General features: G+C 46.6%; 2 protein-coding genes across 2 annotated transcripts; both read left to right on the top strand.

Annotated features, from left to right (window-relative positions):
- The first annotated feature begins 21,528 nt into the window (after positions 1 to 21,528).
- On the top strand, positions 21,529 to 63,490 carry MMP17 (matrix metallopeptidase 17). Its single transcript, XM_015644426.3, has 10 exons — positions 21,529 to 22,098; positions 42,774 to 42,906; positions 44,569 to 44,695; positions 50,676 to 50,959; positions 53,885 to 54,061; positions 54,194 to 54,293; positions 55,896 to 55,978; positions 59,469 to 59,621; positions 61,019 to 61,276; positions 62,502 to 63,490. The coding sequence occupies exons 1-10, from the start codon at positions 21,970 to 21,972 to the stop codon at positions 62,825 to 62,827; spliced, it is 1,770 nt and encodes a 589-aa protein (XP_015499912.1). The 5' UTR covers positions 21,529 to 21,969; the 3' UTR covers positions 62,828 to 63,490.
- Positions 63,491 to 63,584: 94 nt separating this feature from the next.
- Positions 63,585 to 67,413, top strand: LOC107211866 (nucleolar pre-ribosomal-associated protein 1-like). The gene is made up of 2 exons (XM_015644427.2): positions 63,585 to 65,736; positions 66,768 to 67,413. Exons 1-2 carry the CDS (start codon positions 65,463 to 65,465, stop codon positions 67,190 to 67,192), a joined length of 699 nt encoding a protein of 232 aa, XP_015499913.1. The 5' UTR covers positions 63,585 to 65,462; the 3' UTR covers positions 67,193 to 67,413.
- Positions 67,414 to 70,614: the final 3,201 nt, after the last annotated feature.

The raw sequence follows: 70,614 nt of genomic DNA, 5'->3' as shown, positions 1-70,614 counted from the left end.
CTAAGTTAAATTACTGCTTTGGCTTGTTATAACAGCTTTAGTCCTACAAAAAGGCTAAAGCTTGAAAAAAACCTACCCATAACTGATCAAGAAATAGAGGGTTTGCTATAACAAGAAAGGGAGCAAAATGTGTAACATTAGCTCCTCCTTTCTGAAACTAATTCATTTTCTAAGATAAAATGAAAAGTCAAAATTCATATTGTAAGGACTGATGAAAAGATGAGCATTTTTCTACCTTCAGTCAAATAAGTGAGAGGTGATATTTCAGCCTTAAGCTGTTGAGACACTCAAAAGTACACTGTCTGCAGGTCTTTGAGTTTTTTAGCTTATGCAAAGTGAAGATGCATCACCAAGTGCAGCGATTAAAAGTTTATCAGAATCATAAGGTGTTGCTTTAAAAAAATGGTGGGCTGGGTGAAGCCTGCGTTATAATGGTATCATTGCAGTTCTTTTTTGGTAAGATGTCTGTGCTTCAAGAGAAATTAGAGAGCTTTATTACCTTAACCTCAGCTGGAAACCTTCTCCCAGTGGATACTCAACACAGAGTGAAAAGACATCTACTCCAGAGATACAGTCCTATCTGTAAACCTCTTACTCCCTTGGATTCTTACGGTAAAATGTGTGGGAATTAAGTGTAATGGTGTAATAATGACAGAAAGAGGAATGAAGGTTCTTTAGGTGCCCCAGTGTATTGTTTTATATTCCCAGAACAAAACACTTAATGTATTTGCATAGTAAGAAGCCGGCAGTTTACTCATTTTAATCATGAGTTGTGAAAGCCTGTGAATTTGTAAGTTAATAGTTTTCTTGGAATTGTCATTGCAAGCAATAGATGATCTTGTGTGGCTTCCTTCTTCGTTTGGATTCACACTGGCCCTGAGAGTTGTGCTGCTGTTTATCAGTGGGGAGATATTTCCAGCTCATCTGTGTTCCCTCACAGGGCTCTGGATGTGGGAATAGACCTTAATAGTCCTGACCAGACTCTGTGAGACCTTTACCCACTGATCCCAGGTGCCCTTCCCAGGTTCACAGGGCTGTGCTCAGGCTGGAGAGGTCTCTGCCTTGCCACCTGCATTGCTGTGCTGAGCTCCCAGCTCCCTCCTCCAGGGTCCTCATGCTCTGTGACCCTTGTTGCTCGAGTCTAATTCACTGGCTGCTGTCATTGTCCACAGAGGGTCTGTTTGCTCCCATATGCATATCCTCAATGAAGCTGTCACCTTGTCTTTGGACAAGCTTAGCAGCGGTATGTTAAGTCCCAAGCTGAATGCCCTGTATCTTACTACAACAGGCAATAGAAATTGTCTAGACAAAACCAGTAAATTTATGTAGCTTTTATTGAACTCATTCCCCTTCATAAAAGTTATATTTAGAAATAATATCCAGTGTAATCTGGGAAATCTCTTAGCTGAACACTGTCAACTTTGTGATCCAATTAAAACACTCCCTGAGTCCACACACCCCATTGCCAAAAATTTCTTATGCTTTAAACCTTTGTACATCACATAACAATTTGTCTTCAGTTGCATCTTCTATTTGTACTTCTGAAATTGGTGTAAGCTTGCCTGACATTTTTTAATCAGGAAATGGTATAAATTGACAGCCTCAAGCTGTCACTGCACACAAAAACACTTGAGACGTGTATCTCTTAATTCTGCAGAAGGAGCACGTTAAATTCCCACTGTTCATAATCTCCTGTTGGAACCAATACTGGCTAGTGGCTTTAATGGTATCACAGTTGGCAAAAATTAAACACATCTTTCATCCTTTCCTAAACCTATTTCTGTTTTAAGGCAATGTAGATAAGGAGACAAAGTTGACAAAGAGTGATATTATGTGTTGAACTTCCGAGAATACGTAAAAATGAGTGAGCTACGCTGGCAAATCTGATGGAGGTTGTCCAATGTTTCTTCACTGGTAAAAAGTCATTCACTCAAGTCTGACAACCAAATGGTTTTGATGACATTGTGATAGTTTTTTGAGCTTGGGCACAATAAGGGGTGCTGAAAAGCTGTTGTTCTCATACTGTGACAGCGAAAGTTTACTGGATTTTAAGGCCAGTGCAACTTTGCCAACAAATGAAGTCTTGTATCTTCAGAGGCAGAAGCAATTCTGTGTTTTCTTCCCAGGATAATGACTACGTGGAGCTGTGGATAACATGCAATCAGACTTTCTTTGCAGAGATGATGGAACTACTGGCATTCAGAATCATTGCACTTTTCTTTCTAACAATGCTTCCAGCCTAAGGCAGAGGTTCTGATTTAGGAAAGCTAGGAATATGCTTTCTGTAACATCTGAGTTAGGTAGGTTCTTTTTTGGCAAGGGCAAATAATTTGGATGCCATTTAGTAGGCAGGGGGTTGGTTTAATTTTCTGTGTCTCTATTTGAAGCAAGAAGCAGTTTAGTCTTGATATGGGTAAGTGGTGACATCTCACAGAGAGACAGAAATAGAAGCAGATATTGAGGATGCAAGAGTGGATATGTATGAACAGGAAAATAAAGGCAGTTATGACTATCCCCATAGCAATTTATACCATTGTTACAACCTTCAAAAACTTGCTGCCTGCTTCTTCTTACTCTTCTGAAAGTTAATTGTTTTCTGACAAAGCTCTTTATATGCATCATTCATGTAAGTCCAGCAGTCTGTGCTTATTTTACTCTTGCAGATCTTACTGGAACACTCCAGGGACATCCATTTATCAGGTCCAAAGCAAAGCTTTGTTTTTTCCTCTCTTCCCTGAGTAAAAGCCATCAGTAGGTGCCAGTGTTCAGAATCTGATATTCTCAGGACCCTGTTGTTCTGTCACATTCCTGAAAGCTTTCAGTGAGTGACAAACGGCTGCCACCTTCATCTTCACATGTGTGTGATATTAACAGCAGATCTGGTGGCCCTCACGTCTTTCAATGTGTCTCTCTAGAATTGAAGCAAAAGACACAGTTTTTCCGGGAGAGAGACCAGATGAGCGACTCAGTGGAAAAGTCCACCCACTCCTCTGTACAAATACTTCTGTAGCTGCTGGTAAATTTACACAGGCTGATGAACTGAGAGCAGTGTGCCAGGACTGGAGCCTGATTCAGTGTTTTAAGCATTCTCCAAATGCTTCTGTCTGAGCAAAGCCAAAGACAAGACCTGGAACACCTAGCACATTCCTGGCCACTGGAGGCAACCTGAGCCGTTCAAGTGCCTTTTTATGACGCTTCCTTTTCTTGTAAAATAGATATCTGACTCTTTCTCAGTAACAAAATCCCCTCCAGAACTCCAGGGATTCACTGAAATTGCTGGCAGGTTTTCATGTGGCCAAAATTCTTGGGGAGTGGAAGCTGGTTGTGGTATTGCTGCAGTCCCTGCTGGGCTCCCCAGTAACATCCATCACATTGGTATTGAGACCCAGAGTGAGCCACTGATGGAGGGCTGGGAGGGAGCTAAGTTCCCAGATCTTTTTCTGCATGTATTTTGCAGCAGCAACAGTTGGGTTTCTTTCTGTATTATGAGATTTTGGGTGTGTAGGAGGGACATCAAGGCATGGTGATGCTCATAGGTGACTCTGCTGCTCATGCCAGCAGTCAGAACTGAGCTAAGGGGCTTGGTGTGGCAAGGGGGCAAGGACTCTGAGTGGATGTGCAGTCTAGCCCAGTGTGTGAAGGCAGGGAGGGGAACTGTGGTGGTGCCTAATGGATTGTCCTTCAGAAATGCAGCATTTGCCTCTGGGAATTACAGTTGCACAGCTGAGCCAGGAGTACTTCAAGTGAATTAGGCTGTATAATTTCAGGTTGCCTGTGAGTCAAAGAAAGTTTTTGGAAATTCATTCTTTATTGATGTGTTTTCTTTTGATTCAGAGAAAGAAAAGGAAAGTTCCGGCAAGATGGAAAAAAACCCAGTTTCCATCCTGCTTGTAAAAAGTGCCTCAAGGTTTTTACAAATTCTTCTTTACAGATTGCCAACAAAGTTAATTGAAGGACCAGACAAAAACCGAGATTTTTTTTTTTTTAATTTTTTTTTTTAATCTGAATTCTTGCCTGTGCTTTGCCTAAGAGCACTCAGTGCCTGCGCTATTGAATGTGTCCGTGTGCAAAATGAAAATGGCTTGCTGTTGGAAAGTTAAAGAAAAAAGCAACAAAAAGTAACCTTGAATTGCTCAAAATAATTTTTGCATTATATCTTGTTGGCTTAAGGCTGACAGTACCTCAGATGAGCAAAACCAACAATGCAGCCCTTCTTTCTCTGATAAACTGGAGAAGTAAGTGAAGAGAAGCTTTTGTTATGCCTTCGGCCCTGGCTGGCAGTGAACATGCCCATGTTTTGTGCTTCCCTATTGCTAATTGGGGTGGCCTCTTCCCACTGGGGATCTGTTCCACACCAGCAGCAGGAAGTCCTGGAGCCTTTGAGAACCTTCCATGCCAGTTTGTGCCTGCATCTTCTCACAGCAGAGTGGCAAATTTATAGAGCACCTCTGCTGGGAAACCACTGGCCTTTCTTTTGGTCTGTCTCTCACAGTGCTGGAAGGAACAATGATCCGTGTTGAGAACAAACAGGAGGGAACAGCTTCCAATGTGCTTTACTGCATGAGAATGTCAATGGCACGGCAGCTGTTATCATTCACTGAGGGCTCAGAGGCTGGCTCCATGGAGGGACACCGCTGAGGTGAAATCTGCTCCATTATTTTCAATAAGAGGTGTGCAGAGCATAAACAGGTCAGTATCTTTGACATGATCAGCAAAACAGTGCTGGATTAACTCCTGTGTAATGCCCTGCTTTATTGACAGCAGCTCTGGATGTGTGTTCATGTAACAAATGTCCCCACATTTAAAAAGTGTTCCCACCTGCAGTGTGGCCAGTGGCCCTGACCTGCTCACACTGTGGCTGGGGAATCACAGGTACAGCAGTAAATTGGCATCATTCCTCAGGCTCCTCTCTTGGTTCATCCCAAGGTCTGTGCAATTGATGTCATCCTTTGTCAAACAGCTTCCACACCAATAAACCAGCAAAAATAACTCCTGTCTCCTGCCTGCTGCCTGATTAAGGTTTTTAGGGTCAGGATTCTCTCTCAGTAGCTGTCCTGTAATTGCTACAATACAGTCTGGTCTTAATCAAGCCCTTTCAAGGCTGTTCCTGTACCAATGAGTACAATCCAGGGTGGTTTGGGACTGGATGTTACCGTTATATCCCAGTCACATTCCTGAATGGCAGACAAGGTTCCCTGCCTGGTCAAGAAAATATATAGCAGTAAGTTTAATGACTTACTGAGGCTACAGATAGAATGCAAGGTGGCAAGTTTTTCATAAGTGTGCACTGCATTTTAAAGTAGAAAGATCATCAAATTTCCTTATGTGCTGGAAAGCACAGAGAATCAGAGAATATCTGAGTTGGAAAGGACCCATCAGAATCATTGAGTCCTACTCCTGGGAGGACTCCTACTCCTTACACAGGACACCCCAAAAATACCACCATGTGCCTGAGAGCATTGTCCAAATGCTTCTTGAACTCAGGCCTGGTGCTTTTCATGGGGACCCTGTTCCAGAGGCTTCACCTCCCAGAAAGGGGTGAATTTTGTAGTGTGAGGCGACTCTCATCTTCTGCTGTGAGTGTCACTGCCAGGGCTAACAGCTCACTGACTCAGACCTGCAGTTCAGCAGCCAGACCCTGTTAATGTGCCCAGCACACCCCGAGCTGCTCCTTCTCCCCCCAGGCAGCAAGGCTGCTGGCAGGGCCTGGATGGAAGCCTGGGACCCCCATGGGAGAGCACATTTGGAGGGAGGGGGAGAAGGAGGACACATGAAAGGTGGAGGGCTCAGTATCACAGTCCAGCAAACACAGGATTAATGCTCAGTTGCTTTTTGTCTTGCATGAAATACCCAAGAGAGGGGGACTTAAGGGAACCGAGTGGTGACTGTGAGTGAGTGGTACTGACACGGTGAAATCAGTTGTGTCAGTGGTTTTTGAGCACGATTGGAGCCATCAGCTGGGTGCTGGGAAAAGGGCAGGGGAAGAAACATGGGTCTGATCATGCCCCTGGGGCCACTGCCCTGAGCCCTGTGCTGATGTGCACAGGCTGTGATATGCAGGAGGCAGTTGGACAGGCACAGCCTGCCAGCACAGTGGCTTCAGAACATAGAGGCACCAGTGCCCAAGGACTAAAATCCTCATGGTGGAACAAGATCCAGCCTGGACCCTACAGATACCACTGTCCTCTGTAATGGATCTGCTCCTTTACCTCTGGGCTCGTGGTTTTGAGACAGCTTGGCCTGGACTGGACACACCAGATGAGCTGAAGTGCCTTGTTTGATATTAACATAGTTGGGTCTTGGAATAACTTCTGCCACACGTTTATCATCTGTGTGCTGATTGCTGATATTCGCTTTCCTTAGGCCCAAGCGAGTTGCAAGAAGCCTGTAATCCTTTTCTCTCAGCACGTTAGTGTAAAGCCTCATGAATCTCTATTAAATTTGAGAGAGAACATAAAGCTAGTTTGCAGATGCCTTGTTGATTTTGTATTTCCTCTCATTTCAGTGCCTTGCCATGAAGCTGAGAATTAAATGGCTAATAAGGCATCTGCTCCAAGCAGGAGTCTCAAGATTGTGACAAAAACAGCTTACATCAGGGTTTGGGTTATTGATTTTTCTTGCCATCATATAATCATGTTATTAAAATCATTAGGGATCCCTGATTAGGGGTAGTGACTGTCAAAGGCAGCTTAGCTGGCAGAGCAGGTAAGTAGGTGTCCTCCAGACTTAGCTGTGTGCTGGAGCTATGTCTGAGAGGTGGCTGGAGCTCTGGGGCTGGGCAGCATCCACAGGCAGAGGACTGGAGGCACAGAGGCCCAGCTGGCTGCTGCTCTCTGCATAATCTTTGATGGATAAGCTGAAATCGTTGGAGAAATGGACTCTGAAAGAAACACGAGTGTGCTCTGTTTTTGGGTGGCAGATAGAAAATGCACTAAAACACTAAACACCCCCCAGTCTTCATGTGGAATAGTTATGCCCAAAGGGAAAGGAACCCATTCTGGGAGCAGAAGGCAGTATCAGGGTCAGATTTACTGTCAGACAGGGAGTTGGCTGTGGGCCTGGGAAGTGGCAGCAGTCCTGTGGCATTCTGCACTCATCCCATAAGGACCCCCATGCTCTGCACAGACCTGAGTATGCCTGCTCATGGGCAGGGGATAAGGCTGAGCCACCTGAACTGGGGACAGAGAGACTTGTTAGCAAACCAGAGCTGATGGGGCAGGAATCACAAAGCCACTGCACCAGTGATGGGCCTAGGAACGATAAAACTTTTTTTCTTGCTAAAGAAATACAGAATATTTTCATTAGAATGTTTATTTTCTTTTTTTTTTTTTTTTTTTCTTTATGGAAATTTGTTGTAGACCAATAACATTGGCCTACATTTTTAAAGACGAGGTGCAGGCACTGATGCACCCAACTGCCATTACAGGCCAAATGGACATTGGCTCATGGCTGTCAGAAATAGGGATGCTTTGGCTTTCTGTGTTAAAAAAAAACACATTAGCAACAGAGCAACGATCATCCCATGTGTGAAACACAGCTGGTTCCATTCTGCATTGTGGGTGGTTTTGTACAAAGACCTGTCTGCTGGGGACTTCCAAACTTGGATGTTCCTTGTCATGTTTAACTCTCTTCCCAGTGTCTTGGCTGTGGTACCCAGAGATGCCAAGATGTCCCTGCTGCTACAGGGGCCGTGCAGACAAACTTCACAGTCATTCTAGTGATTAAGTCTTCATGGAAGTTCACCTTTACCATCTTCAGCCCCTACTTTTTTTAGTACTGTACTATAATTAACTCTTAAATGAAGACTTATCTCTAATAGACAACTCTGTTTGCAGGGTCTTTGGCTAAATTGGAATCAAACTGAAGCATATGGATATTTTTATTCTTTGCTTTCCCACCTCCTCAGGCTTAGCAGGCAGGCTCATCTCAAGTGTAATGTCACCAGTTTCAGGGATTAATTAAACTCACATTTTGTGGTATAGTTAAAATACTATTTTAAAAAGCAAACAAAAAAACCACAAATAAACAACAACAATAACAAAAATAAAACAACTCTGCAAGACATTTTCTGCTCTGCTCTAAACCTCTAGTGTTGTGTGAATGATAGAGACACATTTGTACCAGCGAAGACAATTTGACAGTTGACTGATGGATTGGTGTGATTTGGCACTTACTTGTTTTTTTTTATTTCTCCCCTGTAGATGAAGTTCACTCTTAAAATTAGGATTTGCTATGTTAGAAATCATTCCAAGGCAGAACCTTAGCCCCTGCTTTTGAATTTTTCCACATAAACACCAAGAGACTAGTGGTGACTGATTTTGGGGAGGACTTGCCTGCCTTCTGGATCCTGCAGAAGGTTTCAATCCCTTCTGCTCTGTAGGTTCCTACTCCTCTTTCTCCCCTCTAGTAGTTACCACAGAATGATTAAGTGCTGTACATTTCACGTCTATAAAATGCTCAGGATGGAAAGAACAGCGTGCTTGTCCTCTCCCAGCTACTCAAACACTATTGCCTCTGTTTGTGGCATGTTCCAACTCTTCCTCTGGGCTTTTCTTCCCCCTCTCCTTGGAAAGGGAGAGCTACTAAAATTTATAGAATTGTTTCCAGGATGTAGGAGATTGTCGGATCATTTCCAGAACACTTCAGAACAGGGGCTTCAGGTGAATTTTTTTGTCTCAATCACCTTGGTATCAGCACCAAGCTGAGAACTTGTGCATGCTGGGCTGGTCCTCCCTTCATCTTCACTTGAGATAGTCCTGCCATAACCTGACCCTCAAATGCTACTTAGGCAAATCCTCCTTTGCATCGCTAATGGCTGCTTATTGATGCTAAACTGACCAAAATAAGTCATTGCTTATTAAAACTGCATTGCCTTCCCCTGGCCTTGAATTTATCCTTGAAGGCTAATTAAAAAAGATACTAAGAGTCCCTGAGTGACTGTTGTCTTGGCTCATGGTTTTCAAAGTGGCTACAAAGTTTTCCCAGTGACCTGACCATACTGTGCAAGCTGCTTTTGCTGGTTTTTTACTCTGAGTCTTCCATGAACATATTGCCACGTTTCTCATGCTACTGTTAACTCCACCAGACCACTGGCTGTCCGTGTGTTCTCAGCCAGGAGTCTTCGTGCCGCAGTTGTGTTCTGGGAGATGGAGGCACATGTCTAAGACGTCCACACCCGCATGTCTGAAACAGGTACTCACTTCACTTCCATTTTAAACATCTAATTCTACCTCCAGCAAGGTTGGTCTTCACCCTTTCCCCTTTTCTCCCATCAAGTTAGTGTTAAACACCTTCCATGTCTTGTCCCTTTTGGTTTTAACATGCTCAGATTAACAATGACCATGTTCAGTGGGTAGGAAAGAATCTATCTATTCCACTTGACTTTGCTAGTGCTGTTGAGGTCAATAGGAAGAAATTTTTCTGGTGACAAAGGGAAAGGCCATTTAAAAATAAAGCTGTGACAGCCAGTGCTGCTAGCACATGAACTGAAAGGATGAGTTCATTTTGGGAATGTTACTTTCCCTCCTAAAATACTTCACTACCTGCTTCTAGTCACAGCAGGTACATTTGGCCCCAGCCAGCCTCAGACAGCTGGGTGATGTTGATGCCCCACACAAAGAGCAATGGAGAGTCTCAAAAGATCAGGAGAACTCATTTTCCAGCTCTGCCACAAAACCCTGGGTTGATACCTCAGTTTGGAGGAGTCTTGTGTTCTGCAGGCAATGGCCCCAGGCAGGGAACATCTGTTTCAGGGGAACAGAGACTCCCAGAGCTGACCCTGATGTGTGGGCAGCCAAGACAAGACTGGGGCTGCAAAGGCTACTGGACACCTGTGCTGGGGCAAGAGTTGAGCTGCTTTACCCTGGTAAAGATGTAGCTTGTTCTTCTACTGCCATAAAGACAGATGATCTCCTCAGAGTTTGAGATCACTTCCTTGTTGCTTCTTGCAGACATTTTTCTTTTCTCTTCCCCTCCCAACACTTACATTTTTGTGGGGTAGGATGTTAACGGAAAAGAAAATCATGACATGGCTGGACCAGAGGCAGCGACATCGGGACAAAACTCCCACAAAGGGCTGAAACCAGTGAAATTCTGCCTTGCTGGTCTTATGAGAACATCCTGACAGCATCAGGTGAGGGAAGAGAATCAAGGGAAGGATGAGTCATGTCAGGCATGACCAAGAGCCAGATATGGGGCTGACTTGAACTGGGACAAAATGCTCTGTGATCCTGGGGGGCAGTAGAATCAGGAGTCCTCTGCTCCACTGCATTGCTGTGATCTGCCCTCAGGTGTACTGGAGAAGACAGGAGAAAAGGCACAATTCAACCCTGCTCCATATCACTGGAACACTGTGGAAACAGCTGGAACAATGATAAAATGTCTGTCAGGAACACTTCTCGAACAGTGTCGGGCACAGGAGAGCTGCTGGATGCTGCAGTCTGCTGTCATGCTGGGATAGGGACCCATTCCACTCCCTGCTGCACTGGAGAGGAGTTTGCTCAGGCTCTGCAAGGTGGCAATTGCCGGAGCTCTGCAATGTTGCAGCGGCTTGTAAAGGTCAAGACAAAATCTCTCAGCCCTGCGTTTGGTTTGCTTGTCATTGCCTGGGCTGCCAGGGCTGCCCTGCAACATGGGGATCTCTGTGTAACCCCCAGGGTGGTGTCCTGGCTGTGCGTGAGAGCTGCACTGCTGTTTGACAGGGCAGAAGCTGAGACCCTTTTTTCAGAGGTACAAAACCTAGTTCTTAAAAACCCACACAGTCACACCAAATCCCTACTAAGACCATAAAGCAAGACTAGAAGAACCTCCAACACAACTGACCTATACAGTTAAGCTTCATTTCTGCCTCACTGCCAGTGTTCAAGTTCAGCACAGTCGTTTCCTACAGCTCCACACTCATTGTTCACATTGGGAGCAGAGATGTTGCAGGACCTGGAAGATGCCCAGGATAACAAGATAGAAGAAAGTACCTCAGTATGAGGCCAGCTAAGAGTCCTGGGGGTCATCATACAATTAAATGAGACTTGTACCTTAAGCACCTGAAAGTCTCATCAAACAGAACCGGCTCATGAAGGATTTTCAATTTATGTTGAAGTCTCTGAATGTAGCTCTTAAACTTTTGGGGATCAGCCTGATGTTCCCTCTAAGGATATCTCAACCACATGTCACATACTGCATTACAATAGGATTCAACAGGATTTAAATTAGCTTCAGCACTATAATCATGTTGTTTCTATAACAGCAGCAAGATAACTCCCAGGCATTGGTTATGTAGCCTCTGAGGGAAAGAGATTTCAGATGTGTTCAGCAGAAATGCACCGTGTGAGCCACGGTTATAATTTCATTAACAGGATGCTACTCAGCTCCTCCTGGGACTTGGAGGAGATTAGCATTATAATGGGGATCAGGCGCCCTTCCTTGTGTTCACACCGATCTCCAGCCTGCAGGAGGATGAGCTGTTGTGATCCTCAGACCTCTAGCCCTGTATTTGACACAAACTTGAGGCTTCTCAGAAGATGCTGAGCTCTGCACAGCCCCTGCCTGGGGAGGCAGTCCTGCTGCCGACTGGGGGTTGGGACATTTCCTGTGCTAGCATCCCATGCTCCATGAGGGGTTGTTCCCATCCTCATGAGCTGGCAGTGAGGCCAGACTTACAGTAATGGTCAGGGCAGCTGGGGACTGGTTTCAGTGGGACATAGTGGGATGTCGTGTGGGAGGTGAGGAGCCAAGTACCAGCATGATGTGCCTGCCATCCCTCACTTCCTTGGAACTGCCTGTCCCATGGCAGAGGTTTGCTCCTCAAAGCCCAAGGCACATCCCTTGCAGGACAAGGGATTTAGTAAAGCTTTAGTAAACACTCAGGCACATCCAGCTAGATTTGAGCTGCTTACAGAGTCAAGAAGCCTAGGGTGACTGTCCAGGTACCTCCAGCGTCCTGGAAACCTTCAGGTTGCCTCCTCCTTCCTAAGCTTGGGGACTGCAGTGCCCAGCTTTGGGGTTGAACAGGTGGTATCCATGCGCTGAAAGGTCTGGAAGCTTGCCAAGGGAGACTTACAAGCACTGACATTTAACTCCCTGCCTGCTCTCTAGACAGGAAAATGTAGCCCCAGCATACCTGAGCTGTACAAGGCTGACATTTCCAAAAGCCCTGAACACCTCTTGCTCAGATTATTGTGTTATCCCTGGCTGTGAACACTGTGCCTCACACTCAGCGTGCATCCTGTGGGAAACCCAAAGAGCAGCTGGATTCATTAGCATCACTGCACAGCACAGCCCACGCTCAGCAGGCAGGAGAACTGGGACAGCTTAGCCGGGGTGGCCCCTTCCCAGAATCACCAGACTGGCAGCTTCCCACAGCCCAGGTCCCAGCCTTGCCACCAGCCTGGGCATACTGCAGACAGCAGTGGGAAGAAAAGGCCTATAGATGTCTCCTCTAACAGATCTGCACCAAAACTGGCACACAGCTGGCATGGGTTTCCACTGCTGCATTTAACCTTTGTAACACAGCAGTGACTGGCATCCACCACACACTTGCAGTCAGAATGGAGGCAGGAGTTTTCCAGGAGCTTTCAAGCAGTTCCTGAGCTTTTTCAAAGATCACAGCAGCCCAGTCCCAACACAGGCTGTGCACATGTTTACACACAACCTCCACAGGAGCAGGGGGACTATGGGAGGGGACAGGGACATACAAGAATGGCAGCAGGCCCAGGGCACAAAGCTCTCTGTACCCCTATTCCTATTGCTTTTTTAAGTGGTCCAAGTTTAAACAAGGTTTCTGTGGGATTTCTCCTGGAACTCCACTGTTTCTCCATCTCTATGGCACCATCTCAAATCCTTTCATGTACAGGAGGCCCTGAGGCAGTTGGTTTTGCTGAGCAGATTTCTCACCTTATCACTTACTCCCATTTCCTCAGCTCCTTTTATGCATTACAGCTCAAAACACAAGATTTAATTCAACCTGTCAGTGTCAGGATCAGACCCAGCAGGTTCACCCCAGCTTGGGACTCTCTCTGGGAGCCATTATCCCAGGAAAGAGCTGGCACAGCTCCACACCAACTGGAACACCAGGGCTGAGATGTCCTTGGAGGCATTTCCTATCTTTCAGCAGTGCTGGGCACAATGTGCTTCTTGACTTGGTCTTTGCATCTGAGATATTTAACTTTCTTCCCAGTCGCCTCTGCCACTGGCTGCTCTGCACCTGATGGATGGGATCCCATCACAGCTGATGCCCCAGGTGCTGACCTCTTCAGCAATCCCCTGCCTGGGAGGTGCTTCTTTCCTCTCCCAGATGAAATCATTTAGAAAGCCAAACTTAGAAAAGAAAGTGATAAAGCTTGATTCAACTCTCTCATTTCATTTTGGGAAAAAAAAAATAAAAATTGAAATATAAATGTGCTCAGCATCTCAAACTTTGTGTGCTCTCGCCCTACCTGTACAGCTAGAGATGGAAGTTCAGAGATCATGATGGAGCCCAGCTGCTCTGGGGCAGAGGGAAAACACCCTGAGAATTCCCAGTAAACTGCTGAGAGCACATTATGTGCCTGGTGCTCTCTTCATTCTCTACCTTGACTGGTTAGACCCTGCACAACAGGAGAGGGGAGGCATGAAGCAGGTGTGGAAATGTGGGAGAACTTGTCTCAGGGAAATGGTAGAGGTGAAACTGAATATGTGTGTTGTTTAATTTTTACAGGTGTGTGAAGTGTGAGAGTAAGTGTGAAAGCAAGATGGGAAAGGGGAAAAGTGATCTGGAAGTGCAGTTATTAAGGGACCAGAAAATGAAGGAGCTCTAAGTAACTCTGTTTTTCAGGATGGACTATTTTTTTTCTAGATGTATGGGGTTGTCCTTTAAAGAAAACTTTTAAGAAAATTACTAAAGCTTTAAAAAGTTTTTTGTTTGTTTGTTTGTTTGTTTTTTCCCAAAGGGGGTTTTTCTCAAGCATCTAACATTCTCAGATAAAAAATCCCCAAAACTTTAAACTAGGTTCTTAGCATGTCAGGTACTTTTTTTCTGCAAACTCTGCACATGGTTTCACGGTTGTGTTTCCTGTTGTTTTGTCATCTGGTTCTTTCTGGGGCTGGTCACTGGCTGTTACGGTGGTAACACACCTGACAGCTCCTTCCCTGGAGCACTCCAGATCAGTGGAGCCTCTTCCCTCTCCGGGGATTAGGGTGCTTGAAGCAAGATGTATCTTGTTTGGGAACCAGGCAGAACTGTGCCTGGACTGGAGTGACAGGACCACAGCTCTGCCCAAGCAAAAGGACACCTGGGTGCTGAGAAGTTGCAGGAACCTCATTATTTCACCACTGCCTCCTCATTCAGTTCTGGTAAACTAGAAAAATCCTACAAGGGCAGCTTTTCTCATGCCATCAGGTGGTCTGGGGTGTTCCTAGGTATGTGACACAGGGTGTCCCTGAGTGTGTAACATGCTGCCTCCCTGACACCACTCTGGAGCAGCCAGTGCTGTGTCCCATTACTGGTCTGGGTAATTGCCATTTCTTTGGCTTCCTTAGGATGTCAGATCCCTTGCAGGCAGCTGGGAGGGAATGCCTGGTGCTGGCCGCATGGTGAGTCAGTCAACTGAGTTTGGGGCTTCTAAAGCCTCAGTGCTGAGTGATCCAGACCTGAATTCATCACACCTGAACAGCCAGAAGAGAGCTGCCAGTGGGCAGGAGGCTCAAAACTGCTCTGCTCATTACTGTCCCTATTTTGTCCTGGCAATGGTCAGCTACATGGTGTGGGAGCAGGGTGGAGAAGGTGGCTGAGCAGGTTGCACTTTGGCTCAGAGATGTCATGTGAGATTGGGCACAACCAGCAGTGCCCAGTCACCTGAGTCTGACAGCAGCATCGTGTCTCCAAGTGGCTCCCTGAGGAAGATACAGGACAGAGGTCGAGATGTTTGGTTAACATGGTCTATGGGGAGGAAGAAGGCTGCTGCAGCAAAGGTCTGGGGTCTCACATCCACTGGCTTTCAGGAAACACCCTGGAACTAAACACCCCAGTGGATGATCGTGCTCTGCTCAGCTGGCCTGGGTGCGAGAGAAGCCAGAGTGTGCATGGACAGGGGTGTGGGGGCTCAGTGAGGGGTGTGCTGCTTCCCAGCACCTCAACACACACCTTCTGCCCCACAGCATGCGCATTGTCCCCAGTTCCGACTCCTGCCATAGCCATCCCTCAGGAGCTCTCGGTGAACACAAGTCCTCACCCGGGGGACAGGAGCAACTTTCCCTGCCCAGGACAAGTGGACAGTTTCCTGATAGTAAACCATACTACTTGCTGTCTGGTACAATTCAGCTTATTCTTACTTGTAATGCAATTTATGTGGGAATGCTGGCTCAGCACAGGAATTCACCTGCATTTGCGGCTCCTTCCACGAGTGGCACTTTATAGTCACTCAGACTGGCAGTGACACGGCTCTGTCTCATCTCTCCTGGAACAATGCTCCAAGGGCACAAGGAACCGGGACATGCCCAGCCCTGCCCTGGGGGGATCTGCTCATGGTATTGGGGCAAGGCAGGACATTTGGGATAAGCCAGCTCTGCTATGGCCCTGCATGAAAATCTTTGAAATAAAGAGAAGCAGTTTATTTTATCTGATATAGAGAATTCCACAGAGAGCTGCTTGAGAGTAGTGTTGACAGATCAGAGAGTTAGACTTGGAAAAAGACCCCTGAAACAGGATTTGTTATGGGTACCTGCAGGAATGTGGCTGGCAGTGGGATAAAAGGGTTTTCCAGCAGAGGAGGAGCAGGCTGGCAAGAACTGCATTTTTCAGGTGTTACATGAGAGAAATCTGCACGATTTAGACATTAGGCTGAGTTAGAGAAGACTAAGCTGTGCTGATAGCGGGTTCTGGTGGAATAATGGTTAGTGCTGTCTCAGCCGGTAAGGCTGGAGCTGGCAGGTGGATATCCATGAGATCATGGAGGTTCTTTGTGCCAGTGTGTGATTACAGAGAGAACAAAAGTCCTGTGGCCAAGACCACTCACTGTGAGCATCTCTTTAGTATCTCTACTCCAGGGCCCTGGCCTGCAGGAAAATACTGGTTTCCATCCCCTTTCCAACTTTGGTTCCCCTCCTTTAGTATGAGCTATGAAAAAACATCACGTTGATTTTTCAATCAAAGGACAAGGAAGCAAAAATGGTGTATACTCCTAAGCCATCTGTAAACACTCTCATCCACTTTGGCTTTACTCAGGGAGAAGAAAAATTTCTAAACTTCCCATGACTAGTCTTAACATATGTGCAACTAGGTGTCTACAATTGGTCTTGGGAAAATAATTGCTTGCTTTTCCAATTTTATTAGTCACCCATCAGTCTTAAAAGTAGGAACGCAAATAAATAGTTTCTGGATGATATTAATTACAAGCAAGCAAATTATACTCCAGCAACTGTTTTATCCCACGGCTACCAAAACTTCTAGAGAACAGCAGGATAATATCACAAATGTCCCCATTCTCAGACTTTGCAGGGACTGAGATTCACCACTTGGACTCGGGAGGAAGTCCTTGCTGCCCCTTGGGAATTCCATGTTTGCTGTTGGAGCAGCTGCTCACAGAGAGGGACAGTGGCAGCAGTCTGGCCCCCAGTCTGCACAGCAGTTTCTGTCTCCCTGGTCGATAGGGCAGAAAATTCTCATTTCTTAACCTGCCAAAATACGAGCATCTGCAGTGATGCAACAGGGCAGGAAAAGTTGTATGGTATCTACTGATAAGAACTTCTGCATGTTTAATGCAAAGGATATTTTCCATATGCTTGTGTAATTGGGAAATTAAATCATCTGGATGTTGTTATACATGCTAATTATGCTAAAGACACTGAGGAAAAATCTTCATCTTCCACACGTCATGTATAGCTAGAAGATAATGACATTTTAGATTCATACTTGTCATCTTGGTACATAAAAGTGAAAATATTTTAAGTATGTGCATTTGGCTGGAATGTATGTGGAAGGAAAATAAATTGTGTACTTGTTTACAGATTTTTCCAAACACTGACAATAATGGGCAGATCAGGGAAATGTGAATTTGTGAATCAGCTTTACTAGCATTTCTTGTTTAGCATGAAAGTTTTGTGCTAAAACAGACCTTAGGCATCACCACAAATAGCTCTCTATTTGCTTGCTCTTATGTGGGAAATAGGAAAAATAAAAAACTCTCAGAAACTGCATGAAAGCAGATCTCAGATTAGAAGAATGCAAGAATATAGACATGCAAGGACAAGAAACAATAAGGCTGTGTTTTTGAGCCGTGTAGAGATAGGTCTTAGAAAATATGGTGAGCAAGATAATAGAAAAATGTAAGTTTAATAATAAGGCTTTATCCATTGTGGTTAAGCTATGACAAGCAGGCGTTGTTAGAGGCAAAATGTACATGTAATTTTAATAATTGGCTTAAGCAAACACTTGTAAGCTTTTAACATTATGCTATTGTCTAGAAAGGTTTTAAAAAGGCATTGTAACCAAGAAAGTTTGACTGCTGATGTAATGGCATGAGCTTTCAGTGTCTTCTGTGTCTTACCTTGTACTGATGAGGCTGATGCTGAATAAAAAGCTCAAGGAGTGCCTACCTGCAGCCCCATCCCGTTATTGATAAAACAAAGATCCAACACTCTTACTTACAGCTGCTTGCAGTTATCTCTATGTTGTTGTTATGTGAAGCAAATATTTAAATATTTTGGCTAAGACATGTTGAAATATTGTTTTAACCGAATCATTTATTTGCAATAAATGAAGTATAAAGAATGCATTTTGGAAACTACACTTAACAGAATTAAAAACATCCTGGTGTTCCTTCCTTAAATAAATTCTATTCAGCGACTCACCCAGGGTAATAAATGGCATGAAAACTCCATCTACTGTCATACAGTTCTTATGACACAAGCACAGAGTTAAACCTGTGCCATTGAAGTGGGGTTTTTTGTTTACTGAAAAGGAGAGAAAAAATATTCACAGTTCAGTTTGTTATAACCATGTCCTTTTTATTGCCCAGCTCTGCACTCTGTAGCTCTAAGGAGCTGATGGCATTCACACAATCTGCCTCACTATTTTGGGCACAGCTTCCACTTTCCCAGGGAGAGCTGCTCTTCTATTACATTCATTATGGTAAAGTGAAGTTACCCATATTCTTGAGTATACATACTATATATATTCAAATACAGGGTTTAGAGCATCTCTGATATTTCTTTGGACCTTGATGGTCAAGTATCTTATTAAAGGAGAGGACTCATGCAATAAAATTAAACTATTAAAGATTCTCTCCCAGCTCTTTGCACCTGGCATGGCTGTGGACTCTTTTGGCTTTGTAATTTATGGCAGAACTCTGCCATCTTGTCTCTTGTAAGTGCTTGCTACAAATGTTTATAAATATGTTTGGAATTACTTTCAACAGAGTATGGACAAATCAACTACTCATCCAATGTAAGTAATCATTCACATTGCAGATTCTCGTGGTGCAAGACAGATTGAGGTGCTGACACTGCACAGGTGCTAATAACAAATACCTGAGCAGATAGGGAAAGAGGGCATTGAGATCTGCAGGGGTTAGAGGTTGGGAAATTCAGTGATATTTGGCCCCCTATAAACTCTGAGGCTTTTATGAGGTGAGAAACAACTGTGGAAATAATATTCTCTTGCAATATGCAAGTTTAGCACATTCTATGTTTGGTGAAAATGGGTGTGCTCTTGCATTTAATGCCACAGGAAAGAATCTAAGAAGATCAAAGAAAGATGAATCTAAAGAATAAAAGAAGAAATAAAGAAGAAATCATCTAAAAGGATTAAAGCACATTTGACATGAACCAGCATCTTCCATTTGGCCTGCTGTCAATCCACTTAAAACACTGCTCTGATAGAAACAGTGAAAATTTTTGTCCCTGATGTGCTGCTGGGAGAGTATGACCTAGGAGGGGAATATAAAATGGTAGCATGTGCCCTAAAATCTTGACCTCTTGAAGTTAAGAGCAAACTCTTCCAGCTGAAGTGGGCTCAAGCCTTTATCTTTGGTCCATCAGCTCCCTATGATGAACATTTATTCTTCATTGCCCACTTTTGAAAAATGGGATGAAAGGTCAGTGTGGATCGTGCAGCATCTTTCAGAACTACAAGGGAGGCAGCTGAGGTAACCTTGCTGCTACAGCCTGATGTGAGAGGGGGCACTGTGGATGTGGGATAGAGCCAAGCCCTGGAGCTCCAGGCTGCCCCAGCACAGGGCCCAGCACAGACAAACTGTGCCCTGAAGAGGGGCAGAGCATGCTGAGTTTGTGCTGAGCAGCTCTCAGAGCACCCAAAATCCCTGGAAAGCATTTTAAGGTGCTGCTGAAGCCTTTGTCAGTGATAACCTCGAGCCCATGACATGTCAGCGAACTTGTGCTGTCAGTTTGCACCTTGTCAAGTCTGCCAGCACAGAAGCTGCTCATCCCAAGTTGAGGGCTGCAGGTTTGCCTGAAACTCGGGGATTCTGACACTGATACGGTGCACTCCTCTCAGCCCTGCCCAGCTATGCTCCCTTCTGCCTTCCTTCCGAGGATGGCTCTGATCTGCCCACAGTCCTGTCAACTGTCGAAAGAAATGATTCCTAATAAGAAGATATTCCAGAGCTGATTAGCAGGAAATTACTATGTGTGATGTTGCTAAGCAATCTCAGACTGGCTTGACTGCCTGGAAAAACGCTTCTCTGTTGGAAAACCCCAGAAAAGTTGAGGGGTGGTCGGTGGCTGCTGCTGTCTGCTCAGAGCAGAGGAGTCGGGAATAGGCCAAATAAAGGTCCTTGTCCTGTCGAGGCTAGTGTGACGGCTATTGGAAGTGAGAAGGAGCTCTCCCCCGAGAGCAGCAGCAGCTGCGGGATGGAGTGGAGGAGGCAGCAGGCGATGCACAGGGTGGAGCGAGTCCTGCAGACTGGAGGCGGGTGTAGAGCGACGGAGAGCCACTCCCTAGAGACAGGGCTTTGTGGCAAAGTGGCCACGAACATCCTTCCACGGTGAATTTAAATAGTTGTTGGAAATGATAACAAGTTTATCATTTTTTATATAACTTTAGCCGGGTTTTGTTTGCCTTTGCCTGGGGGAAAGGAATTGAAGTTTCTTTTCAAAGGATGGTTTCACTAGTGAGGCCTGATGACCTTAACATCTCAACAGGACTGGGAATAGCACAGAAGATGCACAAAAGATAACGACCATTAATGAACAATAACTCCAAACATCACCCCCGGCATGGTCGGAGACACCTGCTCTGGGAAAAGAGAGTTAAGAGAACTAAGAAGAACCTAATTACCATCGAAGGCAAAGGGATCAATAACCAGTAGGAAACAAAATACTAAGAACTGTGTAAACTGGGACCAATGAACATTGAACCGATTCATTTATCTGGGTTTTGACTATATATGTGAAAAATCTAGTAAAGATCATGTGTGATGGAATGATTTTCTCTTCACAACATGGGCAATGTATGGATGAAATTATTTCTGTTGCACGTCCTAGCCAGACTAAAGTAATGTCTTAATTCTCTAACATCAAAATGTTGTTGGAGAGTTTTTGCTTTCCCCGCAGTTTTGGTGACATGGTGAGTGGGAGCTGTTAACCCTGGAGTTCAGAAATCTCTCTGTGCATGTGGAACCAGAGGGTGGGCTTTGTTGGTCTGTTTAAGGAGCTGAACTTTGTTTCAGTATGGGGCAAAGCTCTCGAGATTAACAGCTCCTGAGCTACAGCAGGCAGGTGTTGGTGAGGATCTGAGCCCTGTAGTTCAGTTGTTTTCCCTCCCTTTTGATTTCTCTGGTGCTGGAGCAGTAACTTCAGTTCAGCTCACCCACAAGAAGCAAGGTTTCCCTGCCGATTCTCTTTAACCAATTTCTGTCAGAAAAAGCAGCACCTAGAAGCAATTTTTCATCTCTGTCCATTCTTCGTTATCTCCACTTATTATTTATCTTAAAACAGAAACTTCAATTTTATTTGTACAAACCTCAAATTTAAAAATCATTTGCAAAGCTGTTGAGTGTATTAACATGCCAGTAGGAACTGGGGAAGGCAGATGCTGAGTAGGAAGTACATGTTCATCCTGAACTAGCAGGAGCTGGAGTTGTCAGGATGTCCCCTGCCATCTGGCCTGTTGGAGCCTGTGGCAGATTCACAGCTCTCGAGGGAGGACACGCTGTAGACGCCATAGGATATCATTATGCTGTTTATGGGGACAAGACAGACATTTGTCTCGATGAGACGGGATGTCAGTCGGGGATGCTACAACCACGCGGTCTTTTTCATAGCCCCTTAAAAAACTCGGAGATGAAGCTGGTACTTACAGAAATGTTGATGTTTAGAAAAAAAAAGCCGTGTCGGAACCCTGAAGGTTTTCAGCCAGATACCAAAACGCGAGGGAACTGAACCCGTTGCTGCCCGCGCGGCGCAGGGCGAGCGGGCCAGGATTGCCATCGGCGCTCGGCGCTGCGCCGCGACCAGACCGCGCTTGCGAGCCCCCCGACGTCGGCGGAGCCCTGACACCGCCTCCCTCATTAGCATCCCTTCCTCCTCCGCCTCCGCCGGCCGGCCGCAGAGGGGTGCGTGGCAGCGGCGCCGGAGCCGCGGCGGCTCTCGGCAGCAGCAGCAGCTGCCACTGCCGAGCCGCGCTCTGCTCCGTGCCAGCGCCAGCAGCAACTTTGCCGCTCCGCAGGCTGCAGAAGCAGGGCGGTGTGACAGCGCACCCGGCAGCGGAGCCTCCCCGACAGCGCGAAGCAGTGCGGAGCGGAGTCTCTCCAGCCTCCCTCCCCGGTGGGGCGGAGCGGATCCCCCCCTCCTCCATCCTCGGCGGAGCAGCGCGGAACGGAGTGGAGCCCCCCCCCCACTCCGCCTCGCTTCCTCCTTCCCTGCCTTCTTTCCTCTTCAGCGGCGGCCGCAGCCCGGGGCGGAAGCGCGAATGCGGCGCGGAGTCCGGCGGAGCCCATCGAGGGGCCGGGGCCGGGGCCGGACGCCGCGAAGAGCGGGGGGATGCTGAGCCCCGCCGCCCGGCACCGCGCCCGCCGCCGGGAGATGCTCCTCATGTTCGCGCTGTGGCTGGCGTGGCAAGAAGCGCCCGCGGCGCCGACCCCCGCGGAGGAGGACATCACACGGGGAGTTGTGAGTTACCGGCGGCCCCCGTTCCTCTCCGCTCCCCCCTGCTCCCCCCTCCCCCGCCACCCGTCTCGCCGTGTTCTCCCCCACCTTCGGGCATCGCCGGCCCACGCGGCGCTGGGCAAGCTTCGGCTGCTGAATACATTCCCTGGTGCGCCCCGCTGCCCGGTACTCCCTTTGCCGCCAGTGCCTTCCATCCTGCTCCGGCTGATCGGGCCCTTTTACACCTAGTGCCCCCTCCAGCATTATCTACGTGGTGCCGCTCATTGCAGCTGGTGCCCCCCCGCGCAGACGGAAGGGTCTATTTATCCCCCCTGCACCCAGTGCTCCCCACCCCATACCCTCTGTACCGAGCCCTTTGGAAGTCAGAGTCCCCCTCCCTAGCACCCAGTGAATCCCACTGCACACAGTGCATGGTGCATGTCCTGCACCCCAGCCTGGTGCCCCAACTTTCTCCCAGCCCAGCATCTTACGGCCATGGCCTCACCAGCTTTCATACATGGATGGTGATTTCTCAAGCGTTGAGAAAGGGCTGGCCTGTGTCGAGGGCTCCCTGCCTGCCGTGGAGCCACACAAACTCCAGCAGCAAGCAGGGTAAAACGGCACGTTTGGAGTCAGAGCGATCCTCTAGGACTGAGACATGCCTTGTGGATGTGTTAAGGGCTGCTCTGTGCCGGCAGTAGCTGGAGGGTTGCCTTCGTTGCGGGAGTCTGCATCGGAGCGCGGATGCAAGGAGCGCGGGCATCCTTGTGGTCCTGCTTCTTCCCTCATAGGTGCCTGCTTAGTCCGCAGGTATATAACAGGTTTTAGCGGTCATGGAGAGCTTAGGTCATGTCTCTGCCAAGTCGCGGTGCCAGCAGGTCTATAGAGCTTCACTCCCCTGAGAAGAAATTAAGGTTTTCCTCTTGGAGGGGTAAAAGTTTATTGTAGTTTATACCAGTTGTAGCTCAGAGACACCCCACCACTACCTCAAACCTGCGTCTCAGAAAGCTAGCTGTGGCTGGGTGTGGGTGTAGGGTCCTGCGACTGGACCTGCCAGTTCATAGAAATTCCCTGAAATTCAGTGAATTTCAAATGCTGCCATTGCACTGCTGTGAAGGTGGGAGGGAGGAAGGGTTTGCAGCAGGGCAGGGTTATCTAATGAGCAGGGCTCACTCAGAGCAGTGCACCAGGACATTGCCTCCACCACCGAGGCTCTAGCTCCGAGCGTGTGCTTCGGCTCAGACACCTGGCAGGGAGGACTAAGCCTATCGTTTCCCATCTGTTCCTAGGAGAATAGAAAACGTAGTGAATATAAAGTATACCCACATCATTATGATGCATTCACTTTCCTCTGTAACCAGATGTTAGAGCTGGAATTAATATTTCATGCAAACAGCACACAAATTGATGTTTTCTGCCCCAATCAATTTAACTCAAACTTTGTCTTTGACCTGCTTTTACCCTCGCTAGCAAATATGCTGCACTCAGCTTTTACAGGGTAAATGTTAATACTCAAGAGGCTTATTAGTTACTGATGACAACTTTCAGGCATTAAGGTTCCTTTTTAGTCCTGGAGTAGATTTGAGCACTCTTTCTAAACCCTGCTATAGAGCTGGGACTGTTGGGCAAAGCAGAAGATGCTGGGGATGATGGTGATAGAGCAGAAGTGAATTGCAGAAGAAGGGCATTACATTAAACCAAGACTTATTTAGGCTAAGAATCCAATGTTTAGGGTGTGTGATTGGTGTCAGGGTTCTGTCTCCTTCCTGTGGATGTGATTGCTGGGGCAAAGAATCTCTCCAGCTTGAGACAGCATTGGTAGGTTTCTAAAGGGATTGAATGTAAATCAGGTTTATGATTATGCACTCTACTAAGCAGCAGGGAGCATAGAAGCCAGATATTTTCAGAGGTTTTGTTAGAAAAACTATCCACTTTACAAAGCAACAATGAAATTAAAGGTCTGCGAGGCATTTCAATCAAATATTTGAAATCTAAGTAGCATGACACTGTGGCAAATAGAAAGGTCTGCTAACCTTGGAAAATTGTATCCAGCAATTCTCTGCAGTAAGCAGAGCACAATGTCAACAGAGCTTTTATATCCCAAATGCTTGCCCCTTGCAACCTAGAGGTTTTCAGTGCTGAGCTGGACTGTGTCTCTGAGCTCTGTCCTCTGCTCCGCTCCTGCTTGAAGTTTATTCTAAATGAAACAGTGGTGCTGAGCCAAATTAAAGTTCAGCACAATGAAAGAGGGCTATAATTCAAAGGCAGTTCTTGTTAGCAGTTCTTGTTAGCTGCCTGGAGTAATATAACATGGAATGCTTCTCCAGTTTTCATTACTAGTGGAATATCCTGCCCAGTGTATAAATCTAACTTGAATATTAATGTCTTTATTGTTCTCCATTAGCTGCCCTGTCAAAGAGAACGTAAAATAGCAGATGGAACAGAGCTTGAGTGATTCCTTTGAATTTTAGTACGCCACTTTTGAGATTTATGACTTTGCATTTTGCACTGCTGCCTTTACAGTAAACCCCCAACCCCTCCTCACCACAGCATTCACAAATTGCATCTTTTTATGGCTGTTGAGCTCGGACATCTCAGGGGTGCAGGCAGCAAAAACTTCCTATACGCTAGTAGTAACTTGGTAACGAGAGCTCTCACTTCACTGGGCTTTGTACCCAGTCTGGGAGAAGGTCTGCCTTCAAGCTGTGCTTTTCAGAATAGCTGGCGTGTGTAGTCTGAGCACCAAAGGTGTTGACCTGGAGACTGTTTTGGCTGCTTTGTAAGGGAGCCTGCTGTTCCTGCAGACAGCTCCTGCCCACTGGGCTGCGTTGCTCTTGTGGGGACATGGCTATGCAGGGCAAAAGCTGTGGCTTGGGGATAGACTGATGCCTGAGGCTGGGCAAGCTTGGCCCCGAGGGAGATGCTTTGCCTTAGGGAGTTGCTTTGCCTGGCACAGAGGTTGCCAGACAGGAGTTGTCAGTGGGGTGGTGGTGACGGCTTCAGTGAAATCATCCTGTGTGGACATGGGCTCTGGCATCAGCAGCTGAAGGATGCAGGAGTGCCAGGAAAGTTTTAGTTTGGTGACAAGAGCATGGGTGAAACAAAGAAGAAGGCTTCTTCTTGACTTTGTGGCCAGGGGTGAGAGGGAAAGTCTGTGTATGCCCTCAAGGCATTTATCCAGCTGGGGATTCCTGGGGGCTTGCGTATGCACAGCCTCCTGCTCACAAAGCCCTGTCTGTGTTGTTCCCAGAGAAGTTGCTCCTAAGGGTTGGAGGCATTTGCATTCATCGATGGAGACCGGGGACCTGCATCCCTCTCTGCCGTTTTCCCAAGTGGCTCTTTGTTTAGGGCAGGGCCCTCGCCTTTGTGGCCGCTTCTCATTTGAATGACAAGGATGCATTTGTGAGCAGAGAGAACCCTTCGAGGCTGTGCCCCACCCCTCACTCCCCCTTCCTCCTGGCTGGCTGTGGTGGGCTAGGGAAGAGACAGAGGTTCCTCTGTGTCCCCACATTAGGGAGCAGAGAGCAGAGGGACAGGAGGAACAGCAGTTTCCTATTAGTGTGTGCCCTACATCTCCCAAGTGCCAAATTTCAGAGTAGAAGCCAGCCCAAGACTCATCCTTGGTGTTTCTGGAGTGCTTTCCCAGCCCTGACCAGGGTATGACCATCCTGGTGCTGTCACCGACAGCTGCCCATGTGCCACATTCTGGTCCAGCTGCCCTCCTGCTCCACCCTGCCCAGAGTCAGCCAAGAACTCCCCGAAACTTCTGCATTTAAGTACCCAGTGGGGCATGTCCCTGAGTGATGGCTTAGCTCCTGGTGCAACGCTTGGGGTTATCAGCCTCTTAAAATAAAATCGTTGTACAAATGTAGGTTGTTCCATGTATCAGGACAAAGTACCATACTTCTTCTGTTTCTGCTAATGGGGAAATTAAAAATTGATAATCCCAGTTGGAGCTTCATTCAGCCTTCTAAAATTGCAAGTCTTTAAGGACAGAATGCTTAACAGGTTCCCTAAGCTGCCTTGGAGAGAGGAGCTTTGCTTGGCCCCTCTGCCATTAAAGCACTTCATGCCTTCCCATATGGAGTAGTGCCCATCCCAGATCCACAAATTACCTTCAAGAAAGCTAAGCAACCATATTAAAAAAATAATAAAATAAAGTTGGTTACATTTTAAAATACCTCTTGAAGCCAAAGTACAATGCAAACTAAATTGACAAAAGGCTGTCTGGAAGCTTTCAAACAGCCAGGCTGCTGTGAAAGCATTTAATCTGGTATTAAAGCCCTGGTTGGTGTGAACCACTCTTTCCCTTTCAGATTTGAGACCTCCATGTACAGTAATGCAATTTCCTCCTGGGCTTGGTTGCTATTGTGGTGCCAGCCGTGGGAACTAGTCAGGGTAGTCAGGCGAAATTACCCGCTTTAATGAAATTCTGTCCTCGGGAAGTGTTCAGAGCCAATGGGTGAAACCCTGCTGTCACCAGGGACTTCCCCACAGTTGGTGCTGGGATGGAGCAGTGAGTTCTTGCTCTGGCCTCACTCTTCATCCTTGGTGCTGTGTTGGGGGTAGTAGTTCCTGGCTAGCAATTTCCCCCGCTCCCTTCCCTGGGGGCAGCATGTAGTGAGGCTGTACCTCCATCCTCTCCTTTTGCCCCTAAAGTCTCCTGAGGCAAAGGGAGATTGCCACCTGTGTGATTCAGCCTGGATATTTTGTTATTCTTCCTCATTAAATTATACCTGCAAAAGAGGCAACACTAAATGCAATGCGTTCCCATCCCTGCCTGGCATCTGCCAGGGCTCTCCTAGTTTGGTGTTGGGTGTGACTCACCAGTGGGACTGTGTGTGTTGGCTCTGCAGAGGATAAGGGGTGACATGGGCGTGACATGGATGGTGTAGTCATGAGACTGGAGGACTTGGCTGTCCATGACAGCCCTGTTTGTCCTAGCAGGTTCATAACTGGCAGCGGCCACTCACTGTGACTCATCATCAGCGCCATGCACCAATTTCTCATTATTCACTCCTTGGCAAAAGTGCTGCAGGAATTGGGCTCTGTGGCTCCAGGAAAGGTCATGCTGTGGTTGAGGGAACCTTTATTTCTGGTGTGGGAGTAGCTGTGTATCCTGTGTGGGTCTTGTGTCCTGGCTGGCTCTGTGGAGGTGACAAATGAAAGGGAAAAACCATCACATCTCAGCTGATTATGAGAACACGGGCCACCACATCGTCACTTTTTAAAGTGTCTTGCTCAGACTAGAGCACCACTTGAAAGCTTAGGATTTGCTTTCAAAATAACCTGAAATCTGACAGCAACAGTTCTCAGATTTTTTTTTCTTTAATCAAAATCACTTTAAATGGGTAGATTTGGGAGTTTCAGAATCTCTTGCTGCTGCACACGTGCCAGCTGCATCTTCTTTGTCCCAGATTTTTATGAGGATTGTCTCTGTTTTCTGGGTCAGAGAATTAAGAGATTTGATGTTATCACATATGCAAAGTTAAATCCAGTGCAAAACAAAGCAGACATGCAGGAGTAAGGGGAAGGAGCTGCTGGAGGACCAGAGAGTTTTAGATCAGAATGAGAAACTGCCTTTGGCAACGAGTTTGTTCCAGGAGAAGACCTGACATGGAATAAATGCTGACATTCACCGAGGAGGGTGGTCTTCAGATGGGATTCTGGCTTTTTAATTAGCCATGGTGATTTAATAAAAACAAAAACGGATTAAATCTGAGGAACTTCGCACATTGGAATACGCACAGAAAATTGTTCTTCCAAGAAATCAAGAAAAAACCTACAGTTCCAGGTGACAACAGTCCAAATACAGTGACTTGGGAAGTGGCAGTATATTCAGGATTTTCTTCATATTGTTTTTTTGAAATGGAGTTTCTGCCTGTTTCTGATGGTCAGTGGTCAGGCAGAGTTCTTCACACCAGCTCACATACTATTTAATCCTGACAATATTGATCTGTGGAGTGAACGAAAGCAATATTACCTGTGTCACAGGGCTCTTGCTCGAAGGTGATGTACGTGTTTAGATTATATTGTCTTGTGGTTTAACTAACCCCAACTGGCATCTCTGTGGTTCAGCTCCCAGCTGCTGAAGATCATCCAATAGTGCCAGTGCTGCTGCTACAGCCTGGGTATGCTCTGAAAGCCAAGTGTGTTCTACACAGCCTGCTACACACATTCTTCTTTAAGGATACAGGACAAAAGTCTTCCTCATCCAAAACAGAAGTGGGAGATAAGTGGACTGCTTTATCCACAGGTCTGTCTTTGTTTGTGGAGGTTGCCTGTCATGCACCATGGTGGTGGCATTTAACCCCCATGCAGCTTCCCCACGGCTCACACCAAAACCACCTGGCTCTGGATTTTTTCACTTTCCACCAGATGCCTCTGGCTGGAGATGGCAGACTACCAAGAGGTCCAAAGAAAACTTCAGGGGCTATTTGCAGATTTGGAGGATTTCACTGTCCAAGGGCTGAAGATCTGAGGATGGTGTTGGGACCAAGGGAGCAGCTGAACCCTGGAGGGGACCCAAATGGGATAAAAAGACTGGTGTGTGAAGAAGGGGTTCACACAGGATCTCTTTTAAGAGGAAAACCTGAAAACACTTCTGAGAAAGCATCCACTTGATTGGCAGCTGTAGACTTTCCGAAATACTGCAGTTTCTAGGCTGTAGTGCTTGTTCTTGACTGTCTACGTATCAGTCAACCCTTCACGAAGAGTTGCTTTTCTCAGTGAGCTGCTGTCACGCAGAAGTGCTACTGCTGATAGTATGGTTGAAGTACATCTCAGGAGACAGATTCCCCTGTTTTCTTCAAAATGGAAGCTGTGACTTTGCTGAGCTGCTGGGTGATTCTGCTGGGCTCCTCCACAGCTATAGTTACCGAAAATTTGGATGACTGCTGGGATTAAAAATGTAACACAAAAAAATGCTCCTTTCGTCTTTATGTAGCTGCTGCAAAATTTAGTTACAGGATCCCAACAAAAGCACAAGGAGCAAAATGATAACCATGCCTGCTGGAGACAATTCCACCATGACTCCAGATCTAATTACCTGCAGCACTGGAGTTGATGTATTTGGTCTTTGGGAACGGGTGTCAGGTCTCATTTATCACCAAGCAAGAAAAAAACAACAGTTTTTCATGCTTTTTCTGAGTCCATCGCATGCTGTCTCCTCTGGAGATACTACAGTCGTGTCCTGGCTGGTGATTGGTCAAAGCTGTGTCTTTGACAAGGTTTGTGGTGGGGAGCATGGGAGGTCCCACCAGCCCTTACGCTTGTTCCCACCTTGTTATTTGTGCTTACTTTGTCATTTCTGTCCCTCTGTCATGCTCACAGTGTCCCTCTGTCATATCTGCCACAGCAGGACAATCAGCGATGATGCTCAAGAAGCATTTTTCTTCTTTGATAAACCCCCTGCATTAAGCTGGCTTTTATTTTTCTTTTATTTATTTTATATTACTTTTCTTTTTATTTTGTTTGTTCTCCACTTGGCTGTTGTTTGGCAAATTCCCCATTGCTCCGTACTGAGCCATGATGTCTCTGCCTTTGCATCTTTCACATCAGAGATGCATTTTTGGTCAAAAGTGAGAGGAGGTTGGATTCACAAAAGGAAAATTCCTCACAGATACGCCTATGAAATGGCAACATGTTTTATATGAAGGCAGAGCTAAAGGGAGGTAGGTAGGTGGTTTGGGACTTTTGCCACTTTTTTTTTTTTATGCTGCTGCTCCACGTCTGATCAATGAGACTCCAAAATGAGGAATCTTGCCCTGCCTCAGCCGGCACTGAAGCGTACAGCAATCCAGTCCTTCCTCCCAGGTGGGCTGCACGTCACATTTCATGACAGAATGACAGGCCTGTCAGACAATCTGTTGCTGTTTTGGCATTTCTGATACACCTTGTGCTTTGGTACACACTCAGCATCCAGAAAGATCAAGATAATCTAGGGGAAATCAACTGTCATGCACCAGGTCCTGTATGGGCAATGAAGAGGTCAACACTGATTTGTGCAGTCCTACATGCTCAGTGGAGTTAAAAACTTACCCAAGAAGGTACCAGAATTTTCTCTGCCTAAAGTCCACAGCATCAAGTGCCTGGTCTGCCAGGTTCTGTGGCATGAGGTGTAGTTCCTGACCAAGCAGCTTCATTACTCCCTGAATGGTGACTTGAGCTCTGAGCTCCGGGTCTCAGAGTCAAAAGCTTCTTTTGTGAAGAAGCGTATCCAGTGCAGACTGGAGTTGGGTGGCTTTTGTGTGCTCCTCATTCACATTTTTATTACTGGGGGAGGGAACAGGGAGTTACTTTCAATGGTCTATCTCTTCCCAGTAAAGTCTTTCCATGCATCAGGGTTTGCCTGGAGCCCAAGCACACCTTTCAGCCTCTTTCCCCAGAGGAGCAGCTTCAGAAGGTTCATACTCCCTGCCTGCTCTGTGCACGGGGTTGTGGAGGCTGGATAAAACAGGTGCCAGTGGGAGCCCCTCTGCAACCCCCGGGGAACGCCTGTTCCCCTCCCTGCAGCCCCTTGGTAGTCGCAGAGCTATTCCAGAAAATCGCTTTTTTGAGAGAAAGGAGTTTATTTCTGCAATAGCAAACGTCGTGGTGAGTCACGGCTCCAGAGTCGAGATCTCCTGGGAGCTGTGCGTCAGCCGCTTTCCTACTGCAGACTAAACCCTGGGCGAGACCCCGGCCCCGGCTCCGGCTCCGGCTCCCGCCGCTCCGGGAACAGAGGAGCGTCTCGTCGGTGTCGTGCCGATGCCCTCTTGTGGAAATTGGGAAAATAGCCGAGAAAATATGCTGGTGCTGGGCTGGGAGCAGTAGCCCGCCCGTGGGAGTAGAGAGAAGTTCTGGGTGCTCCCGTGGGGCTGCACCGTGCCCCCTCCCGCTGCAGCCCGAGAGCTTTTGTCGCTGCTGTCAATGGTATTTTATACTGTGGGAGATGCTATTAACTGAGCCTGGGGGGAGGAGCTCCCAGGTCTCAAATCCTGCACCTTGTGCACACCTTTGGTGCCTGGATCCCTGTACGGTGACAGTTGTCTGTGCTTTAAATGGGTAAAGTTCCGCAAGTGCCTCTGCACCTCCTTGCTGCTGTTCTCCAGTAATTCCTATTTCCCACATAGCAAACACCTTTGTCAACTGCAGTACAAACTTGCTTCCTGAGCAAGCACTGAGCCTGCCAGGTGTCCCCTGTAGCCGCAGCACAGGCACAGACCCACTGCGAGCCAGCTGCAGCAGCTCTGCTGCTTTTCCTGAGAAGACTGCTTTGGTCATCTTCCCAAAACGCCAGTGGGTGAACGTGCCCAGGGGACCACAGGGCCATTGTGCTGGCTCTTGCCTTCAGATCCCAGCCCTGAGTCATATGCAGCACCTCTGGCTGCAAAGGGTGGTGATGAATAGCAGCTCCGGACCAAACCTGCAGGTGCCAAGTGGCTTCTGACTCTGCCGCCCACCTCGCTCCCAAACCTCTTTGTAAGAGCTGGCAGAAATGGTGCCGTGCTGGGTAGAACATGCCAACCCAGCACCATCAGTCTGTTTTCCATCCTCTGTTCTGGTTTCCCAGCCCTACGGGGCACTGGTGAGCCACATGCCCATCTCCCATCACAGCTGCAGAAAAGCCCTGTGACTAGATCTGGCTCTGCTGCCCAGGACCCCCATTCCCACAGCTCCCCTGAGTTCAAGTTCTTCTTATCTTCTCCATGTTTCTCTTCTATTTAATTTATTAGTATCCTTAGAAAGTTGCCTCTTTTAAATGTCTAAATAATTATAACTGTTAAAACCAACTTGTCTCTTGCATTTTCCAGACTTGGCAGCTCCTCTGCCTTCCATGCTTTCCTGGAAAGCAGTGTCTGTAAAAGCCCATCTGTGTTGGGTAGGTCACCAGTGCCAGCCCAAGACAGGGCTGTGCATCATCAGAGGTGAAAGGGAGCCAGAGGTCTGGGAATTTTGTGTGGAATTCATTCAGAGTCCTTGCGGTGACTCTCTGTCTGTCCTGCATCATGCCTGTCTGTGTGATCACAGATACTCATTTTTGCTTGTGTGTTTAGAGAAATCAGTTCTTTGGGCAAGGACATCTGCTTTTTTTTTTGTAGCTCTGTGATCATCTCTCAACCTGTAGGTTATCTAGGCCAATACTGTGCCTGAACCCTGACAGTCCTTTTAATTAATTTCCTTTTGTGGAGGAGCAATAATGTACTTCTGATGTGTTGAGGGAATTCAGTGTTAGGAGCCTGACTTGTTCAAAGCCAGGCTTGAACAGGGACAAGGAGCTGAGTTCACATGCTCAGAGAGGCTCGGATCTTGTTCAGAGCCAAGATATACAACTGCAGTAGTTGATTAATATTGCAAACTCTTTCAAAGCAGAGTTTCTGGCAAAATTGTCAGCTCTGCTGCGTAGCAGGTAGGATGCCTGAATGGCCTCCAAAGGGATCCATTACAGAATAACAAATGTTTCTTTACCAGGATGGTTGCAAGAACAGCAATCAGAGAAAATCAATATGGCATGCTCCTCATCCCCAGTGTAGCCTTGAACCCTAAAGAGCAAACTAACTGGCAGCCAGGTCCCCAGCACATCACCTTGGGATGCTCTAAAGGACTGGAAGTTGCTGGGTAGCAGCTGGGAGTGGGGTGATGTGTTGGCTTGGACAGCCTGGGGAAGGGTGCAGGGTCTCACTGCAACTGTGGGTGATGAAGCTGGGCTGGTGCAGAGGAGGAGATCTCAGTTTGCAAATAGGGAACAGATTGTTTATAGCAAAAAAAATAATAATAAAAAAAATAAAAATGTGACCACTGAAGCCATGACTGAGCCTGGAGAAACCGCAGTAATAAAGGCAGTAGCAGCTGGAGTAAAATATGACCCAGTGGGTTCCCCTATGAGGATGAGGGCAGGGGGAATTGCTCTGTTGAGAAAATCAAAATACCTCCATTTTTCAAGGGCTTCAGGTGCCCATCCACATTGTTCTGGAGAAGGAACTCATTCCTGGGGCACTCAGTTGTGGGAGCAACAGCACTTTCTGCTCTTATGGTATTATCACAGTCCAGACAGGACATGCTCAAGCCATCCCAGAAGGAGCTGACCAGAACTGGCCCATCTTTGGTGACTGTGCAGAAACAGAGCTGCTCAGAGAGAAAAAAAAGAAAAAAAGGAAAAATGAGGCAATAAACAGTCTCCAAATGACTGAATAGCAAGACCTCACAAACAAGATAGAGTAAGTCAGAGGAATCCATAATTTTGGTGTTGAAGGAAATGCCTTTTCCTGGATTTATTTCTCCTATAAGGGGTGCAGCTGTTCCCAAACAGGGTCTGCTTTCCTGGATTGTGGAACATGTGCTGTCAGTACCTGTGTAAAGGCAGCAGGGAAAGACAGAAGGTAGCCAAAGCATCTGGGAAGAAAGGGTTGGATCCAGCTCCACTGAAAAAGAGGCAGAAGTGAGTGGGTCCAGAGCCCAAAAACATCCCTCCCAATTTTCCTTGCGCTTCATTACTGGAAGAGCAGAGTGGCAATGACAGAAAGCCAAGTCGAGGTGGAACTCATGAGACACAGAAGCTCTGATAGGGAGAGCATCACTGCTTGGGAAACCATTGTGTGTTGGAAAGTATTTGCTTTATTATTATTTTTTTTTTCTCTCCTCGCTGCTCCTTGATATGGTTGGGCATTTTCTAAATCATTCCCATGTGAGTGGAGAGCTTGGGGGGCAGTATTTCACATTTCATAATCTGTATGACTTGATTAATTTGGCTGTATGTTCAAACCTCATGAAATTGGCCAGTTTTGCTGAGGTTTAAAATAGATCATATCCCTCTCCTACCATCAGTTTTGCAAATAACCACTTGTTGGCTTCTTAAAGTGTTACAGATAGAGGACAGGCTGTGCGCTGCCAAGGACAAGTCATATTTAAAAGAGATAGTATGTCTTCTGTGAGAGCTCAAATGAGGGAATGGATGTTTGTGAAACTCTTTAAAACATGGTTATGTCAAGAGCAAGAAGTTCGCCTTTGGTTTTCATTTGTATGCAAGGTGAAGAAAGGACAAGACTTCTTTTTCTCTTCCTCTGAACTCTTGCAATCTTCCACCATAGAAATTGGTGATAATTGACCCAGCTGGGTCAAGGTGTAATTTTGAACCTTGAGTATTTTTCACTCTGCAAGCAATTTGAATGATTCGACTTTAACACCTTGGCAACCTATCATTGGAACAAACAAAAATCTGGTGAGGAGATGCCAGCAGAGAGCAGCATCGATCCAGGCTGTGGGAAAGGCCAGCAGCTGCCTTCCCCCATACGCAAGGGCCTTTTCCACAGATTCACATCTGTTTTGGTAATTGGCTTTTGTACATCAGACTGAGAAGTGCTCTACAATCCGCTTCTTTTCTTCCCCCACTTCTTCTTTCAGGGAGATTTTCTTAGGTTTGAAGAAAGAAAGGGTGAGTTTTGAGTTGCAGGGTGAAGATGAACTTTGAACAGCAGGGTGAGGGTCCTCAGAGTGCGCTGGTACATAGGAGTGGGACAGGGCTCAGCAGCCTGGTGACCCTGCTCCTGGCACCAGCCATAGCCCTGGGGCTGGGACGGTGTGCTGTGGAGTGGGATGAGATTTCCTGTTGTATGTGTGCAGTCCCTAGTGTCACTGCTCACTACTGCTCTGCCATCCACCTCCCAGAAATGCCTGCTTAATTACTGCGGCTTTGATTTTGACAGCAGAAATTTCCCTCCCTGCCTTCCAACCTTCACAGCTTTCTGCCAACAAAGATAAAGCCCCTTTGCAGAGGCTGTTTGCTCCTGTTTGCTCCCACACGAGGTAAAAGCAGGGAGAGGACCAGAGGGTGATGCCCGCCACAGCCACAGGACTTTTGCCTGAATGTCCCAAGGATGCCCAAACCAGGAGTTAACCCAGCCTGCAGCAACACCTCCTAGTTGTGTATAAAGGGGGCTGGAAAGACAGGGGCAGTGATTTGGGATATCCTTGGCAAAACTAGCCAGCCCTTTGTGTTTTGGGGCCGAGAAGTTTTTAGCAGGTAGGGGTGGAGCCTGCCCACAGCACCTAGAGCAGGACCCTGCCTGCAGGATGCAGAATTGGGCCATTCTGGAGCAGGCTGGCAGAGGCAGTGCGAGGGTGATCCAGAGCATTTCCCCTTACTGACATTAGCAAATGCTCTGCATTTATCTGTGGGAGGGAATTGGAGGAAACTCATCATCCAGGTGGTCTTTCAGATGAAGTTTTGCCTGCAGTTCATTTGACGCCACTAGCTGCAAATGTTTTGTCACTGTGTTGCAGTACCAGTTTAGACTTTTTTTCTGCACTCTGTTTAATGCCAGCTGTGGTTTATTAGTATTACTGGCAAAACCCAATGGTACTTGGGAATGTGTCCTAGTTTCCCGTCTTACTGTAGAGCAGAAGGCTTGCCCATGCTCCCTGCACCACACACATGGAAAAGCAGCAAATCCAGAGTGATCCCACAGCAGGTGGATGCACTCACCTCCCCTTTGCAGTGCCACAGAGCTGTCTCAGCAGCTCCTTTTACATTGCCCCTTACCTGAGCCCAAGACAGAGCACAAGGGCCATGGGGAGGGGTTGATGGAAGCAAGGGCTCAGAGAAGCTCTCCACATCTCTCCCCTTCCACTGAGTAATGCAAAAATTATCAGTTTAAGGAGGTGTTGCCTCAGTGATGGAGAAGCAAAAAGGGTTTCTGTGGTGGCAATTGGGCTGATCCAGTGCCTTGCAAGCACTGATTCAGCAATCAGTAAAATATGCACTTGTCTTTGATAACAGCTAATTTCCAGCTCCAGGTATCTGTTGTTTTAACCAATACCTTTTAAATACAGCTTTGCTGGGGGCAATAAATGCAATGAAAAAGTAAAATGTAAAAATTAGCAAAGCTGGTAAATATAATTAGAAAAATTTGTCTGTTAAACAAACATCGATTGTGGGTGAGGTTAACTAGTGGTGTTTCCTCCAGGATGAGCTGGGAGGTGAGGGTCTCGCTTCGGCTCTCCCGGGCTTATTTTGCAGGGATGCTGGTACTCAGCAGCTGCTCTCAGTGCTCGAGAACTTCTTCGGTTGGTGCCATTTGATGTGCTGTAACAAGTTCTCCATCCTAAATACAATGTTGCAGTGCCAAAGGGCTTTGATAGGGAAATGTTCCCACCCAGCCCAATCTTTGTAGCTGGTTATGGGTCTCCAGGGCAGAGAGGACTCTGAAGTCCTCTGAGGAGAAAGGTTTCTTTCCTTTCACTCCGCAGCTCACAAGCTGGTGTTACAAACTCAGTGGCAGGCTCTCCTTGCATTGGTGCATGCCAAAGATTTCTCTTGTATTTTGATGATCACCAAGAGATGTTTTTCTTGCAGAAGCTCCTCAGCTGCAGCTTCTAAATGAGCCTGTGTAGCTTGGAGGAGCTGTATATTGTTACCCTCTGGGTGCAATACTGCTGGTATGACATTAAAGTATCAGATGCTGAGAGAGTTTTCAGTGGCCTCATTCCAGGACTGCTGCTTTGAAGAGAATTGGTGCCTTGTTGTGCATTAAATTATTTATAAATTTTTCTGTTAGTGACTGGATTTGAGAATTAAAATGCGTATGTGAGAAAAGGTTGTCAATAATGAAATAAGGTAATACAAAGATATAGCCATTATATGCATAATTAAAATTATATATAACTGCATCTTCTTTATGTAGCTGCTTTAGCATCTCACCTAATCAGCCCCTGAATCCTCCCCCTGTCTGAGTTTGGCTCCTGCTGCTGCTAAAGATGCTGCAGAGCTGCCCTGAGTAGGGCCCTGGCTGGTTCCTTGGGGACAGTGGTCCTGTCTTCCCACTTTTCCCCAGTTTCTGGGCTTGAAGAGTGGGACATTATATGACAAAGCAGAAAGACAAAAGTCTTTAATTTGCACAATAAGCTGTTTTTATCATATCCCTTCATTAGTGTGTTCCGCTTTCAGGTGTCAAGATGCTCAGAGCCTTCTGAGGGTGCACTAAGTGGTTCAGACACCCCCTTATGAGAAGCAGTAAATCTTTTCTCCTTGTCTATTTCTTGGCATGATGTAGAGCTCAGACACTGAATCTGCAGGAGGCTAGATTTGGATTAATTTCCTTAAGATAGGGAGCTCTCCCTGCAGGCATGTAGTTGATGGGCAGTGGCTGTTGAGAGAACCTGGACCACAAACCTCCTTAAACACTATTCTGAAGCATCCTGTACCTGTAATGGAAAAATGCAGTGTCCTGCTCCTGTGGGGCAGGTTTTCTGCAAGTGGTGAGGGAGGGAGGGATCATGGCCCTACAGGTGCCTTCCTTTGGTACAGAGCCCCAGGGAGTGTCTGGCCACACTGTACATGCTCAGCCCCTCTTAACAAACCAAGGGGATAGTGAAGGGCAGTGCATGAGAATGTTGCTTTGATTTTCCCTGGGGTGCCTTGGAGACTCATGGCCAGAAAAGCCACAAAATGAGCTTGAATAACAGTGTAGTCAGACAGCTCTTTAATTAAAAAGCTATGGTTTCACCACTTCTTTAGCTGGTCCCAGCTGGGGCCAGCACTGTGGTAAGTGTGCAAATATAAAGAAATATAATTTCCTGCAACCTTTCTATTTTCCCTTGAAGCTCAAAGTCCTGCCAGTGCCAGACCCCATGTGGGCCTGTACTTCTGGCTTCCAGTACTTCAGGCTTTCACAAAGACTTGTGAAACTATGTGTTCACAGAGAATAATTTAAGCGTTAACCTTTCATTACAAGATGTGTGTCCAAGAGGGCCTTCCTGTAAAGTCCACCCTTATGTAAAATTAACATGCACTTACTCACTGGGGCTCTGGGGAGTGTTCTTATTCCTGGATGTTCCCCATTTACCCACTGCCTCCTTCCCCGCAGCTTCACATGCCCAAGTAGTGAGGAATTTTTGCTTTACCTCTGCTGTCCTCAGGTCCCTGGTGTTGTGATGGCTGATGCGTGCTCAGATCCTGCCTTCATTGGCCAGGAGGGTGCTCAGTCCTGTTCACTGGGGCTGTGTGCGGGGAGCAAGTGGAGCTTCCAGCAGCAGAAGGAGGCTGAAGCCACACACTTAAATTATTTTTCTTGCTGTTCAGATCAAATACGTCTTGAATTTACTCTGCCTAAAGTTGTTTGAACTTTTCTTGTCCAAAGACCTTGTTTGCTTTCCCCTAGTAGTTTTACTTTGCCATAGTGGAGGATTTATTGTTGGAAATGCTTTGCTCGGGCTGCTCGAGTTGGCAGGGATCATCTCTAATGTTCTGGGCACAGGTGAGAGGATGGGTGTGGTGGGTGCAAAGAGCCACATGCCTGTGTGACAGTATCTGATCCCCGAGGGGAATCGTTTTAGGCTTGTGGGGAGGGTCGCCTTGGAGCGCTTGGCAAGCCAAGTGGGATGTGGATGCTGCACATGGGCTGTTGCTGGTGGGGGAATAACTGCACCAGTGATGATCCTGGCTGGCACAGAACACCATGGGAAGACCCCAGGCTCTCACAATGTGCCTGCCCCCGCGTGCTGAAGGCTCGGGGTTTTGGAGGACAGCAAGAGGTAGTGGGTTTACACAGCCTTGGCAGCATCCATGGGGATGAGGCTTATCCCAGCACCAGTTCCTCTCCTCTCAGCTTGGTAAAAGGCTGGGTACATTGAGGATAACAATATCCATCCCTGAGCAAAAGGAATGTTTTGACCTCTGCGGGATTAGGGCTGTTTTCCTCAGAGAGAAAAAAACCATCCTGATTGTTTGGGCCTAAGCTTTAGCTAGATAGTCATTTTAGTACTACAATAGCAGGCAGAATTGTGGAGCTGGCTTGCTTATCCTGATTTCTGTTTTGCTGTTTATCCTGTTTATCTTCTCCTTGTCACCCTGAACTAGTTTGCCTTGTAAGGAACCAACCTACCACACTTAAAAAGAAATCATCAGGAAGAAAACTTGCTGACTGAGTCTTTCCTTTGCCTGTGGCAGTTGAATAAGCTCATCATCTTATATAATATTAATATTTGTAAAAGCAGACCTACAGAGCTCATAAATCTTCCATAAAAGAGGGGCAATATCTATGTCTATTTTAAAATGAAGCAGGTAAGTAGGTTCCAGAACAAAAGAATATTGATACAAAGGAGGTGGAGAGATGAAATAAATGAAATTGCCATTTTAGTCAGAATATTCTCTCTACATATGTAATACCAGAAGCCTCACTACTGTGGCAGCCAACACTTCACTCTGGGTGATCGCTTGATCCTGGAAAGATCCAGTGCCTGGCTGCTCCCTGGTATTCCATTCAAGTGGCTTTAGGAGCAAAAAAAAACCTCCAAAATTGAAGCAGAGCTTATTTGCAGATGGGAGGACTGCATTACCATTTTTCTGAACTTTGTCCTTCTCCAAATGGGAAAAATAAAAGTGAAAAAATCTGTAGTTTTGGGTTCTGTTAAACATCTTTTTAAGGCAAGAAGCAGGCTTTTCCCCGTTACAGACGGGAACCCAGATGAGAAAAAAAAAAGTACAGTTTATTTTCAGCCAGTTAAGTGAGTAATCTGTCTCCAAACACACATGTGGAAGCTGCTCTGTGAAAGAACAACACCGTGGTGTTGCTAACAAGGTCCCTTTGCAAAGGCAAAATCTGCTTTGGAGCAGTTGGTTTAAGACTGTAAATCTTCTGTTGGGAATCACCCATGGTAGAGGATGGTAAAATGAAAGGGTGAAGAGGCAGGGGAACATGGAAAAATTTCATTTTTTTCATTTTTTTTCACTTTTCTTAGTACTACTGCTGTGAGACAGTTGCAATGGCTTTTTTCCTCTGCTGCGATCATCGTGCAAGTCCCACCATCTGGAATAGAGCAAGGGCCCCAGAAGGGCCTCCAACCCCCAGAAGGGACACTGTTTTGTCCATAAACTTCCCAGCTGTGGTTTGTAGGCAATGTGTGTGCTGCTGCTCTGTGCTGAGCAGCACCAGGGCTCTTGCTGGCAGCTGTGTTTTGCTGGTGGAGAGGCGGGGCAGATGGGTGGGTGGTTTTGGACCTTTTTGCCAGGCATGCAGCTCTTTCTTTTTGCCTTTCGGTTTATTTTATTTTTGCTGGACCTGAGCCAGTGCAGAGCCTTTCATTCTGTATTTCTCAGTGGTAGAGCTGGATCAGAAGATTAATTCTGGACTTGGCTCCCAGACCTATCTTTGCTGATGGTGATTCCCATAAAAATTGAACCAGGATCATGTGAGCCCCAGACCAAGGTACCTACCTTGGGGCATGGTTTGAGTCATGTAGCGCAGCCCCACTTGTTCCCATCTCCTCTCAGAGCCAGAAGATGGTTAGACATTGGCTTAATATGATTTTTTTGATGAAGCAATTTTTTTTTTACTTTTGAAATAGTTCTTGAAGCTGAATATTCTCATGGGATTAGGTCGATTCATTTAGCACAGTACACTTTTAAGAAAAGTTTTTATCGTGCCAGCTGAGGCAAGAAATGTGTTCATAGAATTTTAGCATTCGGCTGAAATCGCTATTTCATTTAAACATTTCTTAATAAGAAATAAAAGATAATGAGAGCTGGCAATAAAAAAGTTCTCTTTTATTAAGGTGAAAATAAGAATGGGATGTGTTGAAGTTATCTCAAGGGAAAATGTTTTCATATTCTTCTTTATAGAAGTATGTAAGTTTAGCCTTTGTCATTATCAAGGACAAGAGAATATCTGAGAAGGGGACATGCAGACAATTAGCCAGACAACTTTTGCTTCTTCTTTCTCATCTCCAAGCTAGCTTCGGTTTCTCTTGAAATTTTCTGCCACAGCAAAGGTGGAATGTTAAAGTTCAATGTTATGAATCAGCTTTGCTACAAGGAGAGAGGAAGCCAGCCAGAACCCCTACATGGAAAAGAGCTGAATGAGAGCAATATCACAAAGGTCTGTAAAACTAAGGAGGATCTGAGTAAAGCAGGATAAACTTGATGGTCTCGATGAAAAATCACATGAAGGGAGATCCATGCTTGCAAGGTAGATCAGGTGAAGGATTTGTGATCTCTGACCACTCATTCCATCTTTTACGTAGAGAGCCCCCAGTTTGCTTCGGGGTGTCCGTTTAAATTTGTGCTTTCTCTGTTCTTTGGGCTTAGGAAGGAAAGGAGACCCATGCGACTTTTGTTGGCTATCCCGCTGCTGTTTCTTTCCCCAGCCTTTTGCTGCTGCCTTCATCCCCAGGAGCTCCCAAGGACAGCTGAGTTTTGTCTGTCTCTAGTGTGGCAGTGTCTCCACTGTCATTACAGGAGAAATGACATTGTTTCCATGGCCAAGGAAGAAACCAAATTAAATTCCACCATCCTCAGCAGTTGATGGGCCAGCTGCTGACCTCAGTGTCACAGCCAATTTCTCATGAAGAATCAAAGATTAATTGTATCTCTAAGTTCTGTCACAAATGGCTTGGCTATGCAAAGGGACAAACTGTAGCAGAGTAGAAGACGGGATGGCACTGGGCCTGGCCATCAGCCCCATGGCAAGGAAGGGCTGTGAGAATGCTCACACATTCCCAGCAAGGTGGTGGCTAATGGAGGTGCATTAAGCAACAAGAAACGTCCAGACAAGCTGTTTCCTGAGCGCACCATCTCACTGAAATAAGGCAACTGTGAAGAAGGGTGTGGAAAGAAGTGAATTGCTGGTGAGAAACCCAGCACAGCAGGCCATGCTCCCCAATAGAGAGTCACACCAAGCCTGGGGAGATCTGTCATAAAGCTCTGTAAGTGTGAATCTGTTTAATTGGATTTTGCAGAGATGGGCTAGGGGTACTGTGGTATTCAGGGTGGCAGCTGCAGGTGACACCAAACTATGAGACATTCAGAGTGTAGCAATAAGCAGCTACTGGCTTCTGGCACTAATCTGGCTACAATAAATTTGTGGTGAATTGACTGTAGTGGAAGTCTGGATCAATATCAGTCTTCGTGAGGCTAAACAGATCAATATTTGATACAGATAAAGAAAATGGAGGGCAGGTGTTTATGGCATTCCCTGTGTGCAGTATTATTATTCTTTGCTCATCCTTCTGTCGAGGCAATGGAGGGAGAGAGAAGGAAGGTAAGGAAGGACTTAGAAATGTCTCGTAATTCACGTGACATTTAAAAAGCAGTTGTAAGAAGGAGATTTATAGCATTTTTCCCATCAATTTTAGCCTGAAGAGAGAAAGAGAAAAATATTCATAAAGATGGATTGTCCTTTGAGAGACAAATTCCAATTGAAATGTGGATTTGGGTTTAATGAGATGCCTGTGGCAAGGGGATCACTGGCACATGGCTGTGCTTGTCTAGGCTTTGGGAAAGAGGGACATTCAGGGGTTTCATTCCCTTCTGCTTTCTAGTGGTAGAGAGACCCACACCTGGCTGTAAATACTTTAGGGCAACTGGCACAAAGGTGATTAAACCAGGGAGTGTGGAAATGCTGGAGAGGAGGGCTCAGTTTTGTGTCAATGCTGAGGTCAACTGCCTCAGGTCTTGGATGACTGTGTGGCACAAAGAGGGCTCAGAGACTTCATGACTGAGCTTATTTCCAAACAAAATCCTGGTGTTGTGAAGGTCAGAGTAAAACAAGCCACCCTTACAGAATCATTTAAGTTGGGAAAAACCCTTGAGATCGAGTCCAACCATTAAGCTAATGCCCTCAAACCATCAGGGTGCACTGAAGGGAGAGGACCTTCAGGGTGTATTTTCCCTGTGTCTATATTGCCTTCCTTTCCTTTTCTCATTTCCCCTTCACCTTGTTTCACAGGACTGGCTGACAAAATTTGGGTATCTGCCTCCTCCGGACCCTGTCACGGGGCAGCTGCAGACGCAGGAGGAGCTCACCAAGGCCATCACTGCCATGCAGAGGTTCGGGGGGCTGGAGGCCACAGGAGTCCTAGGTCAGTGGCTCATGACCCCTCTTTCTTCTTGGTGCAGAGCGAGGCAGGGATGGCTTTTTGCGGGTCTGTGGGGCAGAAGAGATTTGGTATTGTGTTCTGGAGCAGCACCAGGAAAAGCGCCACAAAAAGATCACATGGGTGGAGCATACGGCCCAGTTTGCAGCTGGAAGAGTAATTACATGGCTCAGGTGCTCTGTTGTCTTGTGTTTTCAAGAACCTGAGGCAAGCAATTATTTCAACAGACCCAGAGACCCTTGGGGTTCTTAGTGTACTTAAAATAGCTCTTGGTGTGTTCCAACAAAAAGAATTAAAAAAGACTAGGGGATAAAAAGGGAGAAAGTTGTCCTGTTTGAAACCTTACTTGCAGCATCAAATGGAATTGAACAGAAATCCTGATTAAGACTCTCAATTTGTATACATTTATATTTTGGGTTCTTTGGTGCTGGGACACAGGCAGGGAAGGGAGAAGGATGGTATTGCATTACCCCAACTCTGTTTGCTCTTGCTCAAAGTGCATAGAGACAGGAGGTTCTTCGGGGCTCTCCTGCGATCTCACTGTTCCACAGCAGCTCCAGCTACTCCCCAGTCATGCCCAGCCAGCCAGGAGCCCATCACCTGCTCCAGCAGCTCCGTTGGCCAGCAGGGGCAGGCACGTCTGCCTGGGAGGGAGCAGTCCAAGGGCAGGCTGAAGCAGCCTGAGTTCACCAGCGTGGCGTGGGTCATTTCTCTCAATGCCTTCACTGAGGGAAGGAGAAAGCCAGCATTATCCCGGCCCTCTGAAGGGTGCCTCTCTGTTCTCCTCCCCTCTGTTACCCTCCCACCACGGGGCCAGCGTACTTCTGCTGCTCAGGACACAATTAAGGAGAAGCAGCTAATTAGCAGGCGGGTCTCTATCCATCCCAACACCCCAGAACCCCTCCACTGGACCTCTGAAGCCACGGCTGCATCCCAACACTTCCTTTCTCTGGTCTTAATTGAGCACATGCAATAATTTCTCTTCCACTACATCAGAAGCTGCAGGAGACCTCAGAACAGTAATAGCCGTTCAAATTGCATTTTCAGAGGAGGCATTTGAAACGGGCCGGGGTGGGAAGGATGGCTGCCCTGGGGAGGTCATAGTTGTGGGTTTGTTTATGAAAACAGAGTTTAAGAGGTAAATTCAGCTGGGAAATGAGTGAATGAAACAACTTTTTTGCATTTCAGCTGGTGAGAACAGACACTTCAAGCTTTCATTCATTTAAAATAATTAATAAGAAGGAATATGGACATTCTTCAAATGAGCTCCTAGCTGAAGAGAGAAGGAGTTTATTTACATGTGACTGTTTCTCCTTGACAGAGGAATACTGGGAAATTCATCAAGAGAGAACAAAACAGAATATTTAAAAAATGTTTCAAAACATAATCAAAGCTGGCCACAGGTGGGCTTCCAGCAGTAATTGCTGTCCAGTGGCAGGAGCAGCAGTGGAACATAGGGGCCCAGTGTTCCTTGGGAGTCACCACAACATGCTGGGGCTAGCCCAGTGGGCTCCTAAGTATTAGATATTAAATCTTAGACTTTTGCTCTTCTGGCTCATTCTTAGCATTTCATTTCCCATGTCTTTGTTCCCCTGGGATTTCTTAACCCACCACTCCCATGATTTCTTGTTTTTTCTCTAACGCTAGATGAAGCCACCCTGGAGCTAATGAAGACCCCTCGCTGCTCTCTGCCCGACCTCACCACTGAAGAGACCAGGAGGAAGCGATTTGCCCAGACTGTGACCAAGTGGAGAAAAAGGAACTTGTCCTGGAGGTAGGAATTCATCAGTCCCTGCTGAAGTCTTGCAGCAAAAGACCAGTTCCACAGTCACCTTTGTTAAATGTGGCTTTGAGATGAGTTTTAGGGTGCTGATTAAAACATGTCCCTCTCAGCTCCCAGGACCCCATAGACCATTTATTTTAACTCTTCTCCTGACAGTCTCAGCAGAGATTTCTTGGACACACTTGGCAGTGCCTGGGAATGGTGCAGATTTGGCTGTTGAATTAGCTGTCAGCTTTTTGCTGGGTTGCAATGGTTGTTAGAGCATCTTTTTTCTTGAGTTCATTAGGGCTCTGTGCTTTCTCCGGCAGCAGCCAAGTCTGGAGCTTCTTCTCTTGCCCCACCTGAGTCCAAGGGTAGGAGCATTTTCTGGGTAATAAAGTCACTTTTTTTCTCCTAATCCTTGATATATATATGGGTGAGTATTTTTCCCTCAGTGTCAGGGAGGGACAGATGTGGGTCCCTCTGCACCTGTGACACACACAGAAGTTCAGGTCCAGCTTTCAGAAGTATGCTGCAGGTCAGGATTGGCAAGCAAACTGATCCCTGTCTCACCAAGATTTGTGCTTTTTGGGACTCATTTTTCCTCCCTCAATTCCCATGTGCTGCACTGATTTTTTCTCTAAGAATAGTGTGCAGCATGAGGTGCTTGTAATGTCCTGAAAATACATGTGGATCTTATGGGAAGTTCTCCTTACTAATAAGTTTCTCTTTGATCCTGGCATAGCTCCTAGAGAGAGTCCTCTTCCCACTGCAGTAGTAAATGTCAGCTTGGCTGTTACTGTTGGCACATGTTGAAACTATGGCCTTAGCAGATATTTGGTTTATGGTCCTGCAGATTCCTTTGAGACTTTATTTTGAGAAAAGATAAACAAAACTCAGCTTCAGTAAGAAACAATTTTGGTTCATAGATGGCTTCATGTCATAAAGTGACCCATGTTATCAAACCTCAGCCTGTCTCCCTGTTGCCCAGCCCTGACTTGATGGGGAAAGAAGAATAGACTCCACATTTCAGAAGGGAGAAAATCCTTTAGAGGTAAAAAACAAACCTGCCCTGGCATTCTGGGAGCTGCCAGAGCCAGTGCAGGCGCATGGCTTGTGCACAGCCTGACCCCAGCAGCTCCTGTCAAACCTGAGTGACGAGCCATGTCAGGGCAGGTGTGGTGGCTGGGCAGCACGTTTGCAGGACTGGCACTGCAGGTCCATCAGGAGTTTGGATGTGCTGACACAGGATCCTCAAATCCAGGATGGAGACAAATGTGGAGGCGAAATGGGGTCTGGCTGTTCCGGTGGATGCAGCCCTGGGATGTCTCTCACCCCCTCAGAAACTGATGCTGCAGCAAAGATTGCCATAAAAAGGGGTTTAGGTCTGAGACAATATTATATGTAAGGCATAAAAAAAATCCATTTCCTGACAAAGTAATTTCTGCTTTTTATTCTTTGATCTTTTCCAAAATCTTGGCTTTTGTCCAAGAAAGGGCTGTATTTTACAACTGTAGGTTGTAGCCAGCAGAACGCTAGAGCATTACAGAAATTCCAACGTAGTATTTACATCCAGCACTTGAGATTAAACTGGGTTTTTGGAAAGTGCCGTGAAAATTGGCCAATAGAGACATAAAAGTTTTACTCTCTTACCTTTTACACATCACTTCAAGATTTTAAAAGAGGAAAACAAAACTAAATGCTACCCTGACATGGATTTAAAAGTTGAAGAAAAACCTGAACAATTGAAAGGCTGGAAAAACAGGTGAGCGGAGCTCTAGGAAAGGATGGCCTCAAAATAAGCACATGCACTGATTGAGAAGGCAGTTTTGGGCAAACAAAATTTTATAGATATACAGGTCGTTCAGGTTTCTTCTTTTTACCTTAGAGTACAACTAACCTGTGGGACTGGAGGGCTCAGGGAGAAAAACAATGCAGGCTGCATTCTGCACAGCTCACAGTACAGCCTAGTAGCACCCTGGTAACATCCTATTGCAACATCATAAATAGAAGGTTTTCTGTGCCTCAGCTCCTTGTAGAGTTTCCTGGATATTACATTACGTACATTTTCTTTTTGCAGGATTGTTTTTGTTATCATTTAATTTTCCCTGTGCTCTCCCCAGGTGCCAAGGCAGAGAGTGTCGTGCTGTGGATGCCCTCTGCCGGCATCAGTGCCGGAGCTGCCACAGTCACTTCCCCCTCATGTTTGCAGCCTTGTTTATCACTTGCAGATTTTGTTTTATTGCTTCTGGTTAGTTTTGTTTTATTGCTTCTGCTTCCCAGTGAAGGGGAGTTCATAGCTGGCATCTCCATTTCTTCCCAGTGTTTTCTCTGTCCCCACAGTCCTGGGAAGTGCAGCAGCAGGGCCATGCCTCACCTTTGCATGCTTTGGGCTCCCTGGGGCAGGGGGAGCTGTGGAAGCTCAGCTTTTAAAATTTCCCCGTTTTTTTCTTTCAGTGCTGAACTGAACTGGCTTTCATCTGTCTCTGGTTAAGGAGTACTCCCTTGTGCCATCTCATCAGAGTTGCAGTGTTTGACACTGATGCTTAGGCCCTGGGCTGCCGAAGCAAGAGCAGACCTGATTGGCAGAGGAGCAGTGACCCCAGACAGTCAGGGCCCACCATTGCTGTGAGTGTCCTGAGCCATCCCCTGAGCCGAGGTGCCACTACCTGAACCCAGGTGTGGATTTGCTCAGGCATGGAGGGGCGGCAGTCAAGAGGAAGAGTGTGGTCTCCAGTTCTGTGCTCCCATCCCCACAACAGTCCTGACCCTCCTGCTTTTCTCCTTTAATCAGTGGCATCCTGCCATGGGGACCTCCCATCCAAAGCCCAGACTGCTTTGTCCCCCATGTCTGGTGGTGACAGGTGCCCAAGGCGGGCAGACTGTCACCTCTCAGCATCAAGCTGCCTTAGGTTATTGTGATGCCCTGTCACAGGCAACTGGGACCCTCACAGGAGAATCCCTGGGCAGCTGAAGCAGAGAGCAGGCCAGTGCATGGAAGCCACAGTGGCTTGGGGCTGACTGGCATTCTGTGTATAATAAATGGCAGGAGAACAAAAAAAAATGAGCATTTTTGGCTGATAGTCTAAATGCTGGGAGAGGATTGATGGAGGGCTCAAACACCCACTGCTTTCCTCCTGCAGACAATGCAGTGCTGCAACACTGCCAGGGTAGCACTGGATCAGGGCTGCTGTGCCATGGATGGCTCTGGGCAGCTGGAAAAGCACAGTTGCCAAGGCAGCAAGCATCTACCCTTTCAACTATCCCCTCTTCCTCTCCTTCCAAGAAAAATCAGTGTGGGTTAAGGTGCAGCCCTTAGCCTGCCGTGTTTGGTAGTTCTCTGCATTTATTCTATTTGTCTGTGGTTTCAGGGCTGGGAAAGTGAAAGAGTGCTTTCATTAACAAGGTATTGATTTCTCATCCATCACTGATGCTCTCCCACTTTTGTCTTTGGGAGGACAAAAACCAACAAGGAGCCCAGAAATCAAAATAGGTGTGGGTGCCCCTGAATGGCAAACGGAGGCAGATCAGTCCTCTCTAGTCTCTACTTATTAACCATCCTAGATGCAAAGTCTGTTTGGGATGGGTCAAGCAAAGGAGGGGGACGCGTGAAGGACTGGCAGCACTGTGTGAGAATCAGCATTCATTTGTCTGCATGGTAGTGCTGCTGCCTGGCTGAGCTCTAAACACAGAGGGGAGATTTTCTCCTTGGCATCCAGTTGTGCCCCTCAGCACCACTCGGCAGCTACAAGTTGCAGCGTTGTGGAACTCGCAGCCCCATCTGCCACAGAGATGGACACTCCTCAGGATGTCTCAGAGTATGATTTGCAGAGGAATACGACTGACCCTACAGCTCAGGGCAGTGTTGGTGAGGTGGCTGGAGAGACTGAGCAGCCTCAGTCCTCATCACCCTCCTGGCTGGCAGAGGCTGTCTGGGGCAGAGAGCTTTCTCTCCAATTATTCACATCAGGCTTTTGCCCAAGATCTGAGTTCTGTAAGAGGAGTCTCAGAAGGGATTTACATCCCAGGAGTTCTTTTCCCTACTGGAAACCTAAGCATCATTTACTACCTCTACTACTACTGCTCCTACTACTAGTACTAATAATAATAAATTAAGGTAGGAGGAAGCTTATTTATCTGCACGCTGTTAGAAATGGGCCTCCTTTTCAGTGAAATTGGGTGATGCAAGGCAAACAAGCATCCTATCAGCATAATAGTCTTTTCCTAATCTCATTGAAAAGAATTAGCAGAGCTCCAGCAATCAAACCAAATGAAATCAAATGGAAAACTCTGATGGGATTCTCTTGAAAAATGACAGTGATAATGAATAAAGGATAAAGAACTTTTCACTTACACCTGCAGCATATTAATAAAATGTGGGTCAGCTCAGAGGTGTAGGACTTTTTATAAGAAGTAAAATAGGTATTGATATTGTTTCTGCCTTAATCTAATGTTTCTGGAGTCAGGTCTTGGGATGAATATTAATAATATTTGTTTCTTTAGACAGGGTTTTTTATCCACCATCCTTGTACAAGGGAGATCTGATTTATTATCCTCGTTCTATGTCTGGAAAGAAAAGGAAAAGAAAACAGCTCATGTGGTGAGCATGGCTTGAGAAGGAAAGAGCAGATAAGGTCCCCAAATGTGATTCTGTGCCTTAGGCACCATGATCCTGGAGAAAGGTCATAATTCCCAGGCTAAACATGGTGTTACACATTTAATGACTTATTCAGTAGAAATTAAAGCAGCAAAGGGTTTACCTAAGTCCCGAGGAGTGTTACGAAAGATGAAGACAGCTAGTTAATGAATATCTGGAATGCAGGTGGCCTTTCTCTCTGTACTGTAGAGGATTACATCCAGACACAGTCTCTTCCATAAATTAAAAATTGCCTGAAAATTGCCTTTTCTAATCCCATGCTCGTATTGTTTATACCTCTATGCTGTCTCCTTTACAAATGTGTTTTCTTTGAAGTCCTACAATCACCTGGTGTTACGTGCATGTAACTCATTTAGATGAGTCAATAAGGTTTTCTTTACCAGTCAAGGGATAGCAAAGGCAATGATAGGAATGATTTTTTGCTCATTTCGCTACAATGTGTTTTGCCTGATTCACCCACTCATTCCCACCATCTCTAGGATGAGCTTCCCAAGTGCTTCAGAGGAACTGTTACTGACATTTCTGCTTACTGTCATGAGTCCTTTTTTGCTCTATTTGAGATTTACCCCTGACAGGTTTTGCCCTGGCCCGAATGTGGAGCCTACTTTGGGCTGCCTGTCTCTTGAGGGTGTGGGATGTGTTCCCAACGTCAGCAAGCAAGTTGTTCCTACTCCCCTTTTCACACCCATGGTATCTCCCAGCACTCAGATCACTACTCGGGAAGAGCTTGAGCCCCTTCTGACGCTTGTAATTACCTCTTGGAATTTAGTCAGGTCATCACTGCCCATTGGTGATGGGAAGTGGTGCGGTATCAAGTAATGCTGTCACGGCTGTATTATGCAGGAGGGTAAAGTGATGTAATCGTAATTGTTACTTCAGCCTTTAAAAATCAGTCAAACCATGAAAACACTCTGGCTGGCATGCTGGTACACAAAAAAAAGTATCCGTTATTACTTGGGTAGAGATGGCCATCAAAACAGGCTTTTGTCAATAATCAGTCAACAGTACATTTGCTTGAAAAGCATGTATATTTGTGTCAAAATTGTCAACGAAGGATTATCTAAATATATTCCTTTAGGAAGCCAAGGTGTCTTGTTGCATCTTTGTCTCTTCCTCTCCTCTATTAAATCAACAACATTAGGAATCCTTTTTGGCAGTTGGGTTATACAGAGAGCATTGACTTTTCTTCCATTCCAGCTGGCCCCAAAAACTCAAAAAGCTCTGAAGGCCTCACTGTGCCTCTGATGCACCAGGCACCTGCAGAGCTAGTTCTGGTGGTTCTCAGAGATCTTTTATGCTACTGACCCATCCTCTTTTTTGTCCTCTTTATTTCAGAGTTCGCACCTTCCCAAAAGAGTCCCACCTGGGCCATGACACTGTCCGAGCCCTGATGTACTATGCCCTGAAGGTCTGGAGTGACATTACCCCACTGAATTTCCATGAAGTGGCAGGAAACAATGCTGACATCCAGATAGACTTCTCCAAGGCAGATCACAATGATGGCTATCCCTTCGACGGGCCTGGTGGGACAGTGGCACATGCTTTCTTCCCTGGAGACCATCACACAGCAGGGGACACTCATTTTGACGATGATGAATATTGGACCTTCCGATCATCAGGTAGGTAGGTCTGGGTGGGAGAGCTGCAGCCAAGCACAGGGGCTCACAATTTCCCTCTTCTGCTCTCGTGGCTGGAGTGGTTTAGCCTCTGCCACACCTTCACCCCAGGCTTCAGGATCCCTGAAGTCTTCTTCTACTGATTCCCATCTCAGCCTTGCTAGCAAAATCAACTAAGGCAGTGTTGAGGACACTCTTCTGTTCCTGGAAGCCTCAATGGCATCTCCATGATTCTCATTATCCTTCCAGCAGTTGCAGAGCTCCCCATTGCCCAGCCTCATCTCTTCTGAGACCTGGAAGGTTGCAGGTTGGGTATGTTGCTGCTGTAGTTTTTGGATGGAGACTTCATTCTCTGACTTTGCCATCTTTTGGTTGCCTCCAATGCCATATGTCCCAGTTTCCTATTTTGAAAGTATACTATTGACTGACCTACCTATAAAGGGCTCTGTGTTGTGCTGGAAAAAAGGCCTAGTTTTTTCCTGCCATCTCCTGTCTATTACCTGACATCAGGATGGTTACAAGATGCAGTTCTTTTTTTCCTTCATCTCAGGTGGCCGAGTTTTAATAAGAGAGAGCGCAGAGTTTTAATAAGCAGAGGGAGTATCAGAAGCAAGTGTTCCTCAGCTGCAAAACCATCTGTGGGGATCAGGTCCCCAGCCTTTGTGTCAGGTGTGTTTTGACAGAATGTCTTCCCTGCAGCCACCAGCTGCTAATTTACTTGTCATGCCACCTCCTCTGTCAGCCTCCTCATGGGATCCTGCTGCCTCAGCTTAATGACTTGTTAGATTGTTTAAACCTAACTGTCTTCTCTGAAACAAGCTAATACCTTCTTCCTGCCCTCCGGTTGACCTCCATCCATCCCCCTGAGTGTTCGTGGGCAGGAGTGTTCACCAGGGGTGCTGGAGGAGGTCTTGAGGTAAAGGTTAAATGTCCAGACAGGCTGATCCTTCAGAATTACACCTGCTCTTTGTTTCATGCTGGTGTGCAGTCCCAACTGATGGCTCTTATCAGTAAGGGGGGAAAAACAGCAGTTTTTACCTGCAGACATACAGGGCAGAGGCAAGCGCTGTGGTCAATAGCTTGCCACAGCAAATGTGTTAGTGACAGACTCAGTTTTGCAGCTAGTGGTTGGGAGTGCTTATTGTGAAACAAAATCCTGTGAATGAGAAAACTCAGAGCCAGGATTCCCACAGGGAGTGCCCCTCGAAGCACCACCGAAGGATGAGGGAGGGCATGAGGCTGCCAGCGAAAAGCTGCCCTCTGTTTTGATGATCTTGGAGCTATCCGAGCTTCATCTTTTATTTATTTTATTCTCTCTACTGATTGAAAAACAACAACTTGGTAGGTGATATAAAAATGTCCCCAAGGTTGTTAGTCTGGCTTTAAAATGTCAGAGAGCATATGTCTTGTTCTCTCTTAGTGCCAGGGAGAACAGCACAGGTTATAAAAATCTCGCCTGCTTACAGAAATTGTAATAGTCATGGAGGAAAAGGCAGAATTCATCAATAGTTATCTCCCTGCTTCAACACCCCGAGCCTGGCAAGGAGCAGGAAACACTGGGCAGGATCAGCTGTGGCTACTTTTGTGCAAAAATGTAGCCATCTCAGATGCCAAAGAAGACGTCTGCCTCTCCAGTCCTTCTCAGGGAACATGACACTCTGCTATGCTTTGCAGGGATCTTTCCAACCTCACTGCTTCTTTATTACAATACTTTACATCTTGATCTTTATAAGAACCACACTTAAAATCATTGCTGCCCTCTGGTACTGCTCTGCAGAATATTGCTGTGCAGAGAAGGGCAGAAATTGCACAGGCATGTGGTCCAACCTGTCTGGAGCTGGGTAGTGGGAATGCACCAAGCAGGCTCAGTCCCGTACAGCTCCACAGGGCGGAGCTTCTCCTTTGCTTTGGTAGCAAACAGCGCCATATGTTTGGAAATGAGCATTAACCCCTTCCATGAGTGTCTCAAGCTCTGGAGAGAATAGGATTGGTCTGTATGAGGGTGTGGTGTGAGGCACTGGGGGTTGGATTGCAAATTAGAAAATCTGGGGAAAGAGAATATGGTAGAGATAGCCTAGACTAAAGGAAGAAAGTCATCAAAGGACATACTGATGTTCGACAGTTGTCTCCCTAATGTCCATTGTGGTGTGTGAGGATCAAAGTGTTTGCAAAAGGCAGCAGACAAAAGAGCTGCAACCCTTTCAGCACAAGGTGTGTAACAGAAGATGGTTAAGCCTCTAAAAACAAGCTGAACATAGTCACTTACTTGTGTCAGGTCAGCAGTGAGATGAGCAGGTTGGTGGCCGATAAGCAGATGAACAATCCTGTATTTGTGTGCATATGGGAAGGCTGAGGGATGGATTTGGCCGGGGCAGCAGCATGCAAGGCCAGGCAGGGAAAGCCCTGCAGAGCACCGAGGGCAGGCAGGCACTGCTGGCACTCCCTGGCTCGTGGGCACATGGCTTGGCTCATTGTCAAGGATGTGACGAGCTCCTGGCTGGTGGCTGCAGAAATCTGATGTTCTGGGCAATGCAAAGTCTGCCTGCGTCAGCAGCTGCAGCAGGCATGAGATGCAGGGAGTGACTGCTCTGGCCCAGCTTTTGCAGTGCCTCTGGTTGTGATGTGAGTGCTGTCTCAGCCCTTTGTCCAGCTTTTTCTCAGATGCCAACAGTGATCTGGGAATAAGAGGGGTGATACCCAGGCTGGTGTAGGCTGAAGTCTGGCTTGCTTTCCATTTTCATATGATACGCTCCAGTCTCCAACTGGAAAAAAAATGTCTTTTTCAAACTTTACCTATTCCAAAGCTCTTGTTTCCAGTTTATCCACTATAAATGTACACTGTCTCTTATGACCCTTGCAGCTCACCCAAATCCCCCAATTACTATCAGCACTTAGTGACTTTTCTTTCAATTTTGTCCTTATCTCCAGACACTCATGGGATGGACCTATTTGCTGTAGCTGTCCATGAGTTTGGCCATGCCATTGGCTTGACCCACATCTCTGCCATAGAATCTATCATGAGACCCTACTACCAAGGTCCAGTGGGGGATCCTCTGAAGTACGACCTGCCTTACGAGGACAAAGTCCGGATCTGGCAACTCTATGGTAAGTTTGTGTCCCTCATGTGGCTACAGCCTGTTCCTGCCGTGGCAGGACACACTGGAATAGCTGTTTTCCAGGCTAAGAGGAGCTGGCGGGGAGGATGGTGTTCCCCATTACTGCTTCTTTTCTACACAGGAGTCAGGGAATCAGTGTCCCCCACAGCCAAGCCTGAACTAAGCAAAACAGACGACCATCCAATCCTGCCAGAGCTGCCAGAGAACCGCTCCACTGTTCTGTAAGTCAAATGTCTTCCTTTCCTGCAAAGGATGTGTGGTAGTGAAGTTCTGCTTCATCAGTATCTTGCCTCCTCACTCTGTCTTTGGTATTTCTCTCTGGATCTCTGGATATTTTGCTAAAACTCAGATTTTTTACTCATAAAAAATTGTCACTCTCACCCTTCAATACATTCAGTATGTTTATCCTTGCTGAAATTTTAATCAAACTTCCTCAGCTGTATTCTGAATTACACAAGCATAACTTACCTAAATCACTCCACAGTAAGCACCTACCTAATGTACCTGAGGGAGTGAATATTGGAACAAGTGGACTGATAGCCTGACTCCAATGCAGGTTAGCATTGGCAAAGGGCTGCTTACACTGAGCATCATCAAGCAACCAGCATGGCCTCATTAAGGGAAGTGCAGGATATAGCTCATTAATACATGTTGACCAGGACAGCAGGACAGTTAAGAGAAGAAGGGGCACTGAACAAAAAGGCAGGAGGTGATGGTCACGCACATTTTTGCCAGACACCAAGAATGCCCCAAGTGAGAAAGGCAGAGATATGGAGCAGGTCACCTTCATGCTCCTCATGCTCCTTTTGTTTGAACATGCTGAATGCCACGTTTCTCTGTGCATAGCTTCTAAAGGCATTTGTGCACCAGGCCCCTTATGGCCATGTTTGGACACAGAAATATGAGAGCCTTTCTCCCTGCTGTTGTGGGAGGCCAACATCTCACACCAGCAGCAGAAGCAGCAGGAAACTTGTTCATGCCATCCCCTTGTTCCTGCCTTGTATGCTGAGGCTGGATGGGGTTTGCTTCCGCATCTGTCATTTTGTGGCCAAAGAGGGCAGTGAAGCTGGTGCTGGCAGCTCAGCACAATTACTCTATCAGCAGAACAGATTTATGCTTCCCTGTCACCCACAGCAGCTTTTCTGTGCATTTCCCATCATCCTCTCCTTGTTTCTCCATCAGTCATCATTTCTTAAGAGGGCTTTGCGGCTCTCTCAATCCTTTATGCTCTGTGCCTTCCCCACCCACCTTGTCAAAGCAGCTCAGTGTCTCAGCTACCACTTGCCAGGTGGCTTTCACCAGTTATCTCATTGGATATCACATGGCTCCTCCACAACCTTCTGTTTAGGCTCAGCTGCTTTCTGCTTTGCAGCTCTGTCACCTCTCACTGGCACTTCGGAGCTCAGCCCTGGAGCAGCATCGTGAGCTGCTGGAGTGAGAGGCTGCTTGGCTGTTTCTCATGTCCTGCTGTGCTGGGGCAACGGGCCAAGCCACACTGTGCTGCTGGGAGTGGGAAGCCGGCTCAGCCCTCACCAGCTACACAAGCTGGTCGATGTAGTGCGTGTCCTTGCTCACCTTCCAGCGATGGCGTCTGGTGGCTCAGTGTTGTCAGCCCAAGCTGTCTTCAAGCTGAGGTTTACCTGAGCTTGCTTTGGAATTCTCCGTGCACGTAGCTGGGCTTCGGCATGAGGAGTGACAGATGGGCACAGCCTGTAGTCTTCTCCAGGAGCAGGGGTGACTCAGTCTATGGGATAGGCGGTATCAGGGGGACACAGCCCCTCGCTGCCTGCCTGGGCCCTGCTCACCTGGGCATCTCTCCACAGGCTCAGGCGGGATGTGCCTGACAGGTGTAACACGCACTTCGATGCAGTGGCCCAGATCCGGGGAGAGGCTTTCTTCTTCAAAGGTGAGTGCCAGGGGTCTGTGCCTGTGTCACCCTGTGGTGGCTTTGGTGTGCCAGCACCAGAGGCAGCACAGTGTGGGACAGGCTAGAGTGGGTGGCAAGGATGAGCTGGCTGGGGTTTGTGGGCTACTCCATGCAGTTTTTACTCTGATCTGTCACACTGAACTGCTCAGGTGAAGAACTAAAATCTGATAGTTGTGTCAAAATCGAGGTCAAAACAAGATGAGCAGAGCAACAACAACGCTCCATTGCTTTCTTCCTGGATACTTCCAGCCTCCCTTTCCTCCCACGCTTCACCTTCCCTAATGCTGCTTGCCATGCATCTCTCAAAAACTGTGTACACAATTGGGGACCATCTGGTTTTGTACCATCAACCACTTGCTGGCAGTGTGTTCCCAAGGTGCCCAGCTTTTGACGAGGATCCATCGGTGCCTTCTCAGCTGAGCAGAGCCTGTGTAGGCTGGACTCTCTGGGCTTGCTTTCTCATCTTTCCAAGATGTAAAAATTCCCATGGGCATTTCTTTGCATCTCTGACCACCATTTGGCCACCCCAAAGCCATCCACGGGGAAGCAAAAGTGTTTGTCCTAGGGATGAGCAGCAGCATCCCGGCATCTGGGTATCACAGTTTGAGTCTTGGTTCACAGGCATGAACAGCAAAAGCGCTCCAGAGAATTTGGTGTTGCCTGTGCCCTGAAGGAAGCGCAATAGGAAGACTGTTCCACAACCTTGTTTGTTCAGATGCCAGCTCCAAAAAACCACAGTGAAGAGGGGAAACTCAGAGACATGAACTGGTGTCAGGATAAATGGCAGTCTGTCTCTCGGAGGGGAAAAATTGATGAAGTAAAGAGAAATCCATTTCGGTGTCTATTTTTGGATATATTTATTTCAGGCCAAAAAGTTGATGTAAAGAGCACAGGGTCAGTGGATGCCAGCTGCATGTCTGCCTCCAGACCCCAGCACTTTCCTTGCAGCCCCCATTGTTGCCCTCTGAACCATCCTGTGCATCAAGGAGGAGGGATGTCACCTCTGGGGCAGGATTTAAATGAGCTCTAGTGCTGAGCTTTGTCCCTCAATGGGCATTTTGTTCTGAGCTTGTCCTGCTGGTTCCCTAGATGGAAAGAAGCCACTGGGGCTGGAGGTCCCCAGAGCGCACAGGCCTGCTGTTTTGGAGGCAATGGTGGGTTTTCTGCTCTTTGGAATCACCGCTTGCTTCAATGAAGGTGCCTCACTACAGACTCCTGAAGTTTTAAATACCTTTGGCCTGTGTGTGTGCAAGGTGGGTGCAGCAGTCTTGCCAAAGGCAGCCAAAGTCTGGACAGCATGGAACACAGCTGGGATCAAAATTACCTGTAACTAAAGAAAGCAATTGCTTCAACCCATCAACCACATCTTGGTGGAGCAGGACCTCACACTTTGCTTTCATTGTGTTCAGTTTGCCAGCTCAGAGGAGGGTTTAATTTGAGCTTTTAAAAAAAACACAGGGTTGGGATTTTGTTTTTTCAATTATTTCTGCATGCTAATGACAGCAGTTCTCCTGCTGGTTTTGGATCCCTGGATCTTACTTGGCTGATGCTCATCCACACAGGAGCAGCATTTTGGTGAGCAGGCTGGGCCATGGCAAAACATGAACCCAGGCAGACTGGGGCCATTACATTCACAATTCCTTGCTACCTAAGTGCTTTATTTTCTTTTGTTTTCCTGATAACTTACAAAAACCCAACCGAAGTAACCAACAGCTCAGGCTATTCCAGACTGGGGGTAGATTTAAGGTTTCCCTACTGCAGCTGCTCACCTGCTGAGCCCATCACTTGCAAATGGATGAAATGTCAAAAGTACTGAGGCTTCCCTTTGTGTGTCTGACAAGTCCAGGGCACTTCAAAGTTCAGATACTGATCTGCTGAAGAAGGAGTTTAGTTGAGCCGTATTTCTTTCTAAAAAAGTGAACATCTGACCTTGTCTAGTACCTTGCTAATTACAGATGCAGAGATCATATTTAGTTAATTACATATGTTTGCATTGATGCAAAATGGCCACCAAATTTGAATCCCTGGGGTTTTTTTATATTCTTAAAAAGAATCTGTAATTGTGTCAATTCCTACCATACTGACATATGAATGTATTATTCATTTATGTTTTAGTAAGATAGAGCAAATATGCAAACTGGAGCTGAAGAACAACAATATGATAAAAATCCTTATAATTAGAATAAAACTCTCTCTCTGCAAATGTTAAAGTGCTAGAGTTTTGCGTCCTGCATTGTTAGGCTATGATCCAATTTCCATAAAATTTTAAAAGTTGGTGTCACAATCTTCTGGCTCTGGAGAAAGAGCTGAGTGTGTGGGGAATACAAATCTGAAGATGCATCTTTGGTTTCTATTGCTTATCTCCCCTCAGAAATTCATGCAAGAACAGATGCAAATAATGCACAGTAATTTCTAACAGGCAATAACCAATACCAGACAGTTGAGGGTTGCCTCTTAAACATCTTACTCTGGCTCACATCAATCTGTGGAGCTCTCTGGAGAAAACACAGCATGAAATGTGCTGCAAAAAGGGCTGAGAATCCCAGAGCCAACACAGAGCTTGGCTTGGAGTTGCCCCTGCAAACCATTAAGACTCCTCAGGAAATCCCATATAAGGCTCTTTTAGCAGGAAAAAGTTTGTCATCCTTCACACAAAGGGTAAATCTGTTCCCTTTTACATGATCAAAAATATTTCAGAAATCCCCAAAATACTCTTTCCTGGCTGGGGCAGTGCTGCTGCAGGTGTTGAAGTGTGTTTGCAGGCACCACCAATGCATTCATCCTGGAAGCTCCACAGGACTGCAGTCTCTGCTTAGTATCCTGCACCTCTAGATGCTACCAAAGTCCTTAACTGTGCCTCCTTCCCCACCTTAACCCTTCCAGATCTATTCAGATGGTTTCCTCCTCCTCCTCCTCCTCCTTTATTTTCTCACTCCCTTTCTTCATTACAAAACAACACTTCTGGTATTTCTGTTTCATTGTAACATCCTAGACATTTCCAAACTTGATAGCAGCTGGACATCCTGTGTGCAGGAAGCTGTGGCTGCTCCAGGAAAGGAGGAACGAGGATGTTTCTTTATACACTCTTGCTTAAGGCTGTTGGCACCAGGTCCAGTCAGCTCACAGGAGGTCCTGTGCAGAGAGGGAGGGAAGAGATGAAAGGCTCCTCTATCCTTTCCTGGCTCAGCAGCACAGCCTCACGCTGTGGCCAGGAGTACAACAACTCCAGTGCAGTGTGCAGAGGATTATTTTAATCTGAAAAAGAAAAAAAAAAAAAGTGGGGGGGAGGATTTCTTCTAATGACTGCCAGAAATAGGAAGCAGTCGCAGCTGCTGCTGGAAAGCAGGATGGCTCTAAATCACGTCTCCCATCTCACACACTGCTTCATGCTGCCACTGCCCACCTGACACTCACCTCCCAGCAGAGAGGAGTTGAGTGTGGTTCAGTAATATCCAGTCTGTCCCTCCAGGCAAGTACTTCTGGAGACTGACTCGCAATAAGCACTTGGTGTCCCTCCAGCCGGCTCAGATTCACCGTTTCTGGCGGGGTTTGCCCCTCAATCTGGACAGCCTGGACGCAGTCTATGAGAGAACCAGCGACCACAAAATTGTCTTCTTCAAAGGTGAGAGCAAACATGGTGCTGGAGGTATAGAATGTGGTGCTAGGCAGGAGACACCGGTGCCACATATTAAGCATCTGGAGGGCCAGTCTGAAATCTGTTGTCCATGAGCAAGACTAGGAGAAACAAGCTGGCAGGGAGGGCAAGCAAAAGATAATGGTCTTGTTGCCCAGAAAATGAGGGAAATGTCATTGAAGATAAAGTTTGGCCAAATCTAACTAAAATCTGAGCTTTTCAAGAATGAAACACAAGCAGGAACCACCCCTACACACACTCACATGTGATGTGTTCCTCCTCTGACCTTTTCTCTTTTTAGTATTTGTTTCTGAGAAAAGAAAGAGTCAGAGAGGAAATAAAAATGAAAGTGAAGACCTTCAGTTTTAATAATTATATTTTTGTTACTGTATTTTTTCTTAAAATAAGTGATATAATTATCTTTTTTTTTTTTTTTAATCTAAAAAGCTTGCAAGCTTTTATTTCAGAAAAGCTGGAGGAACAGTTTAACTCTTGGTTTCTATGCAAATTTCCAAGCTCCCCACAGACCATCCACCTGTGCTGGTTAGATGCCACCCATGCACTCAATGTCACCCAAAATCCTGGCAAGCGCTGACTCCTTTTTCATCAGGGTTGTGCACTTGAAGTGCTAAACACATCCCAGCCCTCCATTCTTGCTGTTTGGAAATTGCTTTTTGTCTCCAGACCGTTCTGCTTGAAACATGGTGCAATTATAAGTTTCAGAAGTGCTGAACCAAGCACTTCTGGAAGCAGTAATTTGGTTTCAGTTCCCCCAGCCAGGCCACAGAGATGATGGCTCATGTCCCACACAAAGCCCCTACAATTGCAGAAGGCCTTTCCAAGTGCATCCAAAGCCCTCCGGGACTGCGGGCACACTGAGTCCTGCATCGCCACACCAAGCCCTGCATCTTCCTATGGAACAGCATATGGAAGGCTACACTTGTGGACTACACTTGGCTTCTCAGGAGCCAGATAGCCTGCAGAAAGCGCCCAGTTTGTCCGCAAGAGCTGCCTGTAACTTTGTTTCTTTGGATACCAGGCAGAAACCCAAGGGACAGAAAACCAAATGCCTCCATCAAATACATAAAAGTGACAGCTGTACTGATTCTGTCAGTGCGTTCATGTCCTGGTACAGTCATGCTTTCTGCAGCAAACAGGTGCTATGTCCATGGACAGCCTGACACAAAAGAGCAGCTATTCAAAGCCAGAGGTTCCGTCATGGGCTGACCCCTTCCTACTCTCATCCTTAAATCCCCAGAGCTCAGCCTCGAGGCTTTGTCACCACAGTAGGTAACAGAACATTAGCTCAGCTCATCTGTGGGGAAATACTGGTTTAGGCTGTGAAACAAATGTGATTTTATTCTGTGCTTTTTTTCTTTCCACAGGAGACAGATACTGGGTCTTCAAAGACAACAACGTGGAGGAAGGATACCCGCGGCCAATTTCGGACTTTGGCCTGCCCCTGGGAGGAATCGATGCTGCTTTCTCCTGGGCTCACAACGACAAGACTTATTTCTTTAAGGACAATCTCTACTGGCGCTACGATGACCAGGAGCGGAGGATGGATCCCGGGTATCCTTTGGTGGCCGTCCTGTGGAAGGGGATACCCAGCCCTTTAGATGATGCCATGAGGTGGTCAGATGGTGAGTCCGTATTGCGGTTTAAAAAAAATCACAGCAAAGAAAATCAGTTCTCTGTTGAGCTGTAACCCCTTCTACCCTGCCTGCCAACACAAATGCTGAGGCCCTGATGGGATGTTCCTGGTGGCCGGAAGCTGAAGAGAGAAAGGTATGACTCCAGCCAGAGCTCCCCACACTGCTCACTAGAAGAAACAGGCAAAAAAAATATCATGGGGGCATAATTATATATATATATAAATATATAAATATATAATACGTATATAATTATAATTATTGCACTTTATTAAGAGAACACAGTTGATGCTGGTTTGCAGTGATCTTTATCCTAGGATGGGCTGATTTGCTCCTCCCTGGTTTTGTTGTCATTGGATTTTTAGCTCGATATATGAGCTAAAACAGACAGAAAATATTTTTAAAGGTGTTTTCCCAGAGTTGCAACTTCTTTTCTGAGGATGATATTTCTCAGTGGTTTCTTCCTCCTGAAAAAAACACAAAAATTTTGTTACAGGAGCTATTTAAAATCAGCTATTCACTCACAACAAAGTGGCGCTTCCAGGGTTTATTTACTGGTGACCTAAAAGTGTAATAGCAATCATTAAACCAGGCAGAGGGGAAGGCCACTTCCAGAGACTTCTCAAGCTGAATTTCCAAAGCTATTGAGAGTGACATTCCTATAGATAGGAGTCCTCCTGTGCATGGGGCCTGCCTAGAGAATTCACAACCTCCCAGTTCAGAACAGAAAAATGTACCCGAGGGCAGAAGGTTCCCAGGACCCTGTCAAGCTTAGGTTATTTTTCTGAGCCCAGGGTCAGCAGCATACACCCCAGTTCACTAATGGATAGTGGAGTCTCCAGCTTTGCCATGCCCTATTATGAGAAGGAGAGCTGTGTACGGTGTGTCCAGCTGTGGCTTCACAGGGCCTTGACCCTACACACCCACAGTACCAGGAGCTACATCTGCTCTAGGGCTCAGCACAGAAGAGGTGGCATCTCACCCTCCACCTCCAACTGCTGGTGGCTGATGTGAGAGATCCTGGCCAGGCACTGCACCTTCTGGAGCAGCCCTCCTGCAGCAACAGGGGATATTGACAACAAGCAGTGATATCTCATGTGCTTCCACGTTTGGGGTTCAGCTGAGGTGGGAACCCTCCTCTGCTACTCCAAGTACTCTTCCTCTAGGACAGCACCCACCACGCTCACCTTGTGTTTGGGTTTTGGTCTCTTTGCAGGTGCAAGTTACTTCTTCAAGGGCAAGGAGTACTGGAAGGTGCTGGGCAGTGAACTGGAGGTGCAGCCTGGGTACCCACAGTCCATCGCCAGGGACTGGCTGGTATGCAGTAACATGCAGGCCGATGCCCCTGAGGCAGCCGGGAGCAGCAGGACTGGGGCGCGCTCCAGGCCGGGGCAGCACGACGAGAGCCGCTCGAAGAACGGCTACGAGGTCTGCTCCTGCACCTCTAGCACCCCATCCCTGCACCCGCACCCCATGCCCAAACTGACAGCCAGTCTCGTGCTGGCTGTGTGGACAGCAGCGCTGGTCTGTGCAACCCTCTGACAGCTCATCTCACCGCCAGGACACCACCATGGTGCTCCGGGATACAGCTCCGTGATTGCTGACTGTTGCAAGCAGAAAAAAGAACATTCCTAGGAACATGCCAGTGAAGGGTTTGAATTCTCCATGAGAAATGAACAGTGATTTTGTTTCGGGGTTTTCTTTCTTTTTAATTTTAGTTTAAAGGTCTAATAACAGAGTTGCATTCTGCACCTTCTTATTTCCCCATCCAGTTAAAGATGAGAGCAGTGTCCTGTTGAATTTAGAAACGCTCCGTAGATGTCTGTTGCTCTGGATGTTTAAACACAGCAAACAAGGGAGGATCCCCACAATCCCCTCCTGGGATGGAGTGGGGACAGAAGAGATGCTGCTGAGGTAGACAGCAACAGAAAGGCAACTGGCAGGAGGTAGCAGTTATGTGCTGACACAGTGTACACATCCCATTGGATGTACCAGGTAGAAGAAACTGTGGCTCCACTAAGATTAATGGCAAAATGATCATTATTTTACTGTCAAGCCTGCTGTAGTCACTGGTGCCTGAGTAACCTCTATCAGTTTCTATGGGTCAGAAACACCTTTGCCTTTCAGAAGGCACTGCAGCTTATCTTTGTATAAGAGTCATTGTAATATAACGATTTCTCTAATAAACTTTGACCACCTACATGAGATCTCCCAGTCCTGTGCCAGATCAAGCCTGTCACCTGCAGCAAGGTACTGAGGCTCTGAGGCTCTTAGCAGCCTCACGTCTAGATCAGGAGCAGTGCCGCCAAATGAGATGCAGTTACGACCACTGCCCCAGAATAATCTGTGAACACAAACTCCTGGTTTAGAATTCCTGTGTCGGGTTGGCTTACATTTTGGGAGGAATCAGGATGTGTTGCATTTGTATGTTACGCCATACCTACCTGGTTTTGCTGCAGAGGATGGGCTGGAGCAGGGAAGATGCTGCACGGTCAGCTCAAACTCCTTTTGATGCCTCTGACCAAAGTTTGGAGTGGCAGAAGCCAAGGTCGAGTGCTACGTTAGGATGCTTCTGTTTGGGTTTATTCCTCACTGTGGCATGATTTGGGCATCTGAGAGTCCTTGAAAATGGTGAGTAAGAACTGGGATGAGATGTCAAAGAAGTTTGCTGCTGTCAAAGGGTGTTACATGGGCAGATGCTGCTGGGACACACTCTTCTTCTCTGCCCTGCTTCTGCAAAGCTCCTGCACAAATGTCTTACTGCCCTGCTGGGGCCAGCTTCCCCGGGAAACATGGCAGCAGACAGTTGTCACCATGCGACCCAAGGCTGCTCCAGTGGCCCTGGTGCCGGGTGTAACATAAAGCCTTCTGTGGCACAGCAGGCAAGGCAGAAAAAGTGCAGTTGCATCCTGACAGAAAAAGAGGGTCACCTTGGCTTTCCTTCTGCTATTTCCATTTTTAAATAGTCCCAAGAATTCACAGGTTACAGCTGTTTTCAGCACAACCTGATTTTATGGGTCATAAGTCAATGAAATATGTCATTAAACCATTAAATAGGCTTTAAAAACATTCAAGCAAAAAAGTCTCGGGCATAGCAGCTCCCTCTGCTGAGTAAAGCTGCTTCTGTTGTTTCAGAGCAGCTCCCCATCCCATCTCTGCCAGCCAGGCCAAGCAGAGGCTGCTGGGGCTGTGGGAGATGTGACATTCTGTTGACTGAGTCTCCTTGCATTTCTTTCTCTTTAGTCACAAAGACATGGATTTTAGTCCTTTAGTCTAAACGTCAGCACATTACAGACTCCTCTCGGAGCTGAAGCCAGGTAGAGGAAGACACCCTCTCTCCAATCCTGAAGTACTTGTTTGTTCATCTGTGTAGATTGGAAGAAATTAAATTCCCGGAGAATTACAGAACTACTGTAGCAATGTTACATAAACTATTGGATGAACAATTGAGAGAATGAAGAAAAAATAGTGTAAAATTTACAGTGTAGCCATAAGAGCCTGCCTCAGACTCGGGCTTTTCACAACTGGCCAATTAAAGCCAAAAAACTACTTTAATTCTTTCATTTTGCTGTTGCAATGACACAAAGAAGAAGAAGGAGAATTAAAAAGCTACCATTTAAATGTAAAATAAAGCTCCTTAAAACTTTGTTTTTCAAATGAAGCTTTTCTAATGTGGGAATCACACATCATGAGCTGTTACATTATTGATGGACCTCTGCACACTGTATGACTCTTTCACCTTAGCAGGAAAAATGAGAATTAAAAAAACGCTAGCAGTAAAATACAGCAGAAAAACTGTTGAGAAACTTCTTTCTATTCAGTTAGTAAATTATTTTCTGTTTGTTTTGGTCATGTTAACCAAACATATTTGGTAAGTGCTTTGATTTTTTTTTTTTTTGCTTTAGTTGGTTTGCATTTCATCCTCTATTCAGTTTGAACTTTATTAAGGCTAGGAGGATTTCTTTATCACTGGTAGATGAATGCATTTTTTCAACTTCAGTTTGTGTGTTGAGTAGTGAATTTGGATGGGATTTCTTTGACAGGAGTATTTAGGTGTTTGAATACATGGGGAATAAAGTAAAATTTGATGCACTGTTGCTGTCAAGTCCTTTATTCCTGGCAATTCTGACAGTAAGGATTAAAACCTGTACTTACTGATTAGTGTGCAGGAAAATACATGGCACTTGTGTTTTCTTTTGACAGGACTTATGTCAATCTGGTCAAGCTGACAGAGTTCTTCAGCACCCTCAGCTCTGTGCTGGAATACCGTGCTGCTGCTGTTGTTGAGGCTGTCAGGGAGAAGGGGCATTTCACGGTCAACGACAGCATCCTCTCCAGCAGGGAGCTGCTGCTGCTGCTGCTGCACAACTGGAGCCTTGTCGGCAAAGACCTGCAGCTGCAGGAGGACCTGCAGGCCCTGGCCCAGAAAAACCAAAACAAAGAATTGCTCAGTAAGTGCTAAAATACTTCAAATAAGGCATCTTTTGTTGCAGCTGTTACAGACCAACAGTAGAAGCGAGGCAAACTTCTCTGGAAATAGGACTAATACCTTCTGTCACACTGGTGTAGCTTGAGGGACAAGGAACGGAAATGGAAAGGCGTTTTTCAGATCTTCCTTTCCTAATCCTAAAATGATTTCTAACCTTTCTAAACTTAGCACAATTCCGAAGCTTCAGAGAAACACGGTTTGGAAAGGGAAAGAGCTCTAAAATGAAACTTAGTTGCAAATCTCATATCAGGCTTTGAAAAATGGTATTCTTTAATGAAATCTTAAAAGAAAAAATGCCTGGAGGATTTTTGTGCAAAGGTTTGAGTCATTCTGAGTGTGGATGGGAGTCTGAAAATGATGTGTAAGTAAAAATAATAAATAAATAAAGCAAGTGAAAATTAAATAGTTGACTTTTCTTGTCATCAGTTTTGAAGAAGGGAAAAGTAGATCAGGACTTGTGTAACTTTGCTTGTTCTCTCTGTGAACAAAAAGTGCAAGGAACTTGGCCATGGGAGATCTTAAAACTTTAACACTGGTTTCCTGCAGCAACAACTGCTCTTGGTGCACATTAAAGCTTCTGTAGGTTTGTTTAAATGTTCTGTATCAGTTAAGAAAGCATCATGTATTTAAGGGATACTGTAAAAGCTTTAGCTTTTCTAAAGTTTTTCTCACCCTTTAAAATTCATCAGAAAGATGTGAAGAGAGTTTTTGGAACTTACTGTCTTGTGTGGGTTGTGTGCTCCAGGCTTCATGAGCTTCTCTCATCTCCAGGCTGGGTGATCCAGTTTGGAATAGGGCTCCAGCCTGGAGCGCCTGGGAGCTCCTGGAGCCCCTTGGAACAGCTCAGGCTCCGGGAGCCTGCCAAAGGAGGCTGGTGCTTGCAACTGTAACAGCTGAATAGAGGCAGGAGAGCACCTTACTTGCATGGTTCTGTAACAGGAAAATCCTTTGTAGTATCTGATGTTTATTTTGCTGGTGGTATTCTTCTTACAGAAAATACTGGAGACAAGAACAAACCTCAAGCCTTGTCTCATGCGTATAGTCACACTCAGAAAAAGAACGAGGTGGAAGATGACACTGCTGCAAATGTGGAAGTGTCTGAGCTGGAGAAATGCAGAGAACATCTGAATTCTATACTTGCCCATTGGGACCATGTTTTCCCAGCACCAGCCTCCACACAAGGAGAGGAGACCCTCAGACCCGGTGAACCTGGGGCTGAGGCGGTGGCTGTCACCTGTGCTCCCACTCGCGTAGTCACGAAGTGGCTGCTGAGGTCCCTGGCTGGACAGAGCCTCCTCAGGGAGCAGGACGTGTCACCAGCACTGAGGTGGCTGCGGAACCGCGTCCTACCACACCTGGCAGCCACACAGGAGATGCTCAGGGATGAGACACCAAGGAACAACCTCTTCAAGCTTTAAACCCGGCTCTGCCAGGCCAGCAGCACCTCAGCTGGGCTCTCCAGGGAGCTCGGGGTGCTCAGCTCCATCACGTGCCAGCTTATGGAGTGTTATAGATACATATTATATTATTGGCTTTTCACAAAAATTGAAGTGAATGTTAATAAGGTTAGAAAACTTTGTTCTATTAATATAGTTCCTTCTATTTCTGTTATTGATGAAACTTAGAAATACTGGTATAATACATATACATGTTAAGCTGTGGCCTGGTATTAAAATAAAAAACTGCTTTGGTTTATGTAGCCCAGAGACTGAAAAGATAGTCAGAAACCCCCCTGAATTCTTAGATTATCTTATCCAGATGAAGACAGTGGTAACCAGTGCTCCAAGGAAGGAATTTATTGAACCTCTGTTATCAGGGACTTTAAGACTCAATGGAGCCAAGAAGATTGATCTACTGGGGAGGGGGCGAGTTGAGGCTAAACAAAAGAACATCTAAAACTTAAGAGGAATGTTTGAGAGTTTATGAATATGTAATAGGGTTCTGTTTTTAAGGGACAATCCTTTGCTGGTAAGGTGTGCTGTCTTGGCTGAATGCTGAGGCACCCGGCCGTATTTGTACATTTTACTTTATTTCTGTCTCCTAATTGTCTTTCTATTAAACTTTTTAAATTTTATATAAAAAATATGTGAACCCCGTGTTTCACATGGAGGAACGGCGCCTGTCCAGCACCTTCCACGAGCTTGTGAAATCCCCGTGCCTGTCAGCAACGACGGAAGAGGATGCAGACTAGACAGGTGACTCGTTCTTGTCACTTGAGTTATGAGGCAGTGGTGGGAGGAACTAGGAAATTCCAGGGCTTTTTGAATCCATTTAACTGGTTTTCCCATATCCAGCGAGGCTCATGGCTTCCCAAGGTAGAAGCTGTGTCTTTAGTGGGATGGGGACAGGGATGGGCAGCACAGAACACTGTCACACTGTGAGGTTTTCTGCCACTACAACACTCACACTCCCTCTAAGAAACTTCCGTTTCAAGGGCTGAAATGGAACAAAAAGTATAAAAAAAATATAATTCCAAGAGGGAAGATAGCCTGCAGAAAACAAATCCATGAGGGCCTGGCTGCCGATTCCTATTGCTGGTCAAGGATAGCATCTGGCAAATCAGATTTCCAACTGTTTTATTTAACAGGAAACCGGTTTGTTCCTTCTTGTGAGTAGGATCATTGGCCTTGAATGGGCAAAGGCACTCCAGATTTTCCATCTAGGAAAAGAGTTAGGGAACCATTTTAAAACGTAGTCCTGGAGGTAAACAGCTTGACTTGGTATTACGGTGTGGAAATAGAAGAATATCTGTTCTGATTTTTCTCTCATCTTTCTTCCACAGCTGTTTCTGTATTCCAAACTTCCATTTACATTGGGGGACACCTGTCTTGGAGCACAGGAGCCGGACACCTTTCTTACCCATGTCAGATTGGTCTGCACTAGTGCAGGTTATGAATTACAGGAGTTCCCATGACTTGGGAACTCAAAAACAAGGAGAGGAAACAATTATGTCTCTTTGCAAGAATAATTGGCTACGTCAGGGCATTAATTAGGGGAACTAACACTTTAACATTCTGGGCTCTGCCATCATCACTGTGATCCATAAAAGCCTCCTGAGCTGTTCTTATATAGACCCAACTTGTTTGGTCAAAAAAAACCATTATTTTATTACTGTGTGCAAACTCAGGGGGAAGATTTTATTCAACATCTCTCACTGGGACATTAAAGCTTCAATTCCCTTTTCTTGAACAGTCTGAACACATTATTACTGCTATTGTTTTAATTACAGCCATTTTTAACTTTTTGAAGAACGAGAAAATGTGTTTGCGCATGCATGTGTCGTTAATATCCATCCTCACGCCAATATAGGCTAGAAAAAAAAGGATGCAGTGCTTCCTCCAGTGGGGTGTAAGTGCAAATAATGAGGAGCCAGAGGTTTGGTCATGATGATTTACTATTTCTTGAAGAGCCTGGTTGCTTTTCAAAACCCGTATGAATAGAAGCCTGAACTTGGAAATCGTGATGGTCTTCTTGGGTTTAAAAAACTTCAGTGGCTTTTAAAGATGTTTATATCAGACCTGGTTTATTTTTATCACCCTTTCTTTTAATTAAAAAAATAATAAAAAATGCCCTTATCCATCACTGTTGCCACAGTGTGTGACAAAAACCCATTTTCCCTCCACTTGGAACAGGTGAGAGATGGAAATAAACCCCAAAAGATTCTCTGCTTGTTGATTATATGTGAGTTTTATTGGGAATTCCCTGTGAAATCTGATACATTGTTCTCGAATGTGGCCAAGAGGGTAGGTGAACATGCCAGCGCAGACCTGCAAATACGCAGTGCCAGCGCCGCCGTGGAGCCGGAGCGGAAGGAAGGTCTCCAAGTTCCCCGGCGAGTGCGGATGGTGAGCGCCGGTGCTAGCTGGGCACAGTCCCGGGGGAGTCGGGGTTTCCTGAGAAAGGCACTGAGGACAAGGCTGGTAAAGGGCCCGGAGAGCTCATAAGCCCCCGAGAGCCCCTGGAGCACTTCTTTGGGGTGGAATGTGCAAGCAGCTTATAGCCTAAGGGAGAGGGATTTCTCAAAATAGACAAGGGGAATGGCCTTGGATGAAGGAAGGCGGGTTTAGATGAAATATCAGAAAGAAATCCTTCTCTGTGAAGGTGCAGAGGCCCTGGCACAGGTTGCCTAGAAAAGCTGTGGATTTCTGGGACCTGCCCCCCTTTCTTTTTGCAGCAGAGCTCCTTTTTTGGATGCTGAGCACCATCCCGAGGGTGCAGGATGAGTCCCGAGGGTGCTGAGCACAATTCCGAGGGTGCTGAGCACCGTTCCAAGGGAGCAGCATGAGTCCCGAGGGTGCTGAGCACCATCCGGAGGGTGCGCCATCCAGAAGGTGCTGGATCTGTCCAGCGGGTTTCCAGACTATCCTGCCTGGTGCTGAGCAGTGCTGAGGTTCTAGATCACCTGCGGGGTTCTAGACTATCCTGACTGGTGCTGAGGTTCTAGATCACCCGTGGGGTACTAGACTATCCTGCAGGGTGCTGAGCGGTGCTGAGGTTCTAGATCTCCCTGTGGGTCCTGAGCACCTGACAGGGTGCAGGATGAGTCCCGAGGGTGCTCAGCACCATCCCGAGAGTGCTGAGCACCGTCCCGAGGGTGCAGGATGAGTCCCATACCGAGGGTTATGAGCACCATTCCGAGGGTGCAGGATGAGTCCCGAGGGTGCTGAGTGCCTTCCAGAAGGTGCTGGATCTGTCCCGCGGGTTTCCAGACTATCCTGCCTGGTGCTGAGTGGTGCTGAGGTTCTAGATCTCCCTGTGGGTCCTGAGCACCTGACAGAGGGTGCAGGATGAGTCTCGAGGGTGCTCAGCACCATACCGAGGGGAAAATGGGGATTTGGGG

Source organism: Parus major, chromosome 15 (assembly GCF_001522545.3).
Source record: "Parus major isolate Abel chromosome 15, Parus_major1.1, whole genome shotgun sequence".
NCBI classification, from domain to species: Eukaryota; Metazoa; Chordata; class Aves; order Passeriformes; family Paridae; genus Parus; species Parus major.
Note: the sequence above shows the minus strand (reverse complement) of the source record. Positions and strands in the feature narration are given on the sequence as shown.

What these genes read in the sequence shown, in the direction of transcription:
- MMP17 (XM_015644426.3), top strand. Translation starts at nt 21,970, where the DNA reads ATGCTGAGCCCCGCCGCCCGGCACCGCGCCCGCCGCCGGGAGATGCTC. An exon ending in GAGAACCGCTCCACTGTTCT is followed by an intron (nt 54,294 to 55,895) that starts GTAAGTCAAATG and finishes ATCTCTCCACAG; the next exon opens with GCTCAGGCGGGATGTGCCTG. An exon ending in TGCCATGAGGTGGTCAGATG is followed by an intron (nt 61,277 to 62,501) that starts GTGAGTCCGTAT and finishes GTCTCTTTGCAG; the next exon opens with GTGCAAGTTACTTCTTCAAG.
- LOC107211866 (XM_015644427.2), top strand. Translation starts at nt 65,463, where the DNA reads ATGGCACTTGTGTTTTCTTTTGACAGGACTTATGTCAATCTGGTCAAG. An exon ending in CCAAAACAAAGAATTGCTCA is followed by an intron (nt 65,737 to 66,767) that starts GTAAGTGCTAAA and finishes TTCTTCTTACAG; the next exon opens with AAAATACTGGAGACAAGAAC.